General features: G+C 42.6%; 2 protein-coding genes across 2 annotated transcripts in view; one reads left to right on the top strand and one right to left on the bottom strand.

Annotated features, from left to right (window-relative positions):
• The window catches only part of col10a1b (collagen, type X, alpha 1b), a 3,837-nt gene extending 671 nt beyond the window's left edge, over nucleotides 1–3,166 (bottom strand). Inside the window, exons 1-3 of the mRNA XM_057353259.1 lie at nucleotides 3,020–3,166; nucleotides 2,741–2,862; nucleotides 1–1,718 (exon numbers count right to left, since the gene is read on the bottom strand). The exon at nucleotides 1–1,718 is cut by the window's left edge and continues 671 nt beyond it. Coding sequence (XP_057209242.1) covers nucleotides 1–1,718; nucleotides 2,741–2,846 — 1,824 coding nt within the window. The 5' untranslated portion in view covers nucleotides 2,847–2,862; nucleotides 3,020–3,166. The remainder of the gene's footprint in view (nucleotides 1,719–2,740; nucleotides 2,863–3,019) is intronic.
• Nucleotides 3,167–22,559: 19,393 nt separating this feature from the next.
• frk (fyn-related Src family tyrosine kinase) lies at nucleotides 22,560–60,943 on the top strand. Its single transcript, XM_057352485.1, has 8 exons — nucleotides 22,560–23,140; nucleotides 39,055–39,176; nucleotides 48,321–48,484; nucleotides 49,907–50,075; nucleotides 50,815–50,973; nucleotides 51,905–52,086; nucleotides 57,650–57,827; nucleotides 58,478–60,943. The coding sequence occupies exons 1-8, from the start codon at nucleotides 22,779–22,781 to the stop codon at nucleotides 58,684–58,686; spliced, it is 1,545 nt and encodes a 514-aa protein (XP_057208468.1). The 5' UTR covers nucleotides 22,560–22,778; the 3' UTR covers nucleotides 58,687–60,943.
• Nucleotides 60,944–72,089: the final 11,146 nt, after the last annotated feature.

Genomic DNA, 72,089 nt, shown 5'->3' with positions numbered 1-72,089 from the left:
CATCTGATCAAGAAAACCCTTGTTGTACTCATCATAAGAGAACATGACTGGTTCTGTATTTTTATAAAGTGCTACTAATGCATTTGCTCCATTGACATGTATATGGAAGGAAAAGTAGTACAGTCCTGGAACTTGACAGGTAAACATGCCGGTGTTTGGATTATAGTGGTTCTCTCCATTGTAGACTATCTGGTTAAATATGATTGGTGTTCCAGGATTGGGATATGCAGTGGTAAGAAGTGCTGTAAATGCTGACATGGGTACCTTAATCAGTTCATGACTAACAGGCATTGGCATCTTACGAGACTTAATAGGCATGCTTTTGTCATTGTAGTACATAATCTCGCCTGGGTGACCAGGTAGTCCAGGAGGACCTGGAAGGCCTGGGAGACCATCCTGACCTCTGGCACCAGGTATACCATGAGGACCCTGAGGTCCAGAACTTCCCTTTGCTGTAAGACCTGTTGGGCCAGGGGGTCCTGGATGTCCCTTAAGCCCCGGTGGACCGGCCAGTCCCACTTGGCCTGCTGGTCCTCTTGCTCCAGGGATACCATTTTCGCCATTTTCACCTCGTGGCCCTGGAAGCCCAGGATGTCCCTTATCTCCTGGTGGTCCCATTCTGCCTGGAATACCTGGAGCACTGGTCAATCCTGGTTCACCCTTTGGACCCCGGGGTCCCATAAAACCCATCTGGCCTGGGGGACCTGCTGCACCTAGAATACCTTGCTTTCCTGTGAAACCTTGTGCACCTTGTTCACCTTTTGAACCTTTAGGGCCTGTTACTCCACCCATTCCATTATCTCCTTTAGGTCCCTGTGCTCCCCTCTCTCCTGGGAAACCCATAACACCCTGCAGACCTGGTGAACCTTTCTGCCCAGTTCCACCTGGCTGACCTGTGTAACCTTTTTGCCCTGGCTCTCCCCTTTGGCCTGTGGGACCTGGGATTCCTGGCACTCCTCTCTCTCCTGGAAGTCCATGTATTCCAGGCTTTCCATTACCAGTCAGACCTGGAGCTCCTGGTTGTCCTGCTGGTCCCTGAGGACCCTTTTGGCCCACTGGCCCAGGCAAACCTGGAGCACCATTCAGGCCTGGTTTTCCTGGTGCTCCTACCCCAGGTGCTCCTGTGTGACCCTTTTGGCCTTGCATACCCATAGCTCCTGGTATTCCATCCCTTCCTGGCATTCCTGGCTTTCCAGGCTCTCCAGAAAATCCAGCTGGTCCAGGTTTTCCAATTCCAGGCTGACCAGGAGTCCCCTGAAGACCCTCTGAACCTGGGCCACCAGTTCTCCCTGGAATACCATGGCCGGGTTCTCCTTTCTGGCCTGGCACACCAGGAATTCCAGGCTGCCCTATTAGGCCTGGTATTCCACGTGGGCCCATTCCACCAGGAAGACCGTGTGGTCCAGGTTTTCCAGGAGCGGAAATGCCAGCAGGCCCATGGGTTCCAGGTGGTCCTGATGCTCCTCTTGCCCCTTGTGGTCCTGGAGGCCCTGGATGTCCCTTCTCACCTGGAAATCCTAATGCCCCTTGTTTTCCAGGTATTCCTGGGCTTCCAGGTTTTCCTGGTGAGGAGTAACCTGCTGGACCTGGTGGTCCAGGTGGGCCTATAGGTCCAGTCTGTCCAAAACCATTTTTTCCAGGTATTCCTGCTGGGCCGGGGGGACCAGGCGGACCAGGTTCACCTGGGGATCCTGGAATACCAGGTTGACTAGCAACAGCTAAAGAAAAAAAAAAGATATTTGTGACACAATATTACAACATAATCTTTAACACACTCTGTGACATATCATGACAGATCTATATTTTTCAAAATTAATTGTCATGATTTTTTTAATAATGTTATCAATAAGTGTTACTGTATTTACAGTTGAAATGGCTAATTATGTTCTTGTTTCCATTTTAATGGAAATTACGGCAAACATGCTTTAGTTACAACAACAATGTTTTCTTCTACTGAATTCGCTACAAAGTGACTACACATTATTTTGATTCTTTTGATTGGAGGTTTGCACCCTGAATAGAGAACTTACTGCCATGTAAGATAAGCATATGTATCAATGTCTGTTTCTAACAGTGCTTTTCGGCAGTTGTATTAATGTGTCGTTCCCACTTCTGTCTTGTGCAACTTAACTCAAGACACAAAACTTACACATAGAGTTAATGAGTTAATTAATGTCATTTGAAACTATTAGATTTGGGGCTAGATATTTGGTTACATGAGTAACCTTGGAACAGTTATGACGAAAAATATTTTAATAGAATTAATATGACTTAATACGCAGTATTAGAAATAAATAAAATGTTTGTCTGGTTATGTATTTTTCTCAACCTAGAAGCAAGAAAATGTGGTCAATACTATCAGTACTTGTTCAACTGTACAATTGCGAGTTTATTGCATGCAAAACAATGTTTGTGGGTCAACAATATACCTTTGCTGTCTTTTTTCACCCAGGTGATTTTAAGTATTGTAGCTGTAGGAGAGTGTAGGTTTAGTAATACAACATGTAACGTGTTACCAGATTCCTATAAAACACTCTTGGATTGGACAGATTTTTAAATTAAAAGAGTCAATCTTGTTTTCACTATTTACATTACACTCCCTTGTGTAATGTGCACCTGTACGCAGATGTTATGGTTTAGAGACATTCAGACATATTTTACACGGCACAGCATAGGACAGATAAAATACATTCTATCGATAGTGCTATGAACATATGTTAAGCATAAATTGTATACTCACTGTGGGATTTTGTAGGAAAAGACTGTTTCTTAACATGATAGTATCTCTCAGGGGTGGTCTCAGCCAGTACCACAAGTAGTAGAACGCTTGCTACACTGAGGTCCATATTTCTGAAGCAAAACCTACAATTGCAAGAGGACATGTCATGTCTCATACCACTCAAATTAATATTATCATTATTATAGTTACTATTAAATTATTATTTCAATTGTTATTTGAAAGCAGTTATTGTTCCCGATTTAATGAACATAAATTAATTTAAAAATAAAATCTACCCACCAGCAGGCTGGAGCTCCAGAAGTCAGGCTGCAGTCTCAATCAATCTGTGTATCCTGTATAATATCTGTATAACTTTCCAAGCTGTTCTTTTATTGTTCAGAGATTCCGATATTTATACAAACTTGGCTTCTCTAGCAGCACCCAGAATCTGCCTCTTCCTACTGAGATGTCAGTCTTGATGAAGGGCTTGGTGTCCCTTGGGAATGCACAAGTGTTTACCATCATTTGGTAACGCCTATCATTTAAACCTAGGGTCATTCTTTAAAAAAAGAGTCTACTTTTTGGTTCATTTTTTGAACCAAAAAATTGTTTTAATCGTTTTTTCTTGTTTTGCTAGGAATAAGCGCATTTCACAAATAATAAGAAAATGATTCACTTACTACTTTTTCCCTCTGGGCTGATTAGTTTTAGTGATATGCATCTTAGGATCAGTCTCTAAACTGAGATGAAATGTGTGGTTATTATACATTGGAAAAGCAGAGGGCAGAACTGGCCTGGTGGCCTCACTTTAAACTTTAGTAGTTTGATGACAGTCAAGTGTCTGTCTTAAAGCTTTACTATAATATATTCATTATCATACCAAGTACTGTAGCACTTTATATTTGGTGTAGGCCTATTTAAACTCCTTAACTTACATCCAACCCTAAACCCAGAATAACACACCTGCAGAATAATTATGACGTATTAAATCTTTGTTCTTACATAAATTCAGTTTAACATGTAATTGAACAATAGGTTCACTATAGACATTTTATATTTCAAATGTCAGTAAATAGTTTTAAAGATTAAATAGTTAAGCATACTGTTCACACATTTCCTTGTAATGTGGCTTTGTTAAATTTTCAGTTCAACTTCAGATCATTAGATTTACACCTGTAATATGGATGGAGGTAAAGTAATTGAGCTGGATAATCTGTACTGCTTTTGTTTGATGATAAAACATGATAATTTAACATCACATATAAAGACAAAACTTTTACACTTTTTCATATCTTCCAAACTCGAGCACAAAAACTGGTCTTTGTTCTAAATTCCTGTCCCCTAGTGTGGTAACTTGTCTTGCACAGTTGTAGAGTGGTTTGCTGTTATTTTTGTATAAACATTATTTTTCTAAAACAACAATTTCTGTCTGGCAGATGATTAAATGGCAGAAAAAAATCCAACTTGAAATGGAGCCAGATCTAGGGAGCCAAGCCAGGAGCCATTGGTTGGGGTTTTCTACAGAATAAACATTCAGAACACTTTATCAACTGTACAATACTGCTTTATCAACAATGCAAGAGTTAACAGAACTGCGTAAAACTTCATTTTATAATTTTGGTTCAAATTTGGTTTTAAAATGTATTTCTTAATTGTTTTTCTCTGTATTGTTGTTCTCTATACTTTTTAATGTACACCAATAAATAAAATATGAACATTTAAGAGACTGTCCTCCAAAACAAACTGTCACGTATCTGTGTTTCCCCTGGTTGTTGTGGATTTTAAGTTTGTATTCCTCAGTTCCTGAAAAAACTCTGTGCCTTTGCTCCACATCGCGCATCACAATGGACACATGTCATGCGCTCTAAACACGCATCCTTAAAATCAAAGCGCACCCACGGGTCGGCTCTGGAAGCTGGAGCGCCATGCTCGCTCCTCTTGAGAAAATGGCTGGTTGGATTATTTATCCACAGTTCTAGTATATACTCCTGTGTTTCTCTTGTTAGTTGTCTGGTATTGGTTGTTGTTATGGATGGTTATCATTACTTAATAATTTTCAATACACTCAACTGGCTCAAAACCCCATATCTCAGATCAGTAATAAACCGTGATGTCTGAGCCTTGGCCCTCTGTGCACCCCCTTGCATGCTTCACTGCCTGATGAAAGAAGCACAGAGAGTTTTCTACACTCTTCCTAATACCGGTACAACTTATGCATCTGTTCTTACAGCTCTCAAGGCGCACTTTGTACCGAAAGTTAATGTCTTTCCTGAGCGACATAAATTTTGTCAGAGCAAGCAAAGGCATGACGAAAATATTCTTCAATATGTGGCAGCTCTTCGTGATATGGTGTCATTATGGCATGTAAAGGAAGTCAGCAAGTCAGATCCGTAACTTCGGGATAAGGATTGGCTCTAAGGGCCGGGTCGGTCGGGTCGAGGTGCGAAGCGGGTCCGGACCCCGGCCGGCGGAGCGGCTGCCCCGGGCGCTCCCGTCGATCCCTGCGGGCCGCGGCCCTCTCTCCCGCCATCACCCCGCACAAGACGTACCTTAAAAGATCGTATGAGACGGCTGAAACTGTGGTACAGAATGTGACAACAAGAGCGGGTCGAGGAGTGATACAAGAAGATCCGATCTCCCCAATACTCTTCATATTAACAATGGAGATTCCAATGAACTCAGCACATGTAGGGATTGGATGTGAGATTGGAGCACATAACATCAGCTGTATCGCCTATGCGGATGACCTAATCCTCCTTGCCCCATCTGCTGAAAGAATGCAAGTCAAACTGGATGGACTCGAGAAAGGGCTAAAGGAATGCGGTTTACAACTTAATGCTAGGAAGTCGGGAGCAATGACCATTGCTAAGGATGGAAAAGCAAGAAACTTGGCCCTAATGCCCCATACATATAAAACCAGTGAAGGAGAAATAATAGGTATGGAGGTCGCAGACACCCAAAAATATCTGGGAATCTACTATAACTGGAAAGGCAAAGTCACTCCCAAACAAACGGAGGAACTTGAAAGAATGCTCCGAGAGGTCAAAACAGCACCATTAAAACCACAACAACGGCTGATGATTCTAAGAACCTACTTAACACCACGGCTATTACACACCTTGATATTGGGGAATGCGCACAGGAACACTCTCCTGAGGATGGACAGGATGATCAGGGCATCTGTCAGGGTGTGGATGAGGCTCCCTAAAGATACCCCCCTTGGGTACTTCCATGCACAATATGCATGGATTACGGTGGAATCAACATCCCAAATTAGCAATAAACATCCCCCTACTACAGAAGGCGAGGTTCGAGAAACTTCTTAAGGTGCAAAGCACTGATATACAAGCTACAATTCCACACAAGGCGTTTAAAACACTGCTACGCCAAGTCAACATTCCAATATGGATAAAAAGAACCAGCATCTGTACTACTGCGGAGGCAAAGAAGGATCGGGGGTCCCTGCTCCACCGGTCAGTGGATGGGAGGGAGCTCGAAATAGGAGACCTTGATGAGGCGAGCTATCTTTGGATACAAAGGCCAGAGAGGATATTCCCGAGGTTATTCCTGAGAGGCATCCAACTAAGAGGTGGAACACTAACGACAAAAGCAAGAGCCTCGAGAGGAAGGAAAGAACCCGAGAAAAACATCAACTGCAGAGGAGGATGTCAAGCCATAGAGACATTAAATCATATTCTCCAAAAATGTCAAATAACACATGACGTCAGATGTGCAAGACACAATCGAATAATGAGACTGTTGAATAAAAACTCAGAAGCAAGGATTATAACACACTGGTAGAGCCGATTATTCCGGTGGACAAATCATACATTAAACCGGACATAATAATAACAAGAAAGGATAAGGCGACAGTGATGGATGTTACAGTGGTGGCTGGACAGCGAATGGAGGAATCCTGGAGGATAAAGACTGGAAAATATGGATCCATCAGAAATGAAAATGCAATAAAGGAATGGACAGAATGCAATAACATCGAACACCTCCAGATTGTGATCTCGAGCAGGGGACTAATGTATGGGATCTCCAGTAGAGGCCTAAGGAAACTCAGACTAACGAAAATGGACATCATGGACCTGTGCCTGGTGGGAATACAAGGATCCATCAAATGCTGACACATATATGAGGGGTACATGAGTCCATCAGCACTATGACCTGCCTAAAGCGGCGAAAAACTATACTATTCTGGATCAATAATGCAAGAGGCGTCTCGAGTAATAAAACAACAACACTCGATAACATGTGATATCTAGCGGAGACTAGCATGGCATACCATTCGCCAAGATCATTGGCCTTTTAAAAGTACAATCAGAGATGATAGGTTCTCAAGTTCAAACCCATTCTGTCGGTTTGACACCACTTCTCGTTCCCTCCATCAGGAAACTGAGGTTACATACGTAACCAAGACGTTTTCTTTTGTATGTTTGTTTTATTGTATTGAATTGCATTTGGATCCATTCCCTGCCTGGTTAGGATTGTTACATCTACAAATACAATGTGTAAAATAGCTTTAAGTTGTATACTTTTAAAGTGTTAATTTTTCTGATTTGTGAGACATTTGTTCAATTACTATAATAAATGAAATGCAATATATTAAAGAGAAGTTCCATTCACTAAAAAAAAAACCTTTGGCTCAACATGATTCAGTCATGGACAGTGGTTCCACATGATTGAAAGTTGGTCTAACATAAAAGAATAGTTCTGCCAGAAAGACCCGGGAGGCTAGAATGCATGACATAAACATTTATTAGACACTGATTGGCATAGGGTGCAGTTATGGTAGTATGTAGTTCTTTGGCGTAGGCCCCGTCCTTGGCTCGCGTCTGGAGGATCTTGAAATCCTGAATTTCCTGCCTGATGATGAGGCAGGGGTGTAGCTATCCCCCTTGGGGTTGATGGACGGGACCGTCCTGGTGGTGGTGGGGAGGATGGGGTAAATATCAGCGGCTTCAACTGTGAATGCAAACAAGAGGTGAGTGGCGATCTTATATACTCTAAGTGTTAGCTGGTGATTGGTTAAATGATGATTGGTTAGGTCTATGCTTTGTTAGTGGCGTGAGATTGAGTCTTCCTGGCAGAACTTGCGCTGGAGCTTACATTTCACCAAAAACATATATTTTAAAATATTCATTCATGCCATCTCACCTGTATTAAACCTGAATAATAATTCTTTCAATTCGATTAAAACTGATTCCTGTAGCACTTCACAGATGTGTTAGTGTTTTCACAACTTTGCATTTTTGCAAAGTAACTTTTTTATAGATAGTAAAAACAGAAGTGATGAGATTTCTGAAAAATAAACAAAACAGAATACATGGTATTAACTGCAATTGTCTTAATGTTCATTGATGAAACAACTGAAATTGTCTAAGTTTGTAATAGTAGTAAGTTTCTAATCTATAAGGTATTGATACTACCCTGTAATAAACTGGCCTTCATGGCGTTTAAGACAGCACAAAAAGAAAAGTACAATGTTGGCTCTGTAAAGTACAACAAAGTCATATCTCTTAGTTCACTTTAAGAGTTTGGGCAACATAAAGTACTCTGTATGTGGGTGGTCACAGACTACTCAAGAATACAATTTGTTGCAAACACTTACAGTTTCCACTAGTGTGTTGGATAAGATCACTGCCAAAGCATGGTCCACCCAAAAGTTTGCTGCTGCTATCACTCTAGGGATTTGCGTGTGCCTGTGTGTATGGAGAAAGTAAAAACATAAAAAGTAAATAAACAAACAAGATTTTTCGCACAGTCGTTTAAATTCTGCCTCTTTCACAACTCATGCAGAAAGCGTTGCTATATCCAATTACATAGAAACACACTAATTCCTGCCACCTACCAGCTAAAAACATACTTGTAAATCTTCTTTTAGATTAATAATGGACACATTCATATGATTTATCTCAGATTGGAAACCTGAATGGGACCATTTTTTATGTGTTTTGGATTAAGATGAGTTTTCTAGTGCTAATTAAATTTAAGTTTAAATTTAAAGTTATTAAAAAAAACAATCAAATCGTGTGGAGTGATTCCAAAGAAACCTTTTTTTTTCAGTATGGCAGAATTGTTGTTGTATGAAAAATACCTGTTGTTTTCATGTTGTCTAATATGGTGTAGTGTCAGGGTAAATGACGAGCTTCAACCGCAAATGCAGGTTAACAGTTTATTATACAGACAGGAGATAAACACAGATAACACAGTCAGGTGCAGAGAATTGTGAGTTCCTCGGTAGCACAGAGCTGCAAAGGGTAGCTGGTGTTCCAAAATGCAGAACAGAGAATGCACGAGTTCAACTGCACCAGACGAGAGCAAACATGAGTAACCAAACGATCTGACAAAAGACGATGCGAACACAGAAAGCTTAAAGTAACAATACAGGGTTTTTAGGAGGATCTATTGACAGAAATGCAATATAATATACAAAACTATTTCTTCAGAGGTGTATAAAGACCTTACGTAATGAACCATTATGTTTGTAATACCTTAGAATACGCTATTTATATTTACAGTACATACAGAGCGGCCCTACATGCATTGAATTCGCCGCCATGTTTTGTACAGTAGCCCTAAACGGACAAACAACTCTACAACACGCGTTTCCTCTTCCTCTCCGCTGCGATATCGTGGTGAAATAGATCGCGGGATGATCCGTACGGATCATGCTCTATGGTTGGGAACGCATGTAACCTGCGGATTAACTGAAAGTTTATTCATCATTGAGTAAAAGAGTAAAACACTCCCTCTCTCCAGTTTCGAGAACAATATTAAAGCGGTTCCAGATAAACAATGACACTCAAAACTGCTCTGTCACACAGCTAATATTACAACAACAACATATCTTGGTATGTTAGTATATTACTCGCATACTGATCCGAATCAAAGCAACCTCCTCGGTGGTGATTCTGAGACGATCTTCTCTCAAACGTCTCTCTGCTGGAAAGTATCTCCATAGATATCTGTGAGTATCTCTGCTAAAAGCCTTAGTACCGCGGGTCTTAAAGCGTCTCTGCTGGAAAGTCTTTATAATATTAGCGCAGGTCCTAGCTCCTGTCTGACTTCTATCCTTCTTTTTATACTTAAAATCCACAGAACGTTTATTTTATGTAATAAATAAGACATAGCTCTTTCTACAGTCTTTCTAATGCCCGCAAAATCTCTTCCCTGCGTCAACATGAGAACGACATCTTTCTGTACTGTGGTGGCCACCGTCATGTTTGGCCTGAGCGATTCGTTGCAAATATAATACAACACTAGTGCCTGTGGGAAATATTATTCAGAATATGAGTATGAAGGAATTACTATATAATCAATAAGTGAATTTCATTAATAATCATTGCATTGTGTTTGTTTAAATGTGTTTGCTGTGTTGCTCAGTGAAAATTTCTGTGTAATATTAGGCTGCTTGCAACAGGAAACTGGCTTAACCGCAGGAGAGGAAGTTGACCATGTGTACGTGCAAAATCATCACAGATAGTTTTGACGAGTCTAACCAACTAACACACACACAGAGTTATGAATTAATCCATTGCATATGTTTTAAGTATAATCATGAGTTTTGATGTGTTTTATTGAACCATAGGATTAAGAAGCAACGCTGCATAATCAAAGTATTATATGATTGAGTGTTTTTTACTGAAAGTATTTTTACATGTTGTCTTGCGATATGAAACTGTCTCTAGACGACACTTCCTCTTTATTAGCAACACACGTTGCAAAACATGTGTTGCATAGAACATGTTTTACAGAAACTGGTGACGGAGAGACGAAGTCAGGAGGACGAGGTGTATAAAGATTGGCTAATAGAAGGAACACCCCTTGAAGATCGAACGACGTTACATACTGTATAAATATGGATGTCAGGAAATGATCTGGGTTGCTGGTTTTTTTGTGGCGGAGTGAGGAGATTGTCTGGCAACCCAAAGCTTTGTTATTACTTTTTACATCTGATAAATAAAACCTTATATTACTTTTGAGCAAATTGTCTCTTCAAATTTCTGAACATGCAGGACTGCCTTAAAAGTCCAACAATTGGTGACTTGATGATTACACAATTTTACCACGTGAAAACAACATTTAAACAAACAAGTATAGCTTTTAAAAGATTTTGTCAATTAAAGATATTTGTTAAAACAGAGACTGTAAAGTCACGTAAAATCACAGACGGTAGAACGTCATGAAAGGTTTAATAAATCAGATGTGAAAAGTCTAGTGAGAACGGTAATTCTCACAAAGTACCAATTGGGTTGAAATTCCCTGAGCCGGTATGCTCAGAAAAAGATTGGTTTAGAAACCAGTTGGGACGGTATTCCCACGAAAAGCCTGATTGGTTTGGAAACCAGGTGGGACGGCATTCCCACGAAAAGCCTGGGGATTGCGTGAGACGGTATTCTCACGAAGCACCAGATTGGATTGAGACGGTATTCTCATAAAGTATTGATTGAAACTGAATAACTGTAATACTGTGGAAGAAATGTAAAAGTGTGTAAAATTGTCTGTTATACGTTTGAATGTTGTGAAAATTAGTGTGAAAGTGAGTTAACTGTGGGGGAAAATACTGTGTAATTGTTGAAAACCGCGAACAATAATTGTGTGTTAAATGTCAAGAGTTGAATGTGAAGACTGATAAAGGCGATTGAAACTGAGACGTTGCGTCACAGAGACTTGTTGAGAAACTGAGACGTTGCGTCACAGAGACTTGTTGAGAAACTGAGACGTTGCGTCAATAATTGAGTTACTTAATTTGGAAAACTGGTCACAAAGACCACCTTATACTATAAATTGGAATACATAAGGCTGTAAAAGATTGTGAACAGTACAATTGTGTGTAAAATGGCTGAATTTCAGAAAGAATGTGATGAATACGGATGTCCGCCAGTAATGGTGCAGTGGCAAAATGTTACAAATATGCTTTTAGCACAGACTGAGCCAGAAGACGGAAAGAAAAGACAGAAAGAGATTGATAAATGTTGGATAGCGTTGTGTGATGATCAAGGGTGGGGCAGAGAGGAAAAAATTGTGACTCCTCTTGCGCCAAAAGTTAGAGAGATGGAAAAGAAAGCCCATAATAAGTTACGTAGACATGTTGAAGAGAAAGACAAAGTTAAGTGGTATAATGCAGGAAAACACAGAAGTGAAGAAGAAAGTTTAAAAAAGAACTTGAGGGTATGGACTAGAGTGGCATTAACAGCTACGGCACTCAGCACACAGAAACAGGACGTGAACATCTCAGCAGCTAGAGAGAGAAATGAAGACAAAACAGGAAGCATTCAGACTAACCCAACAGCTCCTCCCCTTCAGAAACACATACCTTCAATATATCCTTCATTAAGCCATCCTCCGTCATATGAGCCGTCTCACCAGCAGATGGTGGTAGAGATAAACAGTGGAGAAGTAGATGTAGACTTAACAGGAGTTACAAACCAGATACAGAGCTTTGGAACAGAGATTTGACCACCTGGTTAAGGAGTAAAGAAGGATGTGGATGACACATTACATAAAGCCAAAGCAGCCATAAAAGAGTGGAGAACACTCAGAATAGTGAGGGAGCGGACTCAACTGATGAGGGAGGGGAAGCTGATGATGAAGTGAGGAAGAGGATAAGAGTAAGGAACCATTACGCACACCAAAACCAAAACATACATCAACACCTCCGTTGTCTAACAAACAGGAAGAATCATTAAGGTGCAAATTACGGGAGACATGATTGTAGATGGACCATAGCAACTAGATTGAGAAGCAAACAGGGTCCATGGGAAAGGGAGTTTGTTTTATATGGCCAGGTAACCAGCTAATGGCACCTCAAATACAGGCACCAGTTGATGCAGAGACCTGAGGGAATTTGCAGTACCAACCATGGTCACATAGTGATATGAAGCCAATATTTCCACCCATATCAAATTACTCAAAGGCAGGACCATTCACACCACAAAAAGCAAACTATACGTGTTTCAACATTACACGTAACTCACCAACAAGTAACCTAGGGGAAATAAGTAGTGACTGGTGTAATCAGATAGTGATAGATAAGGGGACACAAATAGGAACATGGGCTAGAGCAGGATTATATTACTATTGTGGAGATCGTAGACTGTTTACTAGAATACCTAAGGGAGCAAAAGGAATGTGTGCTATGGTAAGGTTGGGAGCCCCGATTGCCTTAATCGGTGAGAAAACTGTAAAGAAGGAAAGTATAAGTTCAGCCACACTTGCCAGAAGACGCAGAAGGCATATCCTCAGGAAGAGGGCAATAGGTTCAAGTGTAGATTTGTCATTAAACAGCCCCACATATATCGATGCAATAGGAATTCCTAGGGGAGTACCGAATGAATACAAATTAGCAGATCAAGTAGCAGCAGGATTTGAGAACATACCAATAATATCTGCACTTTTCCCAGTCACCCCTAGCAAAAATGTAGATAGAATAAATTATGTACATTATAATGTGATGAGACTAGCAAACATGACACGAGATGCTGTTGATGGTTTAGCGGAACAACTAGCACCAACTTCTTTGATGGCCGTCCAAAACCGTATGGCCCTAGATATGCTGTTGGCAGAGAAAGGAGGAGTGTGCTTTATGTTTGGAGATCTATGTTGTACATATATTCCAAACAATACAGCCCCAGATGGATCGGTTACTAGAGCATTAGAGGGATTGAAGACATTGTCTATAGAGATGAAGGAACACTCCGGTGTAAATAGCCCCTTAGGAGATTGGTTGGATGCGATGTTGGGAAAATGGAAAGCCATAGTGATGTCTATTTTAGTGTCAATAGGAGTTTTCCTAGGCATATTAATTACATGTGGATGTTGTTGTATTCCCTGTATTAGATCACTGTGCAATAGGTTAATTGTAACAGCAATTGAGAAAAAAGAATCTCCACCTCCATACAGTATGCCTTTATTATCAAGTGACCTAACAGAAGATTAAGTTTTAAGATGTGTGACCTCTTTATGAGGTCAAGAGAGGGAATTGTGGGGAAATATTATTCAGAATATGAGTATGAAGGAATTACTATATAATCAATAAGTGAATTTCATTAATAATCATTGCATTGTGTTTGTTTAAATGTGTTTGCTGTGTTGCTCAGTGAAAATTTCTGTGTAATATTAGGCTGCTTGCAACAGGAAACTGGCTTAACCGCAGGAGAGGAAGTTGACCATGTGTACGTGCAAAATCATCACAGATAGTTTTGACGAGTCTAACCAACTAACACACACACAGAGTTATGAATTAATCCATTGCATATGTTTTAAGTATAATCATGAGTTTTGATGTGTTTTATTGAACCATAGGATTAAGAAGCAACGCTGCATAATCAAAGTATTATATGATTGAGTGTTTTTTACTGAAAGTATTTTTACATGTTGTCTTGCGATATGAAACTGTCTCTAGACGACACTTCCTCTTTATTAGCAACACACGTTGCAAAACATGTGTTGCATAGAACATGTTTTACAGAAACTGGTGACGGAGAGACGAAGTCAGGAGGACGAGGTGTATAAAGATTGGCTAATAGAAGGAACACCCCTTGAAGATCGAACGACGTTACATACTGTATAAATATGGATGTCAGGAAATGATCTGGGTTGCTGGTTTTTTTGTGGCGGAGTGAGGAGATTGTCTGGCAACCCAAAGCTTTGTTATTACTTTTTACATCTGATAAATAAAACCTTATATTACTTTTGAGCAAATTGTCTCTTCAAATTTCTGAACATGCAGGACTGCCTTAAAAGTCCAACATGCCCGTTGTTAATCAAAAACTGCGTCTTTAAATAGGTGTGCTGATGAGCCACAGCTGGCAGCTCCTCAGTGGCAGTACACAAAACGACCAGAAGAGGCCAGTGAACAATGTAGTGATGGGAAGTCCATTGTTGCGTCCCAATTCACCTACTTATACCATGTACTAAAAGTATGTACTGTTTTTGTAATGGAAAGGTGTATACATTTTAGTGTGTAGCAAAACAATATGCACGCACTGGGACATACTAACAGGAAATGGAAGTGGCCGTTGTTGCCTAGACAACATTGTGGCCATTTACTGTCACACACATAAAAAAACAGATCTTCTTTCCATTTAAGTATTTATTAATTTATTTTTTCATATGTAATATTAACTCTGTACTTACAGTGGATATAGAAAAGAATCACCCCCCTTTCAAAATATCCACATTTTGTTACTTTGCAGCTTGAAATGAATATGGACACAGTTTTTGTTTTATCTAGTTGTATTTACTCGGTGCAACTTATAACATCAAGCAAAAATTTTAATACCAACATGTTGTAAAAAAATAACAATCACTGAGTTGGAAAAAAGGATCACCCCCTCCTACAATTGACTTGTAAACTCAATCAGATGTAGCTCAGATACAAGTCAGGAGATGGATTCAAAAATATTTCCAAGGCTTTATCAATGCCTAGAAGCACAGTGAAGTCTATTATCAAGAAGTAGAAGGTGTTTGGTACAACACAGACCCCCCCTGGATCAGAGGCGTGTTTCAGAAAGCAGGTTTAATGAAAATGTCTTGGTTACGGATGTAACGTCTTGGTTACGGATGTAACCTCAGTTCCCTGATGGAGGGAACGAGACGTTGTGTCGAACCGACAGAATGGGGTTTGTCTTGAGAACCTATCATCTTCTGAGTATTTAGAAAAGGCCAATGAAAATTGGCGAATGAAATTTGCATGCCGGACTCCTCCCCGGATGTCCGGGTATAAGAGGGAAGCCAGCATGCTCATTCATTCACCTTTGGTCTGAGGAGCCTTAAGCATCCTCCCCCGACCGCTGGGGTGGGCGACCAGTGTTGTGGCATGAGGGACACAACGTCTCGTTCCCTCCATCAAGGAACTGAGGTTACATCCGTAACCAAGACGTTCCCTTTCTGTCGGTCTCTCGACGTTGTGTCGAACCGACAGAATGGGGTTCCTATGTAAGACGCCACAGCACTGAGCCGCGTTACAATCTCTAGCGGAGCGACGTTGACTGGCCTGGGCGAGTCAGACGTAGACGCTAACGCGAAATTATGACCATCCAGTGGAGAGGAAGGGGGATCCAGCTTTACCAAAAAGTTGGGAAGCCCCTGCCACCGGCCGTCACGGGAGGAGGCCTAGCTCTCTAACGGCGAGAAGCCGCCCGGCACCGTAAGGGCCACTGGGTAAGCATTATTCCCCCCCAGGGGAAAAAATGCTGCAGAGACCACTACCTACCGAAGGGAGGAACTAGTGGAGACACCACATGGTCTCACCAACAGGGGAGAACTCATGGGAAAATGTGCGGACTAGGATTAACCACAAGGTGGGAGACCACCTAGGGAGGTTATGGGTTGCCAAGGTGGGAACCATTCATGAGGATACATCAGACGGAACAGCCCATGGAGGGGGGTTACCACGTCTGGAGCACTAGGTCCGGTTAGAGCTATGTGAGATAACTCAACTGTTCCCCGGCCTAAGGGGGCAGGGCTGCTCTGCCCTGCCTGCCCCCTGGAAGAGTGCTTAGTGATGGATGGAATGCCTATTCTTTACCCGAGGGGAAATATAGGCCATATTTCGTTGTCTGAATTTTTTTACATTTTTACAGTTTACTCATTAAGCCATATTTAGATCCTCATATCTCTATGACTGAACCATATAGGGCCTCATAAATATAGTTCCCAAAAAAATGTAGGTAATGCACAAGAATCTAAAAGGACATTAAGGTATCTCTTAATGGTTCTGGAGTTAAAGGCATGCGAATTTTGTAAAAAGAACACAAAAATGCCTTTTCCTCATTTTTGAGCTGTCATAATTTGTCATGATTCTGCCTCATCTTGTCATGTCTTTCTTGATCTTGTGGCAGAATCACGGCAGGATCTCCTGTTTAATGTGGAGAGATGTTTTGGCCCTGTGGGCCTTCCATATTCTCTCTCTCTCCGGTGTCGCGTCTTTTAGCCCCGCCCTCTCGTTCCCTCGTTAACTTCTGCTTAGTGTTTGATCCTTGTCACCTGCCCGTCACCCTCCATGTGTTATCATCCCTCGTTTGTATTCCCCTATACACTGACCTCGTGTCTCTTGTCTTGTGCTGATTCGTTTTGTATCACTGCTGTTCCAAGTCCTATTAATTTTTCTTATACATTGCTCCTGCCTTCTTGCGTGTATTTTGTGTAATCCTGTCTTAGTTTTATAGTGTTTTTGTATACCCTGTCAGCTTGTTTTGTCCCCCACGTGGGAAGTTTTTGGTTTATGTTTTTATGTGTTGTTAGTTCTGTTCCCATTTTGTCCCCCCATCGTGGGTGTTTGATTTGTGTTTTTGATTAAAAGTCTTTTTGTTTTCCGTCCACCGTTGTCTGCACCTGGGTCCTCATTTCCACGACCATGACATAATTGGCATAAAATGCAACAAGGAGTGCCCCTTTCTAATATGGCTCCAAATTTAAGGTGAAATTTGTCAGTTTTACCACCCTCTTCAAATTAGCGGATTACTCAGTAAATATTCATGACCTTTAATATTTTGGCTTTCATCACGTCAGATGTTGTTCTTGCTTCTGTAAAAATAAAAAATATCACAAATTTGAGCCAGAGAAATATTCAAAATTTGGTTGATTTGACACGGAATGACCCATGTTATTTTAAAATCTTGAAGAAATACATTAAATCTTAAAGATATTATTTTAATTTAAAGGGAATAGAGAGATGTATGGCTTAATGCGTTGTAATAGCCTTACACTAATAGCATTTGTCGTTAGAAACACATCAAATATTTTCAGCACTTAAAGGCGCAGTTCTTGAAAATCAGCGGCCACTAGCGTTGTATTATAGTTTTGCAATGAATCTCTGAGTCATTTGCTCACCCCTCCCTTTCGAAATACGATGGTGGCCGCAACAGTAAAAAAGATGTCGTCTACTGAGACAGCGGATAGCAGTGATGCAAGCAACAATGTTTCTTTACAAAGGTAAGGCAATATATTAACGTAATCATTTAACATGTATTCTATTGCGAAAGTTACTGTTACAATTCTATAATTAGATATATTTCTTGCGTGCTATCTAGTACACGCTGAGAGTAGTGAAGTAACTAAAGTTAGCTAATTGTAAATAGCAACGCTGTTCAAAGCGTTTGATCTGACAGTGACATAAGTTAGGTGTAAGTTAGTAGACGTTTGTCTCCCCCTTTGTAAAGTCAGGAACAACCAGCGTACGTACCGCAGGGACGGAAAAACATTATTATTCGGAGGTTATATGGCCATTTGTATAAAATGCTAAAGTTACCGTTTCAACAAAACAGTTGTTTGGTAAACATTGAAAAAGTGGAAACATTGAAAATGTTGAATTATCTTCCCAGTCTAGCAGAAAACAGGCAACTTCGGTGTTGCCTTGAAAACATTTGTCTTTCAACAGTGCCTTCCATCTGGTAATAGATACACCGATGTTTATCCTGGATTTCTGCCGCCGTTTGTCTCTAATTTCTCTGGCAGCATCACGTTTGCGCTTCTTTAACGATGGAGATTCATGCTCTGCAGCTCTTGTGCACAATACGCATGGTCCAACATTTTATCAAAACTTCTAAGACAGAACAATCAATTGCTTCAGCTAGACGACAACTACTCATCCTTCTCTCCGTACTACGACTTACTACTTTGTGCATCTTCAACTCAGTGATGACGCAAGCTGCGTCTAAAAAAACACGAAGAAGACCAACATATAGAAAACGCGCTCTGTAGAGCTGTTTGTCCGTTAGAGCTTACTGTACAAAACATGGCTGCGCAACATAACAAATTTCATGTAGATAGGCCCGCTCCTTATGTAGATACAACTAGTTTATTCTAAGGTAATAAAAACATAACTTTTCATTACGTAAGGTTTTTATACACATCTAAAGACACAGTTTTGTTTGTTATATTGCATTTATGTTAATAGATCATACAAAACATCCCGCATTGTACCTTTAAAAAAACCCTAAATGTAATACTCATTTTAACCTAAGGAGGCCGCCATGTTCTTTTTCGATGACGTAAACTGGTTGCACGCACAGCTAGGCAGCCAAACTAAACACCGACATACTAATCAGTTCTTCAGTAAATATAAAGTTCTGTAGGATAATATATATATTATATATATGTGTAACAATGTTCACAGCAAGGAAGAAGGAGGAGGGAACCGGCGAACGTTGAACAACAAAACTTTAATATAATAAACAAACAACAAAAGAAAGTAAAATGCCGGCAGCTCCCTCACGGTCGACTGCCGGTCACACATAATAAAACAACGTAAAGTCCAGGCCTGGTTCTCTCTCGTCCTTTACTGTTGTCGCTCCTCCTTTTACATAATGCTAAAAGAAGAAAGAAAGAAAATAAAGACGCTATTTGGTGTATTTTCCTACATTTTAATATTGTTTGTCAGAAACAACACAAACATGCATATTAATAACCAAAATCATTTCAAATTTATCATATACACAATGTTTTAGCCATTATACAATGCATTTTATCCAGATTTTGACTTTTTGATGTTGATTTATCAGCATAATAATTTTTTATTATAGGGATGGGTGTTGTTAAGATTTTAACGGTATTACCAGTGGCGGTCCTTCCTACAGGCGACATAGGCGCTTGCCTAGGGCGCCATCTAGTGAGGGGCGCCAAATATGCGGCGAGAAAAATATACACTCACCTAAAGGATTATTAGGAACACCTGTTCAATTTCTCATTAATGCAATTATCTAATCAACCAATCACATGGCAGTTGCTTCAATGCATTTAGGGGTGTGGTCCTGGTCAAGACAATCTCCTGAACTCCAAACTGAATGTCAGAATGGGAAAGAAAGGTGATTTAAGCAATTTTGAGCGTGGCATGGTTGTTGGTGCCAGACGGGCCGGTCTGAGTATTTCACAATCTGCTCAGTTACTGGGATTTTCACGCACAACCATTTCTAGGGTTTACAAAGAATGGTGTGAAAAGGGAAAAACATCCAGTATGCGGCAGTCCTGTGGGCGAAAATGCCTTGTTGATGCTAGAGGTCAGAGGAGAATGGGCCGACTGATTCAAGCTGATAGAAGAGCAACTTTGACTGAAATAACCACTCGTTACAACCGAGGTATGCAGCAAAGCATTTGTGAAGCCACAACACGCACAACCTTGAGGCAGATGGGCTACAACAGCAGAAGACCCCACCGGGTACCACTCATCTCCACTACAAATAGGAAAAAGAGGCTACAATTTGCACGAGCTCACCAAAATTGGACAGTTGAAGACTGGAAAAATGTTGCCTGGTCTGATGAGTCTCGATTTCTGTTGAGACATTCAAATGGTAGAGTCAGAATTTGGCGTAAACAGAATGAGAACATGGATCCATCATGCCTTGTTACCACTGTGCAGGCTGGTGGTGGTGGTGTAATGGTGTGGGGGATGTTTTCTTGGCACACTTTAGGCCCCTTAGTGCCAATTGGGCATCGTTTAAATGCCACGGCCTACCTGAGCATTGTTTCTGACCATGTCCATCCCTTTATGACCACCATGTACCCATCCTCTAATGGCTACTTCCAGCAGGATAATGCACCATGTCACAAAGCTCGAATCATTTCAAATTGGTTTCTTGAACATGACAATGAGTTCACTGTACTAGAATGGCCCCCACAGTCACCAGATCTCAACCCGATAGAACATCTTTGGGATGTGGTGGAACGGGAGCTTCGTGCCCTGGATGTGCATCCCACAAATCTCCATCAACTGCAAGATGCTATCCTATCAATATGGGCCAACATTTCTAAAGAATGCTTTCAGCACCTTGTTGAATCAATGCCACGTAGAATTAAGGCAGTTCTGAAGGCGAAAGGGGGTCAAACACCGTATTAGTATGGTGTTCCTAATAATCCTTTAGGTGAGTGTATATATAATTAAAATTAGAGTTTATTTTGTATATTATATTTTGATTAATAGGTTATATGAATCATATTTTACAGTATCTAATTTTGCACACCGTGTTTTATTGTTAGTTTAGTTTTTTGTTTTGATTCTTTAGTGTGCACTTTTTGTTCTCAGATGTTGCACTACTGTTAAAGTTAAAAGTTAAGTTTATTTTTTTGTATATTTATTATTTAACAGGTTTATTCTTTTGCACATATTTTTGTATTGTTTGTATTATCATTGTTTAAATAAATGTGCAATTCTTTGGACATGAGTTCTTTTCTCGTGGGGAAGGGACGCCATCAGTCAAGCTCGCCTAGGGCACCAAATGGTGTAGGACCGCCCCTGGGTATTACTACTCTTATCGATACTGTTTATCGGTCCTGTAACGGTATTCTTATTGGTACTTTCTGATATAAAAAGAAACAAACTAGGAACAGAATTAACATTACTTTATTTGAATTAACATAAATAACAATAAATACATAATTCAAAAAAATTAAATAAACAATTTACAACAAAATAAATCATATTAAATAAGTTCTTCCTTATCGACTCTTTGTCCTATTTTTTTCTGAACAAATATACATAAAAAGTAAGAACATAATTAACATTGCTTAATCTGCATTAACAGAATTATGACTTCTTTCCACCCATGTGGATTTAGCATAGTTTTAACATAAGGTTATGTAAACCAGTTAGATCGAATTTACAGTTGTTTTAAATAGGGTGAATGGCATTAGCATATATTATATAAAGAATGTCACAGTTCAAGTAACGTCTGTTAGAATTCAGCGTACATACCTAACGTAGATTGGGCATCAAGAGATGAACTAGATTGGGCTAAACAGTCAAAAAAAAGTGTATCTCTCTGTCTGTACATGCACTTTTGACAGATTACTTGTGTTTCCACCCTTACAAGTAAAGGTTTTGTTGCACTTATGGCAACGAGCATTGTCACTGTCAGCATCAACTGTGAAGTGTAACCACTTTTGAACGTTTAGTTCTCACGCCATCGTCGCGAATTAAGAGCGTCTTTCTTCTATGCGGCTGTTCGTGTGTGTGTGTGCGTGCGTGCGTGCGTGCGTGCGTGCTGTGCGTGTGTGTAGACACAAGCTGCGCGAGAGACACGTGACGTGCCACCTCGCGCGCTCTAGGAACAACGAATATGCATGCGCCAAAGACTAAATTCTTGGTGTTATTGAAAATTAGGAACTGTTATTGAGATAAAATGCACAAGATAACGTTAGCAATAGCATGTAAGATTTGTTTTCCTGAGGACCTAAATCAGAACCGATAAGGGCAGAGCTTAACGATGCTCCGGTCTTTCATAATTTTGCCCCTGGGCCCGTTTAATACAGAGAGAAGCAGTTAATCCATTAACATATAATAAACAGAAAACATTCCTTCATAGGCACAACCTGAGAAATTCTGAGAAATGTAAATGCATGATGAACCCGATTATGGATGCCAGCATGGCAGAGCATCAACTTTGAAAAGTTGTTTTTTTATTGAAACCACAATCGCATCTACAATACAAATGTTGAATTGTTCACATATATTGCAGATGCTATTGTGTTTTTATATGAAAATATATACTGCTACAGCATTTATTAATCTTAGTGTGTGCTAATATCTGCAGTTGATTTCTGTACATTTTCTAAATTAAACGTTGCAACTTTTTTGTACAGAAATCATTAACTGCAGAAATTAACACACACACTAAGATTAATAAAAGCTGTAAAAGCATTGCTTATTAATGTTAGAATGCTTTAACTAATTCAGAAAACTAATGTTATAGCATCATTTTAAACATCTCCATAGTAAACATTTTAATACTTTCTGTAGAATGACCCCGTTTATAACGCGTTACATAATAATGCTGTAAATCTGAGCTGCCTGGCTTGCCATACTTGTAGAGGTGCCTTGACAGGTGTTGAAGAGAAACGTGACCAGGAAACGCGAATAGATACTTGACTGCAAGCAATAAATCTGACGCTTTCTATCATTTCACCCATCCAACGTTTTCGCAAACGTACACAATGGATAAAACATCTGTTTTTTTAACTTCCGGAAGTTAGCAAGATTAACATCACTGACTCATCAGTAAGGCGTGATACTGATTTATTTTACTTAATCAGCATCTTTCAGCTGGGATTAACTATGGTGGATCTCCGAGAGAGGTTTCTTTTATGCTGTCAGAACACGTTCTCTTGTTTCAGAGACCCAGAGACTAACACCTCACTTGCCACGAAAAAACGGGACATTGTTGTGATTAAAAATGTTCACACAGAGCCCCCACCCAGGGTCCTTCCACCGAAACCCTGCTCAGTTTACATTGCTCTGTACGACTACACGGCTCGCACGGAGGAAGATTTAAGTTTTCACACAGGTGATAAACTTAAGCCACTGACTAAAAAAGATGACTGGTGGTACGCAAGAGGAATCACCGGGATTTCGGCGAACAAACAGGGCTACATCCCTGCTAATTACGTCGCGCCTGTGGAAAGTATCGACGCTGAACCGTAAGTGGCAGAATTTTTAAACTTGTAATGTCATTAGATGTTAACATTTTTCCTGTCGTCAAAACTAATAAAATACCACAAACTGTGTAGTGACTAAAGCTAAATTAAAACGTAATTTATATTATTATTACCATCAAACGCTGTACTGTAGTCGACTAGAAAAGTAATGTAACTATACCGTCAGAGTTTGTTGAAACTCTGTTACAGAGTTTTATGAATTACAGAAAAATACATTGATTTGAATGATTTGAATGACAAATATCATCTTTATTTTCAATCATATATAGACCATGATAATGAATAGTGAGAAACATTTGTGTTTTTATCTTTATTTGTTTATAGCAGAGAAATACTTCCCTGAGTGAGTTAGTGATTAGGTTGATTCAACAACCCCTGTTTTTCAATCACCCAAAGCAAAAGTCACAGGTTGGCCATCTCATTAGTTTATACAGCATTTTAAGCTCTTCATACTATTAATATTAAACAACTTCATATTTTTTGGAGCAACATGAAGTAATTCATACTTACAGCCTTTTTTACAGTTAGGGCCTACTGATTAGAAAATGTATAAAAACACTTTCCAGCCAATCTCTGTTGTGAATCTTTTGTTCTTTATGGGGAAGCTGGTTAATGTTTACTTCGACCAGGAAGTGTTTGGTCTGTTAATAATCTTTAGGCTTTGTGCACTATGGGTAGGCTAACATAAATCAATAAAAGTAACTTACAAAAAAATTCTTAACTAGGTGTATAGTGTCATTTTAGTTATCGGAACAGATAGTAGCCCAATCACTGTCACTGATGTCATTTCATGCTCCAGGGCAATCTGAATACTTACTGACAAATGGACTTTGCTAGGGCGGTGCATAGGCAATACTTCCAGTTTTTCTGGTTTTGTCACCATCACCAACAACTATGTTACATACTTACAGTATGTGTGAGTTTTAAATGTGTTAATCTGGTGCATGCTTTCCAAGACGTGACCGTTTACAGCAGCAATAGCAGAACATTTTCAACCTTCAGTTGTTTTTCTAATCTATACGGTGAAAATTTTGGATAGACTATAGCCTGGAATTTGACATTTACAAATTAATATCTGTGAATTTAACAAAAGAAAAAAGTGCTACTGAAAGTTGGCTAACTGTAAGATACCTTACAGTAAAAAATAGATTTAACAAGATTAATCATATTAGAATTTATATCATTAATTCCCATTATTACATTTATTTGATCTAAAATGCTATAAGAAGTAGGTTAAATAGTTACACCGTAAACAATGCTTTGTTAAATTCAACAATGTTTTGTAGTATATTTAGTGTAAACTATGAAATTGTCATAATTTACAGTGAAAAGGACATTTACAGTAAAAGGACCTTACTAGAAGTCTCTGCAGGTCATGTTAAATTTGTTTATATTTAGTTTGATTTGACCAAGAAGGATGGCAACATCAAAGCAGGCCCCTATGCATAGTTTTTGTGAATTTAAATGTCAAGCTTTATTGCACCTTGTACTGGTCTGAAGTTATAAATCTAACAAATTATAAATGTCAATGAATTTGTGATTCAAATAAATCATGCTTCAAGCATATGTGGAAAAGAGGATCGTGCAGGAGAAACCAGCACAAGCAATCAAAATACCTTGACATACAGTAGAGTACATCAAGTTTATTTTAAATAATAAATCACAAGTGTCTAAGCAAGGCTCGATTTAAAGGGAATGCCTTGGAAAAAAATTACAAAAAGCATACCCTCTGAAATGCCACCATTCCTCATTATTTATGCAACCAATTGTACACGTTTTCTCCTGAATACCAGAACATTGACAGGGCTTGACATTAAGCATTGTTATGTGGTTGTCCTTCATACATTTGTCATTCACTTGTCCGAGTACAAAAATTACTTGTCCGAAGATAAAAAAAAAAGATATTTCAATTGAATTATAATATAATTCTTTCAGATTCTAAGCATTTTAACAAGTGTCCGCTTTGTCCGCCTGAATTTGGTTATAGGCCTACTCTCCGTGACTGCTATAAAACAAAGGCAAGCTGTAATTATTATTAGTGTTAAGGCTGTAAGTTAACTTTTTGTGCACATGGCACTGGTGCTAAAGAGGTTTAATGTTTGGTAGCACAGGCCAAACAGTAGTAGCACAAGTATAAATCGTCTCTTGTCATCATTAAAAGAAAATATGCAAGTGCAGTTCATCATGAATAGGCAGGTAACTGACAAAAGACATTAATGTTACATACAGATGGATAAATTAGGGCCATATCATATTTAGATGACCTAAATTTGTTTTCTCACTGATATGCGATGAGAATGAATTTCTCTGAATTGCAATGAATTCAATTCCACTTCCTGTTATTCAAATTCAATTCAACATCCTGTAGGGTGGAGTCAATTCAAATTCATTCATTTAATTGAATTAAATTCTGAATTTTGCACAGCCCTGCTGTAGGGCTGAGCAAAAATATTGATACATGTAACTATCGCAATATTTTTTTTTCGATATCGTATCGAAGTGATACCTCTACTATCGATTTTTTTTTTAAATCATGTCATATACATACGGCCAAAAGTAAGTGGAAGCGAGCATGGCGAAAAATATAAGAACGCTTCGAGCTCTCAGAGCTGATGTGTGGGTGTGCTTTGGTTTTCAAAATAAGTAATAGAGTAATGAGTTATATAAAATAATGCTGTTGTAAGCTTCGCAAGTCATGACACAAGTCACTTGGCTACTGCAGTGCATTGGACAAAAAGTTTATTAAGAAAAGTAACAATGACATTTATTGTGCTTTCACGGATGTGACACCAGCACATTTACAGCACAGATGAACCAGAGGTTTTATACTGCCCGTGTTCATTGTTTTAACTGTAATGCACCACAACAGCCAAGTGAGCCACCTTATTCCCCTGTGCTACCCACTTGAGGGGCGCAATCCATTCCCTAATATCCAATCCTCTGATCTAAAGGTCCATGAGGTAAGGGATGTTTTACACTTATCCTTACAGAAAACCCCCGGTGGTGCACAGCATGTTGCATTTCTAGCTCTACTTTTTACATTTTCTATTTAAAGTAGGCTATTGCAATATATCGCAAATGTGTATCGTATCGAAATGCATAGCAATATATTGTATCGTGACCCATCTATCGTGATATGTATCGTATCGGGAGGCACTTGCCAATACACAGCCCTACCCTGCTGTACACTAAAATGTACACTCACAACCCCAATTTGAAAACTTGTAAAATAAAAAACTGAAGGTGAATGTTGAGACACTCCTGGACAAAAATCACAAATCTGTGTTCTAAATTTGAAGTTGCAGAAAAATAGTCACAAAAGTGTAAACTGGCATTCAACAAAATACATTGACAGATACAAATGCATAGCACATATTTACACGTCTTCCTTGATTCAGATTTGAATTGCAACCACAAATAGGAATCTAATCTCTCAAATCTGTCACTGCAGTTTCAAACCTTCCCGCGCTGACTTTTGCTACTACTTTTGCGATAAATCCGTTGCAAAACTAACTTGTGCACTTGAAAGCTCAGAGGTGAGAGAAAGAGAGACCCCTGGCTGCAGCATGCGCCTTAACGTGTTGTGGTCAAGCATTCGTTACTGCGCATGTGTGTCCTGTTTGGTCAGAGTATATTCTGGCAAACTGTTTCCCGATCACGTTTCGCAATCGGCAAAGCAGACTGTTAGCACATGCCGTTTACCAACACACGACGGATATTCGCAAAGCAAATCGCCCGTCTGCTTTCACAGCGCTACACTATCGATTCGAATTTGAAACGAGAGGCTGGAGACGTAAGAGGTGGGGTATATGTTTGAAAATTTCAAAGTAAAAGTTTTAAACATACGAACGTAAACCACATATGATTGGTCAATGTAGGTAAGGGTAACCCGCACGCCAGTCTGAATGCAGAAAGCATATCTTTCAGTCGACACAGTCATTATAACGTGTTCATATGTTAATAAACTCATGGTAATGGCTATGTATGAAAATGGACACACAGATACAGAAATATCATATCATTTATCAGAGCTTGGAATGCAGAGGGGGAATTCAGAGCGAAATATACAAAAATTCCGTTGTTTATTACGTGTTTATTGTAATTTTATTTATGATGAGCAATGTCGAAGAGCTTTTATACTTCTGACTACTTTTTAAAAATACATTTCTTATAATGCTTTTAACCCACCACGCACCTCACTTTGCAAAAGCACAGAATTGTTATGTTTACCCCAGCTGAGGGGTTGCGAGTCATTTGAGCAGACGTGTTTCCTTTCTGAATGAATCCGTGTGTTTAAACGAATCAAGTGAGTCCATGATTCAGATGCAGTTCCGAATTCAGCCAGTCTTGTCTTTACCCTGCGTTCCTAAATGAATCCGCTGTTTGAATCAGTTAAATGAATTCAATATGACTCTCACTCCTTTTCACTCATGGCTTACTCTGGCAGTAGCGACACCTACTGGCAGTTTAAGTTTCAATTTTATTTATATTAATTATATTAATCTATTAATTTCAATGCTCTGTCTTTAAAATGCACTAAATAATTTATAGGATTACCAAGGACTGCGTTTTTCAAGGTCTTCAATGATAACATTGCAAGGATAACACAGTCATGCCGATATGCCTTATTCATCTTTGGAAGGTTAGACCCTATCTCACTGAGCATGCGGCACAACTCCTTGTCCAGGCCCTGGTAATGTCAAGGTTGGACTACTGCAATGCTCTACTTGCTGGTCTTCCTGCAAAGGCTATCAAACCACTCCAGCTGGTTCAGAACGCAGCAGCACGCCTCGTCTTCCAACAGCCCAAAAGGGCTCATGTGACACCCCTTTTCATCTCTCTCCACTGGCTACTGGTTGAAGCCCGTCTCAGAATCAAGTCACTAATGCTTGCCTATTGGACTATCACTGGATCTGCAGCGGCATACTTTCACACCCTCCTACACTCCTTCACCCCATCAAGAAGCCTGCGTTCAACAAACCCGCGGCGTCTTGTATTGCCTTCTCAAAAGGGCAGCAATTCGCTTTCCCGCTCATTCTGCTCCACAACTCCTTCCTGGTGGAACATTCTTCCTAACTCAGTCCAGTCAACCACATCTCTCACAACATTCAAAAAACTACTTAAAACCCATCTCTTCTGTGAATACTTGACAGACAAATGAGAAAAAACTCCACTAACCCTCTCTCTTTCTCTCAACAGGTAGTGGTCTGGCTTTTGTTGGAACTAGTAACTTTGTATTAGCACCTATTGTATTATTGCTCCTGAATGACATATCGCTTATTGCTCCCTGAACTCTGTATGTCGCTTTGGATAAAAGCGTCTGCTAAATGACTAAATGTAAATGTAAATGTAAATATACCCTGACCCTGTTTACCATACTCGGTGACGTTTTCACATATTTTAATGTCATGAATGTGTAATGCTACGTTCCAGACAACTCGGACCTCGAATATTTTGTCCGACCTCAATGCATTCCTGTCAATCACGTGTCACGGCATATTAAATATAGCCAAAACAATATATATTTGAATTTACAAATACAGCTTACAGAAGAGACTTTATTCATGTCATTTCTTGCAGTAAAAATGTTTACTTCCGGGTTTGAGGTCTGGAATACCTGAAATCCGAGTTGTCTTGAATGCAGCATAAGTGCACACGCGCAAAGTACCCTAATTCGTTTGTAGAGTAAGTGCGTTTTAGCTTGGTAACGTATAGTATTCCTTGCTGTCTTTATATGCCGTATGCTTTTGCTGCATATTTCATACATACAGTACATTTTAAATCCTTGCATATTATGCACATGCAGCTTCTTACACACAAAAAAACACAAACCGATAACTGGAATACTTTATTTCAAAACCAATGCTGATTCCATACACACGCGCACCAGAGGTCGCGTTAACAGAAAATTCTCCATCATTGACGGATTTTTTTAACAGTGACGAAAAAATCTGAAGGCATTCTGTCATTTTGACGGATTACAATGAGGGCAATTTGTAATTCCCCTTTATGTCAAATTGGTAGCATCCAATCATTTCCTTTCATCAGACCGTGATCGTAAATGACTGGAGGAAAGTACGCATGTTTCCCATTCATTACTCATAAACGCCTCGCCCATTCAGGAATACCCACGCGGGATCAGTGGAGACTCGCGGTGCGGAGCCAGGTGCATTTATAAATAAGGCATTAGACCAGTGGTTCTCAAACTGTGGTAGGCGTACCACTAGTGGTACTTGAAGACCCCCTGGTGGTACGTGAGGTGACACGACAGAAAATTAAAATTCTATATATTAATTTTTATATGTGCACATATAAAATTAATAAATTAAATACCCTAAAACTGAAATGCAGCAAACCCTTTAAAATATTGTAAATTACACACACATACCGGGCAGCTGCCTAAGATTGTAGCGGTATGAGCTTGGCTATGCTGCAGCAACAACAAACGATCAACCCGCGTAGTCTTGTGGGCGTGGTCGCAATTTGAAAAATGTAAATCCTTTTTATTGCAATGTAAGAAGTTCCACTCTCCAAAACAGCATGTTTGGAGTTTGATTGGATAATAAGAACAAATAACTGGCCATTGTGGCCAAAGCGCTCCGTTTGACTTTTCCGAGATCTTCTACTCTTCCCTGTGGACGACCTCTGACCTACTTTCTGTACGATCTGAATTTCTGCGTTTTGAATTTTAGAAAATTGAATTTGATGTTCCGAATTTCTTCTTCATCTTGAAAACGTGAGGCTGTATTAAAAAAAAACTGGATATTTGCAATCTAAGAATTCAGAGCAAAAAATATGTTGTTTGAAAATGCATGCCTATAAAATTCTGCCTTAAAAAAAGCAATTGTGTTAAATTTCAAATGTTCAATATTCAAGTAAAAAAATTCAAATTCGAAATCAAAATCTAATTCAAAACTATTTTAACTCCCATATAATATTCAGTTTTGTTAAAAAACACTTGTCAATAATTCAGATTTACGAAATTCAAATTCAGATTGTTTTGTCATATTTCTGGCTCCATATGAGTCGCTCACGCACTCTCTCTTCCGATGAGCTGCGTGGCAATAAAATTTCTTATGCATTTCTGCACTTGAACCGCTGTTTAACGCTGTTGTTATTGCTGTAAAGTGCTAATTCAACATGCGTCTGCATCTACAAGTTAAATCAATGAAGCGCGCATATCATCACCTTTCACCATTGGTATAACCATAACACCATGGGACAGTGCCAAGCACTGCATGCGTGTGTTAGAAATGGAAGGGTGAGAAAACATTCTGCTTGGTACGTTTTTCGTCTTTAAACCTCATCTTTAAAAACCAAACACATTGTTCCCTTTCTGTCGGTCTCTCGATGTTGTGTCGAACCGACAGATGGGGTTCGTCCCTGAGAACCAATCGCTTCCGACTACTTAGAAAAGGCCAATGAAAATTGGCAAATGAAATTTGCATGCCGGACTCCGCCCCAGAAATCCGGGTATAAAAGGGAGACGGCGTGCCTCATTCATTCACCTTTTGTTCTTCGGAGCCTTCGCTGATGAAGATCGACTCTTGCTACTTAGCAAAATATCTACATTGCCGGTTCTACGACGTGGTGCAGTGGACTGTCCCTTCCTGCAGCGACTTCCCCTGGGCGTCTCGGCGGTTCCAGAGGTGTTCTAAAAGAGCTAATTTCTCCAGCGCAGCATATCCCGCTGTTCTTGTGGGTGCGGTGTCCTCATCGAGGAAGGGGACAAGCACGATGTCTGTGTCAGGTGTTTGGGGGTCCAACACGCTGAGGCAGCCTTCGTGGACTCATCTTGCCCGAACTGCGGGCAGATGGTCATAGAGACGTAGCGGTCACGGGTGGCTGTCTTCTCCCGAGAACCAGCCACCACCTCGCAGGCTTCCCGGGCTGTGACGAGGATGGCTAAGGCCATTCCGTCCGCCAAGGCGAGCGGCGAGGGTGATATGGAGGTTTCTGCGAGCGCTAATCCGTCAGCCAAGTGCTCGCGGACCCCTCGCACCCCGTCTCGCTCGCCTCACCGTTCCCTAGCAGGCGGTGACACACCGTCAGCATCCTCATTCACGTATTCGGACACGATGCGTGATGATGATGAGATGTCTATCGCAGCATCGGAGAGCGAATTGCTGGCACCCGATCCCGACGCCTCTCTGCAGCTGTGCTGGGGGGACGAGCTCAGGAGGAAGCGGATGTCGAGATGTCGGAGTGTACTCCGGTGCCTCTCCCCCAGCGCTCACGGTTGGACACATGGCCCCGGTTCCGTTCTTCCCGGAAGTGCATGAGGAACTGACGAAGACGTGGAACGCCCCTTTCTCGGCGCGTACACGTCAAACCTGTTCCGTCGCTCTCTCTTCCCTCGATGGTGGGGCAGCTAAGGGTTACGTCGACGTGCCCCAGGTGGAATGTGCAGTCGCGGTGTACCTGTGCACGCAGGCGGCGTCCACCTGGAGAGGTCGACCGAAACTCCCGTCCAAGGCGTGTAGGACTTCGGTATCGCTGGTGTCGAAGGCCTACACTGCCGCGGGCCAAGCTGCCTCCTCTCTCCACGCCATGGCCATCCTGCAGGTCCACCAGGCCAAGGCGTTGAAAGAGATCCACGAGGGTAAGACCTACCCGGGGTTAATGTAGGAACTCTGCACCGCCACCGACCTCGCTCTAAGGGCGACCAAGGTGACCGCGCGGGCCCTGGGTCGGGCGATGTCCACCATGGTGGTCCAGGAGAGGCACCTCTGGCTCAACCTTGCGCAGATGAGCGACGCCGAGAAAGTCCGCTTTCTCGACGCGCCCATTGCGCAGGGTGGGCTGTTTGGTGACACTGTCGAGGATCGACAGTGAAGAAGCAGACGGAGGCGATTAGCCTTAGAGTTCCCGTGCGGCCTCTGCTCCCCAGCAGCCCCGGCCCTCTTTGAAGCCAGCTCCGGTTCCAGCGCTCCCTACCCAGGCGGCACCCCGGAAAAGGGCGTCGAAGGGGAGACCACCACCCCGTCAGCAACCTTCGAGGAAGAAGCGACCCTGACGGGAAGACCCCAGGGAGGTTAACACCATCGGGCCCGATCCCAGCCATATCACCCTACGGAGGCCTAGCGCCCACTTTTTCACAAAAAGAGCCAATCTCCCTGGGTGTTCTTCACAGCCGCTCTCACCCTCTGTCAGACGGTGTTCGGCCACTCAACGTTGCGTCTTGGCGAGGCGCAACATCGAATGTATTTTGCAGCCCTCAGCACTCTCAAATCGACAGTGCGGGGAGCTGCATCGCCAGGCAGGCAATCCAGCAGAGCCAGTCTTCTTCCCGGGGGCCCCCCGGCGAGATCCGCACTGCCAGCCATCGAACAGATGAAGCAGATCGTACCCTTAGTTCCCCTGTCGCGGTCCCTGGGAGCTTGGCTCGAGCTTCCCACACCGTCACGGTGGCTGAGGAGAACGATCCGTCTCGGCTACGCGATCCAGTTCGCCAGAAACCCGCCCAAGTTTCGGGGCATCCTCGTCACCTCGGTCAGAGGCCGGGATGCTCCCGTACTACGGGGCGAGGTCGCCCGTCCCCTTAGCCGAGATGTCCCGAGATGTTGTACAGCCCCTACTTCAACATCCCCAAAAAAGGCGGGGGGGTGCGCCCCATCCTAGATCTGCGTATCCTGAACAGACACCTGCTCAAGCTGCCGTTCAGGATGCTCACGCAGAAGCACATCCTGGCATATGTCAGATGTCAGGATTGGTTCACGGCCATCAACCTAAAGGACGCTTACTTTCATGTCTCGATTCTCCCTCGTCATCGCCCGTTCCTACGGTTCGCTTTCGAGGGTTGGGCATATCAGTACAGAGTCCTCCCCTTCGGTCTGTCTCTGTCTCCACGAGTCTTTACGAAGATCGTGGAGGCCGCTCTCTCTCCCCTCAGGGAGAAGGGTGTGAGGGTACTCCACTATCTCGACGACTGGCTTATCTTGGCTCACTCGCGAGATCTGTTGTGCCCGCACAGGGACCTGGTGCTCCGGCACCTAGATCAATTGGGACTACAGGTCAACCGAGAGAAGAGCAAGCTCTCCCCTGTGCAGAGCATCATCTATCTTGGTATGGAACTCAACTCTGTCACCATGACAGCGCGACTGTCCGCAGCACGCGCCCAGTCGGTGTTGAACTGCCTGGATCATTTCACGCAGTCAGCGGTTCCCCTGAAACTATTTCAGAGGCTCCTGGGACAGATGGCATCCTCGGCGGCGGTGATACCCCTCGGGTTGATGCACATGAGGCGGCTCCAACACTGGCTCCAAAGTCAAGTTCCCTGGAGAGCGTGGCACACCGGCAGCAGGCAGATGGTGATTACGCCTCGCTGCCGATGCACCCTAACCCATTGGTCTTCCATGACTTTCCTTCGGGCAGGGGCACCCCTAGGGCAGGTTACGAGGCATGTCGTGGTGACAACGGACGCCTCCCTGCAGGGTTGGGGTGCAGTGTGCAACGGGCACGCAGTGTCGGGGCTTTGGACGGGCCCCCGCCTGCGCTGGCATATCAATTGCCTAGAGTTGTGGACCGTGCTACACGCACTAAAGAGGCTGCAGCCTCTCGTGCAGGGCAAGCACGTGCTGGTCCGGTCGACAGCACTACTGCAGTAGCGTATATCAATCGTCAGGGTGGCGTTCGCTCACTGCAGTTAACACGACTTGCCCGACGCCTCCTCCGGTGGAGTCAGCAGGTGACCCGCTCCCTACGTGCCACGTATATCCCAGGCGACCTGAACCAGACAGCCGATGCGCTCTCTCGTCAGTCTACGCCATGCGGAGAGTGGCGACTCCACCCCGCGCAGTCCAGCTCATTTGGGTGCAGTTCGGACAGGCCCAGGTAGACCTGTTCGCCTCCCTCGAAACCACCCATTGCCCCCTTTGGTACTCTCTGACCGAGGGACCCCTCGGCACGGATGCCCTAGCGCACAGCTCGCCGCGGGTCAAGCGGAAGTACGCCTTCCCCCCAGTGAGCCTCATTGCACAGACCCTGTGTAAGGTCAGGGAAGAGGAGCAGCAAGTGTTACTCGTTGCGCCACACTGGCCCAACCGGACTTGGTTCTCGGAGCTAATGCTCTTGACGACAGCTCCCCCCTGGCCGATTCCCCTGACGAAGGACCTGCTTTCCCAGGGGAAGGGCACGTTATGGCATCCCAGGCCAGACCTCTGGAACCTCCATGTCTGGCCCCTGGACGGGATGAGGAGATCCTGAGTGGTCTGCCCCCAGCGGTGGTAGCTACCATTTCTCAGGCTACGGCACCTGCCACTAGGCGACTGTACGCCTACAAGTGGCGCCTCTTCTCGACCTGGTGTGCTTCTCGAGGAGAAGACCCACGGAGTTGTGCGATCGGGTCCGTGCTGTCCTTCCTACAAGAGAGACTCGAGACTAACCTCTCCCCCTCCACACTGAAAGTGTATGTAGCCGCCATTGCTGCTCATCACAACTCAGTTGCTGGGAAGTCTCTGGGGCAGCACGACCTGGTCATTAGGTTCCTAAGGGGCGCGAGGAGGTGCAACCCGCCTCGTCCGCACTCCATACCCTCTTGGGACCTGGATGTAGCCCTGACAGGTCTCACCAGGCCCCCCTTCGAGCCCCTAGGGGATGCCTCTCTTCCTCATCTCACGATGAAGACGGTTCTCCTTATGGCGCTCGCCTCCATCAAGAGGGTAGGGTATCTACAGGCTTTCTCCGTGTCCCCTGACTGCCTGGAATTCGGACCCAGGGATTCTCACGTTATCCTGAGACCTCGGCCCGGCTACGTGCCCAAGGTTCCCACCGCTCCTTTTCGGGACCAGGTGGTGAACTTACAGGCGCTCCCCACTGGGGAGGAAGACCCAACCCCGTCCGTGTTGTGTCCAGTACGCGCGCTGCGCCTCTACTTAGACCGCACACAGAGCTTCAGGAGCTCGGATCAGCTCTTTGTCTGTTTCGGAGGTCAGCAGCAGGGAAGAGCTGTCTCCAAGCAGAGGTTGGCCCACTGGATTGTGGACGCTGTCAAGGCAGTTTACCAATCCCTAAATCGCCCGTGCCCTCTAGGAGTGAGGTCCCACTCCACCCGGGGTGTAGCCTCCTCTTGGGCTCTGGCACGGGGGGCCTCTCTCGCAGACATTTGCAGAGCTGCGGGTTGGGCTACACCTTCGCAAGGTTTTACAACCTCCGCGTAGAGCCGGTGTCAGCCCGCGTCCTGCATGGCCACATGTAGGACCGGCAACTGGTAGGGTGTACGCCTGTTCGGTTCTTTTCCCCCTCTCTCGAGTGGGTCAATATACCGATTCAGCCTCCCTTCTTTCCCCACTGGGCGAAGAACAGGCACTCCATCCATCACTAAGCAAGCACCCTCTGGGGTGGGCTGGGCAGAGCAGCCCTGCCCCTTAGGCCGGGTATCTCCGGAGTTATTCGCAACATAGCTCTAACCGGACCTAGTGCTACCAGACGTTGCAACCCCCCAGTAGGGCGGTTCCGTCTGATGCATCTTCATGCTGGTTCCCACCTTGGTAACCCATGACCTCCCCAGGTGGACCTCCACCTTGCGGTTTTCTCTTCAACCACTCTTTCTTCCCATAAGTTCTCCCCCATCGGTGAGACCATGTTGGTGTCTCCACTAGACTCCTCCCTGCGGTAGGATGTGGTCTCTGTAGCGCATCTCCCACTTGAGGAAGTAGCGCTTACCCAGTGGCCTTACGGTTCCGGGCGGCTTCTCGCTGTTAGAGAAACAAGGCCGCCGCCTGTGAGGCCGAAGGTAGGGGCCTTCCCACCTTTCAAGAAAGCTCTGGGACCCCCTACCTACCCACTGGTAGGTTACAATTTCGCGGTAGCGCTCACGGGTGACACGCCCAGGCCAGTCACCGTCGCTTCGTTGAGATTATGACAGGGCACAGTGTTATGGCGTTTTCCATTGGAACCCCATCTGTCGGTTCGACACAACGTCGAGAGACCGTCAGAAAGGGAACGTCTCGGGTACGTTTGTAACCTCGGTTCCCTGATGGAGGGAACGAGACGTTGTGTCCTCTTGCCACAACACGTGCTGTCCTCTGCAGCAGTCGTGAGAGGTCTCGGGCTCCTCAGAACTAAGGTGAATGAATGATGCACGCAGTCTCCCTTTTATACCCGGATTTCCGGGGCGGAGTCCGGCATGCAAATTTCATTTGCCAATTTTCATTGGCCTTTTCTAAGTAGTCGGAAGCGATTGGTTCTCAGGGACGAGCCCCATCTGTCGGTTCGACACAACGTCTCGTTCCCTCCATCAGGGAACCGAGGTTACAAACGTAACTGAGACGTTTTGTATAAGTGAGAGTACATAATACAAACGCGTTATTTGTTAAAAGGGTCATATGACATGGCTAAAACGAATATTATCGTTTGTTTTAGATGTTTGTTATGCAATGTGTATACACGATTTAAGGTTCAAAAATGCTGTATTTTCCACATACCGTGCATGTTTGTATCTCCTCTTTGCCCCGCCTCTCTGAAACGCACAGATGTTTTACAACGGCCATCACTTTGAAAAGCGAGGTGTGCTATGATTGGCCAGTTAACCAGTGCGTAGTGATTGGTCGAATCCTGCTAGCGTGTGACGGAAATGTAACGCCTCTTACCATATTTGGAACATCAGGTTCCAAAGCAATTGTACTGACAGGTGCCACCTCACTGGCGTATACATTTGGGCGGTCTTAGTCAAATCATACCACGAACTGACGTAGATTTGTGGGGGTGTGGTTACACGAGGCATTTCAGGCAGGTCTGGGTGAGCATTCGCTTTTAGATAGAATGCATCTTTTGCTCTGACACTTTAATTTTTGCAATTTTATGTGTCTAATACATGCATGGGCAACTTATAACACACCAAAGACACAGAAAAACACGTATTCGCGCCATATGACCCCTTTAAAAAACGGAGCACACTGTTTTCTGAGTGAATGCACAATAGCGTTTATATCTTTAAATCTGGCACATTGCTCTTATAAGTGAAAGTTAACATGATACACGCATCATATCTATAAAAAATAAAATATGCTCTCTATGAGTGAATGCACAAAAGTGTTATGTATTTACAAAGTGCAAATTGTTTTTACAAGTGACAAGACGCGGGACAAACGCATCATATCTATAAAAACCGAAAACATGCTCTCTATAAGTGACTGCACAAACGCGTTATGTATTTACAACGTGCACATTGTTTTTATAAGTGACAATACAGGACAAACGCATCATATCTATAAAAAACGAAAACATGCTCTCTATGAGTGAGAAAACAATGGCGACAGTGTACAACTCGATGAGGCGGAGACAGCAGAGTCCATCAGCAGTCATAGGGAGGGCTCAATCAATGTGACATCAGGTTACTGAGAGAATGCCAACAGCTCATTCAAGAGGACAGTTGAAGTTTATTGGGGATTTAATAGAAAATGAATGGGTGGATTTTTATCATTCTAGGGTGGTTCTGTAAACACACTCCTGACACACATATATGTTCAAACAACATTTAAAAGTGCATTTTCTGGATTAGGGGGCCTTTAAGACGTACAGTAACTCTTGAATTGTACTCTGCATTATACAGATTTTTTAAGTGGATAATTAAGTGAAAGACATTTTGTCTCAGCCTATTTTTTCCTTTTTTAATCAAGGGGGTTCAATGTCATCTCCCTTCAAATCGAGCTCCAATAATAAGTCTTCTTTAATATTTATTTTGCTGGGCTTACCCTTGAATTTGTTGAATTGTTATCCGAGACCGTTTGGTCTATCAAAAAGCTTTTGATAATGTTTTAAACCTTTTAGACGACCCCTAGAGGGTACACATGGAATTAGGTGTGAATTGGCCATACACCAGAGGAGTTTTTACTCTGTTGTTCCAAATCTGTATACATTTCTTAGTTCTTTGGAAGAATTATTGTAACCAAACAGTTATTGCTTTATAAATTTCTTTGTCAATCCTACTATGTTAGTCAATGGTGGCCATGAACCGTTTGGTTACAAGCATTCTTCCAAATATCTTTCTCTGTGTTTTTCATAACAAAGAAATGTATACAAATTTGGGACAACTCAAGTGTAAGTGATGACATTTTCATTTTTGGGTGAACTGTCCCTTAAACAAACATTTATGTAAATTAGGGGTGTATTCATACCGAACCGTCACAGGCAACATTCCAAATATAGTCATCATTCCTATGCCCTACTCCTTCGAAGGGCAGATCCCTCGGAGTTTAGACTTTGGAGTGAACAAGGCATTTGCGTCCATTATGTAGATGTTTGGAATGCACTTGGCAAAGGAAGCGACGTAATTTGATTTCCTCATTATCTTCAGCTGGCATGTTCCTGTAACAACGCAGCATTTTCTCCGTCAGCAGATGTCTCTGTTTTAATGGCATAACTTAAGCATAAAACCTGTTTGCAAATAACAATACATTTTATATTTTTAAGTTTTATATATATTAGTGTTTATATATAGCATATTTTAAAAACTTTTTAAAATATAAAATGTATTGTTTATTTACAAACAGTTAGGTTTTATGCTTAAGTTATGCCATTAAAACAGCGACATCTGCTGACGGACACAATGCTTCGTTGTCACAGGAACATGCCAGCAGAAGATAATGAGGAAATTACGTCGCTTACTTTGCCAAGTGCATTCCAAACGTCTACATAATGGCATGCAAATGCCTTGTTCACTCCAAAGTCTAAACTACAAGGGCTCTGCCCTTCGAAGGAAGTAGGGTATAGGAATGATAACTTCATTTTGGAATTTTCCCCTCGACAGCTCGTGACGGTTCGGTACGAATACCCGTACCGTTACACCCCTAATATAAATATGTATTTCAGTGCAACAGAGAAATTAATTGAGACTTCTAATGGTAACTTATTGCTATAACAAATAATATACATGCTGTGTTGTTCTTCTACTGCAGATGGTATTTCCCAGAAACAAAGCGCTTGGATGCAGAGAAACTGTTGCTGTTTGATGACAATCAGAATGGAGCGTTTCTCATTAGAAACTGTGAAAGCCAGACAGGGGAACTCTCACTCTCAGGTATATTAACCTATTTAATGTTAGCAGCAAAAAGGTAGTGGATCGGATTATAAGGGAACATTTACATTTAGTCATTTAGCAGATGCTTTTATCCAAAGCGACTTACAATGAGGTAAACAATGGAAGCAATTCGAACAATATAAGGACAACAAAAAGCATAAGTGCAATAAAACGTCTTGGTTACGGATGTAACCTCGGTTCCCTGATGGAGGGAACGAGACGTTGTGTCGAACCGACAGAATGGGGTTTGTCTTGAGAACCTATCATCTTCTGAGTATTTAGAAAAGGCCAATGAAAATTGGCGAATGAAATTTGCATGCCGGGCTCCTCCCCGGATGTCCGGGTATAAGAGGGAAGCCGGCGTGCTCATTCATTCACCTTTGGTCTGAGGAGCCTAAATCATCCTCCCCCGACCGCTGGGGTGGGCGGCCAGTGTTGTGGCATGAGGGACACAACGTCTCGTTCCCTCCATCAGGGAACCGAGGTTACATCCGTAACCAAGACGTTCCCTTTCTGTCGGTCTCTCGACTTTGTGTCGAACCGACAGAATGGGGTTCCTATGGAAAACGCCACAGCACTGAGCCGCGTCACAATCTCTGCGGAGCGACGTTGACTGGCCTGGGCGAGTCAGACGAACACGCTAGCGCGAAATTATGACCTTCCAGTGGAGAGGAAGGGGGACCCAGAGCTTTCCACAAAAAGTTGGGAAGCCCCCTAAAGCCGGCCGTCACGGGCGGAGGCCTGATTCTCTAAATGGCGAGAAGCCGCCCGGCACCGTACGGGCCACTGGGTAAGCATTATTCCCCCTGGGGGGGAAAAACGCTGCAGAGGCCACTACCTACCGTAGGGAGGAATTAGTGGAGACACCACATGGTCTCACCATCAGGGGAGAACTCATGGGAGGAATGTGCGGACTGCAGGAGTTAACCGCAAGGTGGGAGTCCACCTGGGGAGGTCATGGGTTGCCAAGGTGGGAACCATTCATGAGGATACATCAGACGGAACAGCCCACGGAGGGGGGGTTACCACGTCTGGAGCACTAGGTCCGGTTAGAGCTATGTGGGAGATAACTCAACTGTTCCCCGGCCTAAAGGGGCAGGGCTGCTCTGCCCAGCCTGTCCCCTGGAAGGGTGCTTAGTGATGGATGGAATGCCTGTTCTTTACCCGAGGGGAAAGAAGTGAGGCGGGATCGCCACTGCTCCCCCCGGAGGGGGAAGGGCTTCCGCAGGCGTATGCCCTACCGGCTGCCGGTCCCACACCTTGCCAGGATGCGAGCTGACACCGGTTCCGCGCGTAGGTATTAGAACCTCACAGAGTTGTTAGGCATAGCCCAACCCGCAGCTCCGCAGATGTCTGCCAGAGAGGCGCCCTGAGCCAGCCACGAGGGGGGTGCCTCACCCCCAACGGGCAGGAAAAAAGATCGGTATGCCCTAACGAGGGCATCCACGATCCAGTGCGCCAGCCTCTGTTTGGAGACAGCCCTCCTGCTGACCTCCAAAACAGACAAAGAGCTGCTCAGAGCTTCTGGGCTCTGTGTGCGGTCCAAGTAGAGGCGCCGTGCGCGTACTGGACAAAGCACGGATAGGTTGGGTCTTCCTCCCCCGGTGGGGAGCGCCTGCAGGTTCACCACCTGGTCTCTCGGGAGAGTGGTGGGAACCTTGGGCACGTAACCGGGGCGGGGTCTCAGATAACGTGAGAATCCCGGCCCCGAGTTCTAGGCAATCTGCGGACACGGAGAGTGCTTGTAGATCCCCTACCCTCTTGGAGGTGAGCGCAATGCGGAACACCGTCTTTATCAAGACTGAGAAAGAGCGGTAACCCCGAGAGGCTCGAAGGGAGCGGGGCCTCTTGAGGCCCGCCACTTAGGTCGCAAGAGGGTACGGAGCGCGGATAAGGTGGTCACCCTCTCGCGCCCCTTAGGAACCTAATGACCAGGTCGTGCTGTCCCAGAGGCTACCCAGCACTCGGGTCATGATGAGCGGCCGTAGCGGCTACATACATTCCCAGTGTGGAGGGGGAGAGGTTACTCCCCCGTCTCTTTTGAGGACGGGACAGCCCGTACCCGACCGAGCAACTCCGCGGGTCTTCTCAACGAGAAGAGCACCAGGACGAGAAGAGGCGCCACCTATGGGCGTATAGCCGCCCAGTGGCCGAAGCCCTAGCCTGAGTGACGTCCCAACCGGACCGGGGGTGGGTCACTCAGGATCTCCTCGTCCCGTCCAGACATGGAGACCAGGTTTTGCCTGGGATGCCGTAACGTGCCCCTTCCCCTGGGGAAGCTGTCCGCCAGGGGGAGCGGCCAGGGGGGAGTTGTTGTCAGAGCCTCAGCTCCGAGAACCAAGTCCTGGTTAGGCCGAAGGGGCGTAACTAGTACCACTTGATGCTCCTCTTCCCTGGCCTTGCACAGGCCCTGTGCAATGAGGCTCACTGGGGGAAGCGTACTTCCGCTTGTCCCGCGGCCAGCTGTGCACAAGGGCATCCGTGCCGGGGGTACCTCGGACAGGGAGTACCCAAGCGGACAATGGGAGGAGTTCGGGGAGGCAACAGGACCACCTGTGCCTGGCCAAACTGCCCCCAAATGAGCCGGCTGCGCGGGGAGGGAGTCGCCACTCTCCGCAAGGCGTCAACTGACGAGAGAACACATCGGCTGTCTGGTTCAGGACGCCTGGGATGTGTGTGGCTCGCAGGGAGCTGATCACCTGCTGACTCCAGAGGAGGAGGCGTCGGGCGAGTCATGTTAGCTGCTGTGAGTGAAGAATACGCCACAGCAGCTGTGATGTCCGACCGGACCAGCACATGCTTCCCTGCACGAGAGGAAGTTCCTCAATGCAAGTAGCACAACCCACAACTCTAGGCAGTTGAATGCCAACGCAGGCGGGGGCCCGTCCACCGCCCCGACACTGCTCGCCCGTTGCACACGGCACCCCTTCGGGTGTGTCGGCAGAAAAGCGTGTGACCAACGACTGCTGCCGGTGTGCCACGCTCTCCAAGGAACTTGACTCTGCCGCCAGTGTTGGAGCGGTCGTATATGCATCGACCCGAGGGGGGGGCCATCCCCGCCGAGGATGCCATGAATCCCAGGAGCCTCTTGTTACAGGGGGACCGCTGACTGTCTGATCTCAGGCAGTTCAACACTGACCGGGCGCGCTAGTCCTCGCGCCCCCCCTGGGGGTGAGCGGGGCCGCTCGTGAGGACAGAGTCGAGTTCCATACCGAGAAAGAGGATGCTCTGCACCGGGGAGAGCTTGCTCTTATCTCAGTTGACCTGTGGCCCCACCGATCTAGGTGCCGGAGCACCAGGTCCCTGTGTGTACACCACAGATCTCGAGAGTGTGCCCAAACTTGAGCCAGTCGTCGAGATAGTTAGTACCCGTACACCTCCTTCCCAACGGGGAAGGAGGGCGGCTTCCACGACCTTCGTAAAGACTCGTGGAGACAGGGACAGACCGAAGGGGAGGACCCTGTACTGATATGCCCGTCCCTCGAACGCGAACCGTCGGAACGGCCGATGTCGAGGGAGGATCGAGACATGAAAGTACGCGTCCTTCAGGTCGATTGCCATGAACCAGTCCTGACGCCTGACGGACGCCAGGATGCGCTTCTGCGTGACCATCCTGAAAGGCAGCTTGTGTAGGTGCCTGTTCAGAACACGCAGATCCAAGATAGGGCGCAACCCCCCGCCTTTCTTGGGGACAATGAAGTACGGGCTGTAAAACCCGCTGAACATCTCGGCCAGTGGGACGGGCTCGATCGCTCCCTTCACCAGAAGGGAGGCGACCTCCGCCCGAAGTACGGGGGCATCCCTGCCTCTGCCTGAGGTAAAAGGACGTCCCGGAACTTGGGCGGACGTGTAGCGACTGAATCGCGTAGCCGAGACGGATCGTCTTCCTCAGCCCGCCTGACAGTCTGGGGGCTCCCAGAACTGTGACAGGGGACTAGAGGTTGATCTGCTTCATCGCCCCCGCGGAGGGTGGTTCGATGGCTAGCAGTACGGATTCCTTGCCAGGGGAGGCCCCCCGGGGAGGAGATCGGCTCTGCCATATTTCCTGCCTGGCGACTGCGCAGCTCAACGCACTGTCTGACTGAGAGTGCTGAGGGCTGGTGTTTATACTCGACATTGCGCTTTGCCATGACGCAACGTCGAGTTTGCCGTTCACCGTCGTGCAGAGGGTGAGAGCGGCTGAGGTAACCCAGAGAGAGAGGAAACTCTCCTTTTTGAGAGTAAGTGGGCGCCAGCCCCCCAGAGGGGGCCAGCAGATGGAGGGACGGGGCAGGAACCGTCCCTATCCGACCTACCAGCGCTGTGGCTGGGGTCGGGCCCAATGGTAGCCTCGATCCCCCTGAGGTGATCCCATGACAGCCGCTGCCCGCGGCTGCTGATGGGGCGATGGTCTCCTCTTCGCTGTCTCCTCCAGGTCACTGGAGGGCGTTGAAGAGGACCAGGGCTGCTGGGAAGCAGACAGTGCACGGGACTCGACGGCCGAGGCGGCCGAGTTGCGGCACGGAGGACTGCTTTTTACTGTCGAGAACCCTCCACAGTAACACCAACCAGCCCCCCCTTGCGAGACGGGTACGTCGAGAAAGCGGACCTTCTCAGCGTTACTCATCTGCGCAAGTATCGGCCAGAGGAGTTCCTCATGGACCACAAGTGTGGACATCGTCCGACCCAGGGCCCCCGTGGTCACCTTGGTCGCCCGTAGAGCGAGGTCGGTGACGGCGCGGAGTTCCTGCATAAGCGCTGGGTCGGTCTTACCCTCGTGGAGCTCTCTCAACGCCCTGGCCTGGCAGGAGCCATAGCGTGGAGAGAGGAGGCAGCCTGGTCCGCCGCAATGTAAGCTCTCGACACCAGAGATGCCGAGACACCACATGCTTTGGACGGGAGTCTAGGTCGAGCCCCCCCAAGTGGCCGCCACCTACGGGCACGAGTGCACCGCGGCAGCATACTCCACCTGGGGGACACCGACGCATCCTCCAGCTGTCTCAACCTCGAGGGAAGAGAGGGTGACAGAACTTTGTTTGACGTGAAACGTGCCGGAAGGGGCGTTCCAGGTCTTGCAAAGTTCCTCATGCACTTCCGGTAAACACGGCACTGGGGGCGGGCGCGGCTTGGAGCCGCGCTCAAACCCGAGGCGCCATGTAGCCAGCCGCGAACGCCGGGAGAGGCAGTGCGGGCACTGCAACCCAACACTCACGGCGGCCCGGGAAAGCATGGCCGACATCTCGACATCCGCTTTTTCCTGGGCTCGACCCCCCGAGGGAGGGAGCCCGAAGAATCGTCGGAGTCGGATGGCAGTACGTCACCCCCCGATGCTGCAAGAGACCTCTCATCATCACGCATCGTGTCCGAATACGTGATTGAGGAATAAGACGGCGGACCGTCTTTTTTGGGGAACGGTCAGACGAGCGAAACGAGGTGTGAACGGTCCGTGAGCCGTGGCTGGCGGATTATCGCTCACAGTAATCCTCATATCACCCTCGCTGCTTGCCATAGCGGACGGCAGGGCCGTAGTCCTGCCGCCACGGAACGGGGAGCAAACGAGGTGGTGGCTGAGTCCCGTGGGAACACAGCCACCTGTGACGCAACGTCTGAATCGTCACCGCCCGCAGTGCGGGCAGGACGTATCCACAACGTCTGCCCCAGCGTACTGGAAGCAGGCATTGTGTCCGTCCCCCTCCTCGATGAGTGTGTTGCACCCATGAGAACAGCGGGACAAGCCACGCTGGAGAAATTTGCTCTTTTAGAAAAGGAAATTTGCTCGAACACCTCCGGAACTGCCGAGACGCCCAGGGGAGAGTCACTGCAGGAAGGGACCGTCCGCTGTCCACGTCGTAGATTCCAGCAGAAAGAATGATCACCCAGATCGTAGAGAAGCTCACCAGATGCGTAGGCTCTGAAGAACAAAAGGTGAATGAATGAGCACGCCGGCTTCCCTCTTATACCCGGACATCCGGGGAGGAGCCCGGCATGCAAATTTCATTCGCCAATTTTCATTGGCCTTTTCTAAATACTCAGAAGATGATAGGTTCTCAAGACAAACCCCATTCTGTCGGTTCGACACAACGTCGAGAGACCGACAGAAAGGGAACTGGTCTCATATAGCCCACCACAGTATACAAAGCTTTTTTTATCTAATGAAAGAGTAGATCTAACGCTTCTTCACTTCATCTGTAATGATTTTATAATAAACAGAAAATGTAAAAAATCAGTTGCATGTGTTCCTAAATCTTTGTTCACTCAGATCGCAAACTAGTTTAAATATTTTAAGTTTACACACCGGATGCTTATGTTCGGCTCACATCACCATATTAACATGTTTCAAAAACTTAGAAGAGCAGTGCGTATTTTCCAGTGTGTGCTTTTTAACCGGCTGAGGAACTTTCACCAGAGTAAAACAGGCCTATATGCTTGTTTTTCTTATCAAGAACATATAAAACAAAATAAACAAGATAACCATATATCACAGACTGTCAGTACACATTGCATTTTGTTCGTTTTGTTTTGTATGTTTTCTTTTTGTATTATACCATTCCGCGCAGGTTTACATTTTTTCCAACGTTGCTAATTTTTCAACATTAAAAAACCTGTATACAGGATATAATATGAATGCGTTATGAATATTTAACCTCGTAAGACCCGAGCTTTGGTTTGGCTTGCATTTTAGATTTCTTCTAGCTATTTGGGGTTAGGAGGAACCAATAAATATAATAACCAAATATTATATTTGAACATGAAGCACTTTTTGAAAAAAACGATGTCCACACATGTGGACAATCGGTCTGTATCCACAGAAAACAGTCAAGACACCATTGTTTAATAAAGTACAAATCTATTTTATTAACAGCCTGAGTACACTGGGGGAAGTGTGGGAATGCTGTGGGTACACTGGGGGAAGTGTGGCTGTGTGTGGGCATGCTGTGGGTACAATGGGGGAGTGTGTGAATGCTGTGGTTACACTGTGGGAATGCTGTGGGTACACTGGGGGAAGTGTGGGAATGCTGTGGGTACACTGGGGGAAGTGTGGGAATGCTGTAGGTACACTGAGGGAAGTGTGGGCTAGGTGTGGGTACACTGGGGGAAGTGTAGGCTGTGTGTGGGCATGCTGTGGGTACACTGGGGTAAGTGTGGGTACACTGGGGGAAGTATGGGTACACTGGGGGAAGTGTGGGCATGCTGTGGGTACATGGGGGAAGTGTGGGCATGATGTGGGTACACTGAGGGAAGTTTGGGCTGGGTGTGGGTACACTGGGGGCAGTGTGGGCTGTGTGTGCGCATGCTGTGGGTACACTGGGGGAAGTGTGGGCTGTGTGTGCGCATGCTGTGGGTACACTTGGGTAAGTGTGGGAATGCTGTGGGTACACTGAGGGGAAGTGTGGGAATGCTGTGGGTACACTGAGGGGAAGTGTGGGAATGCTGTGGGTACACCGGGGGAAATATGGGCACCCCGGGGGAAGTGTGGGCTGGGTGTGGGTACACTTGGTAAAGTGTGGGCAAAGTGTGGGCTTGGCCCCATGGTACTGCTTGCAGTCGTTGTGTAAATTGATGTTTTCAAACAAATTCTTCCCAAACTACGTTTTCACAGTTATTTAAAAACAATTGTTTTTAATACATTTTTACATTTTCAACTAAGCAAAGTCCCATTGTCCACATGTGTGGACATCAAGTTTAGAGGCATAGTACATCTTTACTGTTGCAAAAATGTGTCAAATTTGCATGCCATATTAATCATACAACACTACTATGCATAACGTAACAAGAAGCAACAATTACATTTTTTACCTTTTGGACGTTTTGGCCTGCCATAGCTGCCTTTATTTTTCAGATGTGTTCGCCACCATCTTGACATTTTTATGTAAAGTGTTTTCTCTTCTGACACCACCAGATGGCAGTGTAAAGGTCCATGTTTGTGAATAACAGGTTCCAGTTACACAGAATTAAGTATTATCATGCACACAACCAAAAATGTGATGTCCACACATGTGGACGCCAGGCCGTAGGAGGTTAAAGATAATTATGGGCTTGATGTGAAATTGTGACTAAATAAAAACATACAAAATTACGTCTTTATTAATTTAATTTAAATAAACGAATATTTGTTTTTATGAGCTCAAACATTCAAATATAAAATTATTGAAAAATGCCCATCCCTACCCTGAACGAAGTGACAATGTTGCCAGCAGCACTGAATACACACTTGATGGAGTGGCAATTTACCGGCTGTCCCTTGTCATCTGGTTCAAAACCAAAATGTGCCCAATAGGCGACACAACATTTGGCCTAGACACTAGATTCGTGGCCATTTTTTGAATAATGTTGTCAACTGTAAATAATAGGCTATACCATAAAAGAGAAGCATCGCTATAAGCACTTGCAATTACAATCTATCTACAACTGTTTACGTTATGCTTTATGCCTGTGTTTGTGTGTATTTTATTGAACATTATCTGTAGACATCACAAGTACTTAAACCTAGCATTTCATTAAAAATAATCAGCCTATGGTGGATTTATTTTGTGTTTGTCTATGTTTAATGGACTGTCCCTCTTCCTTGCGCGGGAAGCAGTTTTTTTCCCCAGAAGCCTTTGAACATAGGACGGAAGACAGTAATTTATGCAATAAAAAACCCTCGGTGCACAAAATCAAAATTATGTAACCATTTCTGTGTGCTACAATACAAAAAAAATGTGTTGATGACAGTGATGACCTCAACACCGCGGTCGGCATCTCATTACTGCGGTAATGCAGTGATGCGGCTATCATCACAGCCCTAGTTTGAATCATTTCTTAATTTCACGTTTTTTCTTCATTATTAATATTAATAAATATTATTACAGGCTTATCCATTTCTGAGTTGCTGTGGTTGTGCAAGTTGTTTATGCATTTAACTCGTGGCCACAACAAAAATATATCATTCCCTCAACAAGAGATCTTGAGGCCACAAAATAAGGATGTTATTACCTCAACAAAATGAAATTGTGACCACCTCATAGCTACAACTACTCAACTGTGTTGCTTAGTATTGGCTTCTGTGATTGTACAGGAGTGGTATTCACTAGAAGTAATTATATAAAATTTTATAATAAGTAATTTAAAGTTACAATTAATCATGACTGATTGTACTGAATGGATATGCTGTCTGTATTGCAGTGTTGGACAGTGGAAAGGTGAAGCATTATAAGATCAAAACGTTGGATGCTGGTGGGTACTTTGTATCAAGGACTCGATCTTTTTCCACTCTGAGAGAATTAGTGGATCACTACTCCACATGTGATGATGGCCTTTGTGTGCGTCTAGGAGAACCCTGCAGAAAAGTATGTAACATTTATGAATGTTATTAATTCATTGTGTTAAAGGTTGGGCTTTCATTTATTTGAGAAGCATGCAGTCCCCTTTCCCCGTCGAGCCTTTACCTAACCTATATGTATGTATAGGAACCTATACATAGGTACCATATGTATGTAGAAACCTGAGCTTTCCTGCGGCTCAGTGGTTAGAGCATGGCCAACTAGCAATGCCAAGAACATGGGTTCGATCCCAGGGGATTGCACATAGTCAGAAACAAAAAAAATGTATAATGCAATGTAAGTCGCTTTGGATAAAAGCGCATAAATGTAAAGTCTGTCTGTTTATATTATATACATATGAATTGAAGAGTTCAGATTCTAAACCCTCTAAAAGCTACCTCTGTCAAAAATGAGACTATGATGTTGAGTGAATGCTCTCCACACATAGTATACATTACTCAAATAATTTTGCTTCAAAACCAACAAAATACCACACACTGTCCGATCTGAAATATCTGGTATTGCTGAAAGTAAATGTAGGAGCCTGAAAAATGCTCATTTAAACAAAACGTTGACGGTGTTTTGCATCTGAACTTTTTATACTGTATATGTATATACATTTATTTTACAGTGCTAAATCATTTTTACAGTGTATGAAAACACCAGCATTGAATAGGGGTTCAAAAATTACGATATAGCTGTATCACAAAAAATCCTATAACTCGGAAGCATTAGGTTATATCAGTGTTTTCCAATCCTGGTCCTGGAGAACCTGGAGTTTTAACTTGTCAGCTCATGAGTAAAGCCTCCAAGAACTCAGAAGAATGTTTTTGATTAGAATGACATCAAAAATGTGAAGTGTTGGGTTTCTCTGGGACCAGAAATTGGATAATTGACATTATCACTTTTTTTGCTTGCCATAGGTTTTCAATGAGAGACAAGAGGGCAGTCTGCATGGAATGTCCTTTCATAAAATCAGATTTTTGGCTATCCAGTAGGTTGTTCTTAGAGAGATAATCAGATACTTGGATAAACACCACCCTTTCTAGAACCTTTGAAAAAATGGTATGAGTGAGATTGAGCTATAGTTGCTGACCACTGAGGGGGCAAGTGATGTTTTCATGAGAAGTGGGGTAACCAGAGCCTGTTTGAATAAGGTGGGGATGGTAAATCAGAGAGGAGAGAAGAAGGTTGAGAATAATTATCAGGTGTTTGAAGTGTTGTTGATTTTGTTTTAAATGTAAGTGACATTGGCCGCAGAGATGTCAGTAGAAAAAGGGAGGGATTGATACTGAGGTCAGCAGAGTCTCGTCCTCTCTGCAGCCCTGAGCTTAGTCCGATGGCCGCAAGTCTCAAGACGCAAGTCTTTAATTATTGTGTGTGTGTGTGTGTGTGTGTGTGTGTGTGTGTGTGTGTGTGTGTGTGTGTGTGTGTGTGTGTGTGTATTAGACATTGGTTCCAGAGACCCATGGTCTTTCATACAACACAGTGGATCAATGGGAGATCCCACGTACCTCTGTAAAACTCCTGAAGAAGTTGGGAGCAGGGCAGTTTGGGGAAGTTTTTGAAGGGATATGGAATGACACAACAGCTGTTGCTGTCAAAACACTCAAACACGGTACACACCCTCAGACAATGTGTATTGTAATGTATATTTTAATGTAAACATGAATGCTGTTAAAATTCTTTTATTTTATTTATACCGTGTGCAGGGCAGTTTTTAACATAAGTTATCAATTTGAATCACTGTACCAAAGTTACTTCATCTGCAGTCCACCATTAAAACAAAGACAAACAGATCCTGCCTAGCACACACCATAAACACACATTAACATTATTAAAATACATTATATAAATCATATTAATATAAATATTATAAAAATAACCAAAATATAGACATTTTAGCCCCTTTGGGCTGCTTTTCTTCAGCTGGAAGTAGGGCATTAATCAGGTAATCCACATACCAGTCAATTTTGTCCCAAACCCTTAAGGCTTTTGTACACTTAAGATTAAGAAGAATTTCAATTTTATTTTGACCCAAAGCACACTCCAAATATAACAAACATAGGGATCTAAGATTTCATAGTTTTGCTCCTATAGTGTGTGAAGTGCCGCCAAAACCGCACAAAACGCATTCTTTCACAAACCAGAGCTGCTTCGGTTTTTCCACAAATTTGCCAGGTATGGTGCAGGTTTTACTTAAAACAAAAAGAAGCACAAATTTTGAACGTTTTTTTTTTGCTTTTTAACTTTTTAATGATTATTTTGCTCATAATATATATTCTGTGATTATTGATGCAAAGTTTAAATAGTCTTACCAGTGGCCTTTGACTTTTGGTGCCCATTCTGTGTGACAGGAACTATGGATCCAAAGGACTTCTTGCGAGAAGCTCAGATTATGAAGAGACTCCGCCACCCTAGACTGATCCAGCTGTATGCCGTCTGCACTATGGAGGAGCCCATCTACATCATTACAGAGCTCATGAGCAATGGAAGCCTCCTAGAATATCTCCAGAGTAAAACAAACATATGGCATACATACCCATTTATTTTACTATTAAAATATTTTTTCTAACAATTTTGCCTTGTTACAACGCAGCTTTTCAGTAAATACTTATTAGTAAAGACAGTAGACATTAGAAAAATCTCATCATTTGCTCACCCTCGTGCCATATCACGGGGATATGAAGAGTTAATTTGCAAAGACAGATAACTCGGTTTTTAAAGATTTTCAACAATTATGTTTTTTTATTGTGCATTCCAATTAAAAGTGCAGCTTGTAACAATTTTGCAGTAAAATATCCAAAAATCGCTAAGCTAGTGTTATATATTTTGTTCAGCTGAGTACTTATAATATCTCAAATGTTTCCAACTACTTGTAAATCATGAGAAAATCGCCATTCTAAACAGTGACACGGGGCTGTGCAGTCTCGCCTGTCAATGGCGTCATATCCGCGTCCCCCTTTGTTACCGCCTTTACTGACGTAGAAACCGCATGACAACAGTGTCGTGGACAAATGCGGAAGTAGTGTCTAGCGTCTAGCAAGCCATTAGCTTTTTTCGAGCAGTCACTTATTTATGGACCACAATTATTCGCTATTATAAAATAAAATAATTTTTATAAATTATAATATAATTATTAAAATAAAATGTATAAAACTTTACCTCATCCGCTAACATGATTTCTCGTTCCCGTCTGATTGATGGCCATCAGCAGTGGTGTTGAAGACAACAGATCCCATCATTCCACGCTCCTTCACAGCGTCATCAAGCTACAGCATTGTTGTTGTTGTTTTGATCGTGCGCCCTCTAGCTGCGGTTTTTACAAACTGCACCTTTAATATCAAAGTGCAGTTCAATTTTTTCATTTAGCAATAACTCAAAAATCCATGCGTATGGCATGCCCATAGACATCATTTTATTCCCTTTTCTTTTTCTTTTATATAGAAGACAGAGGCAGTCGTCTCCATCTTTCTGATCAGATAAGTATGGGAGCACAAGTGGCTGCTGGCATGGCGTACCTTGAGTTGCAGAACTACATTCACAGAGATCTTGCTGCACGGAATGTTCTGGTGGGAGATAATAATATGTGCAAGGTGGCTGACTTTGGCCTGGCACGTGTTTTTTTGGTAAGCAATATTTCTGTTTAGTTTATCTTTTAGAATACATTTACTGTTAACCCCTCGGTTAGACTAGCAAACAGCTTTCTTTGTTCTTTGGAACGGAGATCATTTTTGAAAAATATTATTGTTTACACACAAGGCTTACATTTAAATATTGCAAAGTTAGGGTGTTCATGCAAGGGTGGCACCGAGTCAAGTCAACTTTATTTATATAGCGCTTTTTACAATTTTCATTGTTACAAGCAGCTATACATAAAACATATTGACTATAAGCAAAACATTTAAAGCACACATTTAAGATAAGGGAGAGAGAAACACAGGTCAAATATTAAACAGACTATAAATTCCTATATGTAATATTAATTAAGTAAAACTTGAAAATAAATAAAGCAGCCCCCCTGGCCAGGCAAACAGTTTGCAAACGGTGGCGAGGAACCCAAAACTCCAATGGAGAAAAAAAAACTCAGGAGAACCCAGGCCCAACCAGGGGATTCCAGTTCCCCTCTGGCAAAAGCTCCGCCCACAAGCTCGACAATGCTTGCACAACTAGGCTAAATAAAAAAATTAATTAAATTTTTTTAGTAATAAGGTATATTATAGGTTTAAGATTATCATTAATAACCTAGTAGCACCACTACTCTTTAATTGGTGGGGCAAATTTTAAAACTTCTAAATGTATTAAGATTTTACCTATCAATAAATCTTTAAACTAAATAGCGTGTGGCACAACAATGCAAGGACACCACAATTCAAGTAAATATAAATAAACAGTAAAGAATCTTTTGGATTTCCGTGCTTGTTTTCTAGACTATGGTGAAGTGTGCAGTTGTGTTTAATCACGTGAATGGTTTGCCCATGGTTTATTACAGGTTGATGTTAATGCCACCGTGCAGCTTGTAGTTTTGTACAGCAGATTGTGCTTTGACTATAGGCATACATATAACATTTATTTATGTGTTTGTTTTGTATGCTGTATCTTAATCGCACTGCATCGCGTCTACTACTCGCGTCACAGGTATTGCGCACCGGCAGACGTGTAAATTCTGATGCAGGATGGGCCATTTTTTAAATTATTTATTCTGTATTGCATGAAAAACATGCAGCCTTCAAATGTTGATCAGTAAATAAGCTCTTTGGCTCACTTTGGAAAATTCTGGTGTGTGACGAGATCAGCGCGAGTGCACAGTGCGAGACAGACCACACTGACCGTGAGAAACATGGAGATGCTCAACAGGGCTCAGCGAAAGATTAAAATGAAAATGTATTTTGTAGACATGGTCAGAGGGGACCGGTGCAGCGCTGACTGTGGAATTAAATTCTAGAATAAGACCGACTGTTTCGCGTTTTGATTTCATTTTGTTTGCGTCAGTGGGTTTATTTCATTATTTGATCAGAGATGATGCAAATACAAACGATGCGGAAATTTCCTGCAGTATTAAAGCTAGATTTGCGGGGATGATATAAAGTATGCGCAACCCCGTACTAAAATCCAAACCCTGCTTAAGCCCTGGCCAAAAAAAAAGATACAGCACACTCTACTCAAAATACTACAGGATTTTACTATCCCAGGAACTACTAAAAATCCAGAATTTTGCGATCTTAAGGCGCGTGATGGATTGTAGTGTATTATAAGCTCTGTTAAATATGTAGGAGCTAAACTGTTCAAGGCTTTATAAGTGAGTAGCAGTATTTTGTAGTCAAAACTGAATTTAACTGGTAACCAGTGTAAATATATGAAAATTGGGGTTCTATGGTCAAACTTGTGTGACCTGGTAAGAACTCTAACTGCTTGTGGATGCTTTGTTTGATTTTAGTTTAAAACTTGATTTAAGTTTAAAACTTGATTTAATTTGTTTTGTGATTGAAATATTGATAATGTGTGTATGTATGGATGAATGTTACTTGTAAATCCATGTGATTTATGTAAAAAAAATTGGCCTGGACGCTCTTGTAAAAGAGCTTTTCTGTAAATGTGCTTTTCCTGGTCAAATAAAGGTTATTATAACAATAATAATAACAAGAGCTGCCAGCACCACCACAGGGCCAAGCCCCCGAAGGCGCACCACAAGCGTAGCGTAGAGCCAAGAGAGCAAAAAAACGGCATAAATGGAACGCATGTGAAAAACAGCCAGTTCAGGAAGAACAGGCAAGAATGCAGCGCAGACTCTACACAAAAACACTCAACACACTCCACACTGGATTCGTACCGGCGACCTCTTGTACCCGAAGCTCACAGTTTATCTGGTTGTGCCACTCAGTTGACATCCTTGACCCACGATCCCAAAGGGAGGTTTCAAACAGTGACATGAGCCAATCCCCGTAGGGGCTGAAACGAGTGCGTAGAGCAGAAATACTACGTATTTGAGAAACAGAGGAATAGGTGGGAATGAATTCAAGAAGACCATTTTGCATAGTGGTTCACAAAACGTTACACAGAATAGTTCAATACAAGAACGCTAGGTGGTGCTGTCTTTTAGCGTCGCAGGCACGTTCGGGACACTAATTCAATAATACTTTAAAAATTTGGTGCCGATAAGTCACGGGTTTTAAAAGATATTGCAATTTATGACAAATTTCAAAATGGCGGACAGGCTGTTTATCCAATCGTGACATATTCATATTCACCCAATCCGGCACGACCCGAGGAATCCGTAGACACTGAGATCATGAATTTCTGACAAACATTTCAAAAGTTACGAGCAAAAATAGTCATTTTTCAAATCTCGCGACCCATAGGTGGCGCTGTTCCCCATTTTGGCAAGGACCCCAGTCCTATGTGTCGATGAAGCGTACAAAGTCTCGTGCCAATATATCGAAAGATGGCCGAGATAAAGCCTCCAATACATTTTTGGGTCAACTTTGAAAAGTTTGCGACCTCATAACTTTTGAACAACGACGAAATTCGCAGTTCTTTCGGGTTATGTCTGTACAGCTCAGTCCAAAGATAGTCTGAGCCAATTTTCATGACAATCGGTCACAATTTTTAGGACCAGGCAATACTGTTCTTTTCAAGATGGCCGCTACTGTAATGGGCGGATTCTTAATGTAACACTTGGAATGCAATGAGCGTGAGGAGTGCATGACATAGGCTGAGTAGAATTACTGTGGATCAATGGGTTCAAAAGTTACAGCCGTTTGAAAAGTGCATTTTTGAACTGCTGGTGTGAATGCTAGAGACCCCATACTTGGTCACGTGACTAATGAGTACCACCTCTACAAGTGTGCCAAGTTTCACCATTTCCTACGTACGGTTCATAGGGCTACCATAGACTACCATCGGTTAAGAAGAATAATAATACCAACAGAAACAATAGTGCATAGTATAACAGCTAATAACAGCTGCATTTTGCACTTTTTGTAGCCTATTTATTGAGAATGCACCTAGCAGAGCATTGCAATAATCTAGAACATGATATGAGAAAAAAGTTACGCAAATCTGATCTGAAAACATTTTAAATAGGTTTCAAGTCACATAAGAATGTGGCCTGGAATAGACTTTTTAAAATCTGTTTTTTGTGATTTTTTTCTGTTCACATTAGCTGAATATGATCAGATTGTACAAACATCTGATTTGGACTGACAGTGTGAACAAAGCCTATGTAGCAAGTAAATAAAGATAAGTAACACCTGAGGCATAACATACAAAACTAAAACGTTACGTAACAAAAAGTTTAATATTTAAATTTGACAGTCAACCAACAAGTTGGAGCTCTCAGAAACTTCTGAGTTCACAGCTTGATGAGTTCTAGGAGCATGAGAAAGCTTTTTGCAAGCTCATAATTATGGTATGACGTGAACGCAACTAAATGCTTGCTCATAGAAAACAAATCATCATAGGCAAGTCAGGTGTAACCGCAAATGTCATGATAAACATCCCATGCTTACCGTTAGGGATGCACCGAAACGAATATTCTTGGCCGAAGCCGAACATGATGTGAAACACTTGGCCGAAGGCCGAATAATACCGAACACCGAACATATTTTTTTGCATTTCTTCTATTTATTAAGCTTTTTTTTTCACTGTTGCACAAACTGAATAGTCAAAATGTGCTTTTTATAATTTGTCTTGCTTTTCAATACAATACAATACATAAATACATTACATTTACATTCATATAAAATTGAGCAAAACAAAGTAAATTCAACCAAAAAATTGAGCCCTCTCCCTTCATGAATAGCCTATATTAATTAGGACTATAACTGACTGGTAAAAGAATGTAATGTAAGTTACTCTGTACCCCTACAACAAAACACTTCATTAAAAGCTGTCATTCCACATTAGGCCATAAAATAAAAATACGAATAAACGAAAACTGTTGGATTATTATAGGCTACATTGCAAAATGATTTGAGAAAAAAAAACATCCAATGCAAGCAGTTCTGACTGATGCTGACTGACAACCATTTCAGTTCACGTCTCTCTTCCAAACTCCGCCCACAAAAGCTGACTGTTCTCTCAGAAGGTGCACCGAACACACTTTGACAAGTTGTTTAGTAGGGCAGACAGCCCGCTTCCATCTGAAGTAAAGTTACCGAATGGTAAAGACGCTTTCATTCGGAAATTTACTTCCGTGCGGCAAGTACCGTGCCGTGTCTTTCTCTGACACTTTAAAATGCTCCACACGCACTGCCAAAATGTTTGCGGCAGTAATAAAGCGCACGCGTCTCTCTCTCTCTCTCTCTCTCTCTCTCTCTCTCTCTCTCTCTCTCTCTCTCTCGATCATATCACAGTCATGTTCAGTAAAATTTATTCGGCCATTTCACATATTCGGCCGAATATTGCACCGAACTTGCGAATTTGCTATTTTCGGCCGAACATTTTCGGTGGCCGAACATTCGGTGCATCCCTACTAACCGTAATATGTGATTGTTACATAACTGCAATGTAATCTGGAAACCAAACTTTCGGAAAAGTGAAATTCTTGGATTTGTTGCTACAACATAACTTTGTGATATTGTTAGTAAATAGCCGCGAAGTTGTGACAATGTACCAATCGGTCGTGACTAGGTAGGTAGTTTCTCCAATGATGCATTGTACTATGGAAGGATGCACATGCGGTGTTCTGGGAGAAGTGCCCATGTAAGGAATTCCGTCCTGTATGACGTCACGAAATTCAAACAAACCCTACCGGAGTGTATCTGCCACAGAAATAATCTGTCAAACGTCTATCTTGTTTTTGTCCTGTGCCCATGTTTTAGAAGGAACACAAGAACAAAAACATTAAAATACTTATTCTGTTTGAAATTAGTGACTTTTTTGTTTTTAAGCCCTGACCAGTAGCCTTTAATTTGTCCATATATGGTTTGGCATTGACATTTGGTTTGTCCCAGTAGAGCACATTTTCTTTCTAATTTCCTTCTGCATATAATTCTTTCTCCATCAAGATTTTAATGCTTTAAGCAAACCAAACATGGTTAAAGAGGTGGCTACCAAAACAATAACACTAGTAGATTGTGATCCTTCTATGGCAGCGCCCCCTGGCGTGACACAGCTTCATATTTTCTGTTTGCACAGATGTTGTGTAAATAAATGCAAAAAAAATAATTACTGAATGCATATGCTTTTTAGATGGAAAGTGAGAACAGTGATGACAACGTTTATGAGGCCAAAGAAGGAACCAAGTTTCCAGTGAAATGGACTGCACCTGAGGCCATTCATGAGAACAAATTTACCATTAAATCTGATGTCTGGTCTTTTGGGATTTTGCTGTATGAAATTTTCACATTTGGACAAATGCCTTACCCAAGTATGTCATTGATGTTTTAGGAATGATATTTTTTTATTTCTGAAAAAAGTGAATTGACTATGACTGCTAAAGTCATATTTAAACGATTGAAACACTAACTGTAGTATAATTAAAATGTACTAACATAGCATGTAAGCATTTATCAGCATGTAAAATAAGTCTGTGAAGCGACATGCATATGTCATGAAACATATCATGTAATGTTAAAGGGATAGTTCACCTAAAAAAAAAATGCTGTTTACTCTTGTCATTTTAAACCTGTACGACTTTCTTTCTTCTGCAGAACACAAAAGAAGATATTTTGAAGAATGTTGGTAACCGAACAAAGACAGTACCGATTGACTTGCATTGGTTTTGTTCCACACAATAGAAGTGACTAGGTACTGCTGTTGTTCGGTTACCAACACTCTTCAAGATGTTCTCGTATTCTGCAAAGTTGGAAAGTCGTACTGGTTTGAAATTACGAGAGTAAATGGTGGCAAAATTTTTATTTTTTTAGGTAAACTATCCCTTTAATTTTACCTCAGGAAGATTTGTCCAATAATAGCTGTTAGATATTTAGAAAAATAAAAATGTCACCATGAGAACAATTTGAAAAAACTATAGCCACTTTCGCACACTAACGTTGATTTTTACTATTTTATCATCAGCTCTGACAAACTATCAGGTGGTAAAAAAATTGACCACTGGCTACAGGATGTCATGCCCCCCTAACTGCCAAAAATATTTGTATGAGATCATGTCCGATTGCTGGAAGGAGGTCCCAGCGGACAGACCCACCTTTGAAACACTGCAATGGAAACTGGAGGACTTTTTTGAAGCAGATATCAGCTCTTACGATGACGCAAACCGCTACTAAAAGAATCACACTTGAAATGTTTTAATTGAAATATAAACTAAACCATAAAGTTGTTTTATGGAACAATAATTATGTTCCAGCATGTAAACTACATTAGTTAAATCGAATATGTATTCCGAATTGTTTCTTTTAATTTTTGACCTAATATAAGTTTGCTTAACTGTTTAAAGTGCACTTCATGCTAATGCTGTGAAACTGTGATCATATAATTACAGATGAATGTAAGGAATGTATTGTGCAGATACTATTGAAGAGTCACATATGGAAACTAGAAGTGCAGCCTGATTAACCTGCTTTAAGCAGATTAAATAATGAGTCACACTTCATCTCCGAATGACAGCTGACCTACAGTAGACCTAGAGACTGAACTGAGATTTGAAGCTTTGAAACTATATTATCAGATCAATCTGATACACAGCAAAATCGCCAGTGTTAAAAAAGGTCAAATTAACACTCACAGTGTTTATATAATCCACACTTTGATTATATATACACTGTGCGTGTTAATTTGACCTTTTTTAACACTGGCGATTTTACTGTATAAAGCTTTATTTACTATTTTACTCATTTTACTAATTACAGATTTCAAAAATAAAAAAATTTTACTGTAAAAAGAAAAGAAAAAGCAAGTGTATTTTAAGCATAAACAAGTGCATATATATTTTTTGCTGTGATAACTGTGCAGATTCTGATGTAAAATATATTTAAACCGCTAAACTATGTAAATGTAAAAATGTATTTTAAAACCTTGTGGCCCGGTTTCACAGACACAGTTTAGCTTAAACCAGGACTATGCATTTATTGAATATAGATATTTATGTCACTTTTATAAAAATGCCTTAGAAGAAAACATTACTGTGTGCATCTCGAAACAAAACAATTGCACAGATATATTTTAAGACATTTCTGGGCAAGTTATATTCAGTTAACACGGGTCACACATTCATTTTTGTCTGGGACTAGCCCTAAGCCTTGTCTGTGAAACTGGGCCTGTATGTAAAATGCACTGTTTAAAGTGACAGGTTGTCCAAATATTAAAAATTCTGTAGTTATTTACAAACACAAAAGATATTTTGAAGATTAACAGAACAATGTCGGAACCCATTCACTTCAATTGTATAGAAACAAAACCAATAGGCACTGCCGTTGTTCAGTTACCAATTTTTTTCTAAATATCTTTTGTGTTCTGCAGAAGAAAGTAATGCAGGTGTGAAATGACAAGAGGGTGAGTAAATGATGACAGAATTTTCATTTTTGGATGAACTATTAGTTTGAAACCGTGTCTACACCGGACGCGACGCGACACACAGCTTGTTCTAATGGCATTGCCGCACCGCGCCATGTCCGGTGTGGACAAAATTTTAAATGATAATGGGTTCTAATGCGTTCTATTGTCTCTTGTCAAGTCGCAATCGCGCCGCATTCGGTGTAGACATGGTGTAAGGGTTTATTCCTCCCCTAGGTTAAATGAATTGTACAAGTTTCCCCTTCATTTATAAAACTTTGTATTTCAGTTTCTTTTAAGACCTTAATATGTTAAAGAAATAGTATGGAATTAATGCTAATGTATTGTACCAGGCAATATTATTAACACTTGTTGTTGAAACTGCCTTCGGATGTGATGATCAATATGTTTTAGCTGGCAACTATTTTGTTGCAGCGTGTAGCTTCTGATTTCTTAAAAGTTAAGGCTAATACCAACAAACACCAACAAGTTGGCTGTTTTATGTAGAATGGACAAGTTGGTTGGCATGTGTATATGCAATGATTGTGGAAAGTTACTTTTTCAGGGGCAAATTATTTACATGCATCAAACACAGAAAACAACTTTGCTGAGACTGTTGAAGTCACTGGAATGACAAATTTCACCAGTTCATTTTTTACTGATTATTAAATGTTATTTACTGCATCTTGCACTCTTTATGGTGAAAAATATAATTTTTTTCTTATATTTTGTAGAGTGTCTCCATAAAACATAAATATATAGTTTAATAGTTGTCGCCAGAGGTGGACGAAGTACACAACTTCCTTACTTGAGTGAAAGTACAGATACTACTGGTCAAATATTACTCCACTACAAGTAAAAGTTGTAAAGACAGATTCTTAAGTAAAAGTACAGAAGTACGTGCTTTTAAAAGTACTCAAGTATTAAAAGTAAATTTCCTTTATGTCAGTTGTGCATTGTTTTATTGTCGTATACCTTGTGCCTCTGAAGCAACCTACTGAATACACAGAGTAGCTCACAGTATCAGTTGTATTAAAGGAGTAGTTCACTTCAAAATTTGCCCCCTATTACTTTCCATAGTCATTTTTATTCCTAAATCAATGGGGGCAAATTTTGCAGTGAGCAACTCCTTTAAGAGCTTCATATGTTTAGCACATATATGTTTTGTTTAGATATAATCCTGTATGATCATTTAGCCTAATTATCCTCATTAGCCCCCTAGGCCTATATGTATTTATGGCCTATATGTTCTTTTATTTTGTATATTCCCTTTACCAGTTTTAGCAGCAATTTACCAGTAAGTAGTAAGGTTCTTGTAAATAGTAAAGTGTAGAAGCCATGTGTTTGTTGGATTTATTACCATTTGTATTACCATAATTTAACTACAAACATGAACTATAGCTAGTGTAAGAGGGGTTGTTGTGTGGATAGAAGGAAACACTCTTCGGAAGGGTTCGAAAAAGATAAGGCAGACAATCACGAGCGACAACATGAACTTTTAGCTTACTTTATTAGCCGAGACGTCTTCCATGGTGCACTGCATCTCTACGCACCACTCGCCCCTCCCCTCGCGTATGCACGTCAGCTCAATTCAACTCAACCCAAATTTCACAATAAATGTCCCCAATACATATCACATTTTTCACCCCTTAGAAAAAGAAATGTCCTCATTTCCTGTATACCGAACTAAATCTCCTTGAGAAAACCAACACATTGCAATGAAATTCAATCAATAAGTCAATTACATTATCAAATATCAATGCCAACCTGAACATGAAAACTTTCTAGGCCGTTTAATAACACGCCCTGAGCGGGTTACCACACCATCTGAAAGACAGTGCTCCCGCACTGCAGAAGTTGCTCTTTCAAGCACTGGGAGTGGCTGTTGTACTGACCGAAGAACCTCAGGCATATGGCCTGAAGGCCTACGCATATGAGGAACAGTGGGTATGACCTGGTCCCTGTTCTCCTGAACCTCAAGCTCTTTTGACATGAAAGGAAGAGACCCTGACAAGGCAGTGAACGCTGGTTGTGCCCTTCGACCCCCTTCATCAACACCCTGACCTGCACCTATAGAGGAGCGAACTAGTGCCTTCCAACTTGACCTATAGGGTTTTAAGCGATCATAATGCACAACTTTGGGCTCTGCATTAACCCTACTCTGATCCAACACTGTGTAAATGATACCATCCATATCCACAGAAATAACCTGATAAGGTCCTTTCCATTTTGGGTCTAATTTCTTTCTTTGTGTGGTAGGCACCCGATCTCCAACTTTAAAAGGCTGAAACTTAGTATGCCTGTTGAAATAATACTCACGCCTAAGACTCTGATCAACCCCATTGAGGAATACTTCTTGGAACACAGTTTCCATACGACCGGCTAAAGCATTACCATAGGTTTGTGGAGTCTCCATGGTATCACCTACAGGAGAATCAATGTGAACATGCACAGGCAAGCGAGGCTCTCGACCGTGAACTAGGAAAAATGGCGAATAACCAGTGCTAGAATGAGGAGTAGCATTAAAGGATAGTACCACTGCAGGTAAATACTGATCCCATTCACCTTCCCTGTGAAAAATAACTTTAGCCAACTGATCCTTTAACCCCTTTGAAATCCACTGTACCACTGGCGGTACACTGCATGTTTATGGGTTAACTTTGTGACATTAAAAAAACTCACGAAACAAAAAGCTAAACATGTCACGTATCTTTGGAAAGCTGAGATTCTTGTGATTCAAATAATGTAAACCATTTAGGGGAACGATCAACACAGAAGGTACAATCAGTGTCTTTGTCAGACCACCAACAATCAAATGAACAACGACTAAACTGACGGAACTCACCTATGAAGCCTCCTGATAGTCCACTGATTCATAAAATTTCAACAAAAACGGTGTTGTTACACTGTAAAGGCTCCAGTCGATCTAATTCAATGAAATATTTATCCCAAAAAATATTTATATATCCATACACATCCATGGAATATGGTAGTGTCGTTTCAAGTTAGCCGAAAGAGCAATCAAATCTTCAATGTGTTCTGCGGTGTAGCTTCTTTTCTATTGTAAACAATAAGGATTTGTTGATGTCAAAATGGCCGCTGACCCCTGCACTTTGAATTGACACCTCATTTGAACCAATAGGTGAATCAAAAGGCATTAGGCATCAATAGCCAAGGAGCGCCCTGGATGACCAATGACACTGCCCTCAATTTGATGGACAACAGATCGATCTAATCGCATCAGAATTTGCACATGACTGTCTTGTATGATAGCCAATGAGCTTCTGAAAAGATTAATATGCAGCTTTAGTGGGAAGATTCAATCTATCGTGCAAAAAAGTCTGTGCGCAAATTACTGTAGTGACACGTGCGTCCATGCGTAAAGAGAGCGTTGGAGAGTTTACAAGTGAAAGTTAGCGTTGAGAGATTATACAGGTGAAAAATGGCAAAAAGAATGATAAAAACAAAGTTTACACTTGACGAAGTTGTTGAAGAATGTACTCGGCGTGACAGTGATCAATCAGAGGATGACATTTCAGACGAAGAGAGCGATGTTTCATCCATTGACTCGAGGAAGAGGCATAGTATGGGCTGCAGGGCTATAGAGTGCGACCAAATGCGACCTAATTTCTCAATGGTGCGACTAAAACAAATCTGAGGTCGCACGTGCGACCAGCCGTTTGAGGGAAAAAAAGTCTCTGCGAAAGTCTCCCTGTGGTTCAACAACAGACACATTAGGCCCATATCGTGATCTAAACCAATCAGATATAGTGAAGGGCGGACCCCCCTCTGATTGGCCGTGGTCGAGATATTCCTGTATGTGTGAAAATGCTGTGCTGCAGTCGGACAGAGAGGTGAGTAGCCTAGGCCCGTCAGATAAACAGAGTGGATGTAGCCGCGGATGATGAGAGAAGATGAAAAGAACGATTGACAACTTTTTCGTTAAGAATGTTAAGTTAAGGCCTGATCCGTCCGAAAATCATAACCAATGCTCTGACACGCTAGACTGCGACTAAATGGTCTCATTTTGCGACAAATTTTCCTGCCAGTGCGACAAGTTTTTCTTAATGGTCGCACCGGTGCGACTGTCAAACTGATCAATATATAATTTTTGCGTATTATAAATTTAATGCGCAGAAATGTTATATTGCGCAAGCTGCGCATTCAGTCACTCATTTTCGTCTCCCCTCCTTCAACCATTCATTATCTATCAGTGCCCCGCCCCCAAAGACGTAATTCGCGGGTTACGGGTAAAGCCTGGCTCAGACTACAGGAGTTTTAAAATCCTGACAGATTTCAAATTCTGGCTGCAGCACACACATAAGGAGAATCTTAACAGATTCTCTTATTTAAAATCTTAAACCTGGCTCAGACTACAGGAGTTTTAAAATTCGGAAAGATTAAAAATTCTGGTTGCAGCACACACATAAGGAGAATCTTGACAGATTCTCTTATTTAAAATCTTAAACAAGCTCACACTCATCAGTGTACAACTAAATTACACATATTTTACATATCCATAGGATATGCAGTTTTGTAAAAGGAGCTAATAGTAACCGTTTTAATGGGTTTACTATTTTTAGATGTTGACATCACATCTACATTTGAATCTCTTTTTCAAGCACTACAAAAATAGGTTTGCCCTTTGTAAACTTGCATTTATGAATGTGAAATGTCCAGATAAGAAAACGTTGGGGCGTAAAGTTGTGTTTATAAATAAGCCTAAAGGTAGCAAGTGCAAAAATAAAAATTTAGAAAGTTTGATTGGAAGTTTTTTTATTTCATAATTGCACATCAAAAGACATTCTAAGACACCCAAACTACAGGATAATATTAAGATTATCATACCAGAGGACGCCTCTTACGTCATCTCACCGGGAAACAGAAGTAAACAAAGGGACATCGCAAAGTTAATTTCACGTGATCTCACCTGGCAACGGTTGTGTAACGTCTTTGTCGCTCTCTGAATGATTCTCTGTCTGTCTGTCCAAAGCCGCGGGAACGTATTTTGAGCAGGGGGTGCTATAATGCTTTTTGCTAGGGCTGAAGTTATGACTGTGCTTTGGGCGAGCCGCTTAAGTTTAATGTTAATAAATAACGGAAGAAAAAAAATAGTTGCTGCCGAGAATAAAGATGAATGCCAATGTGATTATAAGATACAGCATAAAAACAAACACATAAACGCATGTTATCTGTATGCCTATAGCCAAATAACAATCTGTTGAACGAAACTACAAGCTGCGCGTTAGCAGTTAACTTACCCGGTACATTTAAAACCGACGCGACTTCTCCCCAGCTCTTTTCCTTATCTGTGCGGTTGTGGTATGTTTTGGAGGATACATTATATAGACAATCATGCTGTTGCCACAAGTTGTTCTTCCATCTCCGCTGTCCAACGTACCCTTGCAGGAGCTTTCGCGGTCGACATTTTTAAAGGTCTGTCAGTCACCTTGCAGATGTGCCTCTCATTGGCTGTTGCGAAAGTACCAACGTCATCACCCCGATTTAAAATCCTAAATATCAAACATGTTTGATATGATCGGGGCGGCCCCGATCTCTCTCGGAGCAGATCGGGAGGTGTAAGATTCGATCTGTGAACGCCTCACATTACGTGATAATCTGGGCCGAATCTCGGACCCGATCGAGGTTCTGGACCCGATTTTTTCAAAGATTCTCGGGAGGGGAATCGGGGTAAATGACTTAAGCCTGGCTCAGATTACAGGATTCTCGGCCAGAATTTACCCCGATTTCCCCTCCCGAGAATCTTTGAAAAAATCGGGTCCAGAACCTCGATCGGGTCCGAGATTCGGCCCAGATTATCACGTAATGTGAGGCGTTCACAGATCGAATCTTACACCTCCCGATCTGCTCCGAGAGAAATCGGGGCCGCCCCGATCATATCAAACATGTTTGATATTTAGGATTTTAAATCGGGGTGATGACGTTGGTACTTTCGCAACAGCCAATGAGAGGCACATCTGCAAGGTGACGGAGGTGACTGACAGACCTTTAAAAATGTCGACCGCGAAAGCTCCTGCAAGGGTACGTTGGACAGCGGAGATGGAGGAACAACATGATTGTCTATATAATGTATCCTCCAAAACATACCACAACCGCACAGATAAGGAAAAGAGCTGGGGAGAAGTCGCGTCGGTTTTAAATGTACCGGGTAAGTTAACTGCTAACGCGCAGCTTGTAGTTTCGTTCAACAGATTGTTATTTGGCTATAGGCATACAGATAACATGCGTTTATGTGTTTGTTTTTATGCTGTATCTTATAATCACATTGGCATTCATCTTTATTCTCGGCAGAGACCTTTTTTTCTTCCGTTATTTATTAACATTAAACTTAAGCGGCTCGCCCAAAACACAGTCATAACTTCAGCCCTAGCAAAAAGCATTATAGCACCCCCTGCTCAAAATACGTTCCCGCGGCTTTGGACAGACAGACAGAGAATCATTCAGAGAGCGACAGAGACGTTACACAACCGTTGCCAGGTGAGATCACGTGAAATGAACTTTGCGATGTCCCTTTGTTTACTTCTGTTTCCCGGTGAGATGACGTAAGAGGCGTCCTCTGGTATGATAATCTTAATATTATCCTGTACAGGGCCGGATTATCCAATGGGCATTATGGGCACAGGCCCAGGGGCCCATGCGTGCTTGGGGCCCAAGAAAGGGGGAGAAAATGTTTTCGCTATATTCATTCTGCCGTGTGCCTCTCTGGCCGCACACACGCAAATGCGCACACAAAACCGTGTTTCTAACGTACGCAAGTCTGTCTCTTGATTTAGTAACTTTTACAAGCCCTTTAGCAGCTTTTGTTCAGAAGCACAATGCGATAAATCAAGCGACTTTCCGATAAACTTTAGCTTTCAGTGGGAAAATGTCCCCCGCGAGCGCAAGGTCTCTCTTTCCCCGCGCAGGGATCGTCTCAATGAGCGGCAGGAAGAAGCAGCACATTCCACAGGTGACTCCTGAATGAAATGAGTACAAAACAGCATTTCCAACAACCTGTCACTGTTATCCACTGTTTGAATGTGTAAACATGAACCCATTTCGTCTGTAAATATGCACATGGTTACCATGACAGAGGCTGTGTGAAAGAATATAGCCAAAATCGCCGCTTTTTATAGAAACTGAAAAGATGTAAATGAGAACGGCTTTATTGTTGTGAATATAAGATATAGGTTAAGTTAGAATACCCTCACGGTTGTCTTTAAAATCTTAAAAAGGTAAGAGTTTTTTTTACATGTAGGCCTATTTGGTGTGTCGATCTTCGCCAATAATGAATTTTAAATTGATATAATGTTGATCAGGTCTAACTGCCTTAATTTACCGATTTTTAGCCTAAGTTATTAGAAAATCCAGAGTGCTTTTACATACATTGCAAAATGTTTACTTACACAGACTCAGTATACACAGTATAACTAATATTCGTTAATGCCGTTTACCATTACACGCTTACATAAGAACGTGAGTCGCGAAGTGCTTGTTACACAAATAAAGTTGAACAAATGGACAAATTACTCTTATAGTATAATCATTGACAAAGTCTGCNACGGTATTATTGCAGTATTCAATTCTATGAGAAATGCAGGTTGAAAATATAAACCAACTTCAGTGTTTTCCTCTTGATAACAACTTTATTTTAAATAATAAAGAGAGCCTCAAACATTTAAATACAAATAAATATAAATAAAACAACACACAGTAATGATGTATAAAGTGAGTTTATTCAAACAGAATAAAGTGCAAACTGCAAAAGAACAACTTTTGTTAACTGCTTTTAAATATACTTATGTCTGTACAACGCTAGTACTACAATTCATATTATTATTATTATTATTATTGTTGTTGTTTGAATAACAAGCCAAGCCAGTGTGTTAACTATTATAGCAAGCTAAACATTTATAAACAGCAAATTCACTCGCACTTTGTGACAGTGTATGACTTTATTGCGTTCCATCAACGTATAATTAAAATAATTATTCTGCCACACTGTCAAATTTTAATTACTCTGCTTACTTTTAGCTGATTATTGTACTTTAGTTGTTAAAATAAATGACGCAAACTTTAACATAGCTAATGTTCGCCTAGTGGAGCTCTAGCCAAATCTTAAACTACGCTGAAACAAGCTACATGCAAATGAAGTTTGTGTTACTTTGGCATCTTGTCATTCAACTAGTTTTTGTTGTATTTGACACAGAAATGAGACAAAGTTTCATAAACTTACATTTATATCCCTGAATTGAATCGGATGGTTGTCACGGAGATGAGCAAACATGTTAGACGTGTTCCCATGTTTCGTTGCCACTCTCCGCCCACATGTCTTACACAAAGGGAAACCATCTTCAACCAGCATTCCCTCTGCATTTTTTTGGAACCCGAAATATTTCCACACCTCACATTTTTTTGTACAATTCCTTTAATATCAAGTGAGTGTTTTTGGGTCCGTCTCGTTTGTTGTTTGATGAACATTATATAACAGATATTGCCTGGTTCATCTTCTCTTTCCCGGACCTACAGACAGAAGCTTACATCTGCCCAAGCCTGTAGCAAGAACAGCAGAAAGAGTGGAGCAGCCGGAACAGAGCGGTGCTTTTTTCTTTTTTACTTTGTTTTTTATTTTTTTTTTTTTTTTTTTCTCTTTTTTATTTTTTTTTTTTTTTTAGCTTCTTTGTTGTTTCGTTGTTTTTTTGGTGGGGCTGGTTCGTTTATTGTCTGTTTGTACTTGGTTGTTGTTGCGAGTCCTGGTGGGATCCACATGTCTCCACAGAGCTGAATGTAGGATGTCACTGTGTCAGTTAACTCATCCAATCAGTGGCTGCAGCTTCAAAGACACTCCAATCCATGCAGTCGAAAACTCGCTTCTGCGTAGCCTTACAAGCCTGTTTCGACTGCATGGATTGGAGTGTCTTTGAAGCTGCAGCCGCTGATCTGGATGAGTTAACTGACACAGTGACATTTTACATCAGCTTCTGTGAGGACATGTGTATTCCCACCAGGACTCATTTAACATACAACAATGACAAACCATGGTTTACAATGAAACTGAGACAGCTTCGTCAGGCCAAAGAAGATGCTTACAGAAGTGGGGATAAAGTCTTGTATAATCAGGCCAAAAACACACTGACTAAGGAGATAAGAGCAGCTAAGAGAAGCTACTCTGAAAAGCTGAAGAACCAGTTTTCAGCTAACGACCCTGCATCAGTGTGGAAAGGCCTGAAAGACATTACCAACTACAAGCCATCATCCCCTCAGTCTGTGGGTAATCAACGACTGGCTGACGACCTGAACGACTTCTATTGTCGTTTTGAAATGCAGAGTCTCACCCTTCACACCCACCCTGACCCTATCTCTGCTATACCATTAACACCTCCTCTTGACACTCAACCTGCACTTAAGATCTGCGAAGAGGATGTTTGCCAGCTTTTCCGCAAACAAAAGATCAGAAAAGCACCAGGCCCAGACAATGTCTCACCCTCCTGCCTGAAAGTCTGTGCGGAGCAGCTGTCGCCCATCTTCACTAATATTTTTAACAGATCTTTGGAGCAATGTGAAGTCCCTTCATGCTTCAAACGCTCCACCATCATCCCTGTACAGAAGAAACCCAAAATATCTGGACTTAATGACTACAGGCCTGTTGCTTTAACATCTGTGGTCATGAAGTCATTTGAGAGACTTGTACTGGCCCACCTGAAGGACATCACCAGACCACTTCTTGATCCCCTCCAGTTTGCTTACCGAGCAAACAGGTCTGTGGACGATGCAGTAAACATGGGACTGCATTACATCCTACAACACCTAGACAGACCAGGGACTTACGTCAGGATCCTGTTTGTAGACTTCAGCTCGGCCTTCAACACCATAATCCCAGACCTCCTCCTGCCCAAGCTTTACCCAGCCTCTGTGCCAACCTCTACCTGTCAGTGGATTATTAACTTCCTGTCGAACAGGCAGCAGCTAGTGAGGTTGGGAAATTTAAATCCAGCACATGTACCATCAGCACCGGAGCTCCTCAAGGATGTGTTCTTTCTCCACTGCTATATTCACTCTACACAAACGAATGCACCTCTACAGACCCTTCTGTCAAACTCCTGAAGTTTGCAGATGACACCACAGTCATTGGCCTTATTCAAGACGGTGATGAATCTGCCTACAGAAAGGAGGTTGCTCAGCTGGCTGCCTGGTGTAGTCAAAACAACCTAGAGCTGAATGCATTCAAGACAGTGGAGATGATAGTGGATTTCAGAAGGAACCCTCCATCACTTCCTCCCCTCACCATCCTGGACAGCACTGTGGATACTGTGGAGTCATTCAGGTTCCTGGGCTCCACCATCTCTCAGGACCTGAAGTGGGAGTCCCACATAGACTCCATTGTAAAGAAGGCCCAGCAGAGGTTATACTTCCTCCGTCAATTGAGGAAGTTCAACCTACCACAGGAGCTACTGACCCAGTTCTACTCAGTGGTCATCGAATCTGTTCTGTGCACTTCAATTACTGTTTGGTATGGCTCGGCCACCAAATCAGACCTACGAAGACTACAACGGACAGTTCGTAGTGCTGAGAAAATTATTGGTGCTCCTCTGCCCACACTTCAGGACCTGTACGATTCCAGAGTGAAAAACAGGGCAAGAAAAATCATCATTGACTCCACACACCCAGCACACAAACTCTTTGATCTGCTGCCCTCTGGCCGGCGCTTTAGAGCACCAAACACCAGGACTTCCAGACACAGAAGCAGCTTCTTCCCCCAGGCAATCTCCCTCCTAAACAGATAACTGCTCCTTAAGAGCAATATTCCACTTCCACTACTCCTATAGTGTGCACTATAGTGCCTTATTATATCTACATCTTATGTATACATGCATATAACACTACCTCTACTTACTAAATTATCCATTTGCACAAGTGTACATACAATTGTTTATTCTACTATATACTACCCTGTACAATGTCTCTTATATGTTATTATCCCCCATTTTCTGTAAAATAGTCTTTATTTTATATATGCACAATTTAGAATCTTTTAGACTGTAAATCGTATTATATTGTATTGTCATTGTGTTGAATGTCTGTACTAGAAGCTTCCAACACCAAAGAAAATTCCTTGTGTGTGCAAGCACACTTGGCAATAAAGCTCTTCTGATTCTGATTCTGATTTGATATCTTTATTATGCTGTCTGCCCCTGTAAGAGCTCGCGCAATATACTGGAACACGTGTTTTGTTTCCCAACTGTTTGGTCATGAAACAAACTGAATACCTTTACAAGGTTTCTTGTTAATATGGGAATTTTTAGGTTATATTGTGTTAATATGTCCGTTTCAGAGTAAGAAGGCGTGAAAGAGAACTCCGTTTAGTATTTTGTGCTCTGACTCTCTGGGCGCGCGCATATCTCAAACAACCCGCGAGACCTGAAGGCTTTTAGTGATTATTCTTCATGAAAGCTGCATTGATACACGTTTGGCTTCTATCAATAGCGACTCACAAATAAATAGTATTTAGCGTGATGTATAACGTTTTGTATGCTTTGCAGTATTGTTAGAGATCTTTATACAATAGTTCAGTGCTTAAAGTTTAAACACGTGTTTCCTGCATTAGCTTCACATGCATACAATACTTGCAACACATTTCGTTATCTTTGCTGTTTTGTACCTTAGCAGGGGAAATTCTTGTATTCTGCATATTTATTTACAGTTGCAAGATTGAGCGCTTCACTCGTCTGCTCTTTCGGTCCTTCGCCTCTTAGCCTGGCTCAGACTACAGGAGTTTTAAAATCCTGACAGATTTCAAATTCTGGTTGTCAGCACACACATAAGGAGAATCTTAACAGATTCTCTTATTTAAAATCTTAAACCTGGCTCAGACTACAGGAGTTTTAAAATCCGGAAAGATTAAAAATTCTGGTTGCAGCACACACATAAGGAGAATCTTGACAGATTCTCTTATTTAAAATCTTAAACAAGCTCACACTCATCAGTGTACAACTAAATTACACATATTTTACATATCCATAGGATATGCAGTTTTGTAAAAGGAGCTAATAGTAACCGTTTTAATGGGTTTACTATTTTTAGATGTTGACATCACATCTACATTTGAATCTCTTTTTCAAGCACTACAAAAATAGGTTTGCCCTTTGTAAACTTGCATTTATGAATGTGAAATGTCCAG

This window comes from Triplophysa rosa, linkage group LG15 (assembly GCF_024868665.1).
Source record: "Triplophysa rosa linkage group LG15, Trosa_1v2, whole genome shotgun sequence".
Taxonomy (NCBI): Eukaryota; Metazoa; Chordata; class Actinopteri; order Cypriniformes; family Nemacheilidae; genus Triplophysa; species Triplophysa rosa.
Note: the sequence above shows the minus strand (reverse complement) of the source record. Positions and strands in the feature narration are given on the sequence as shown.

What these genes read in the sequence shown, in the direction of transcription:
- frk (XM_057352485.1), top strand. Translation starts at nt 22,779, where the DNA reads ATGGTGGATCTCCGAGAGAGGTTTCTTTTATGCTGTCAGAACACGTTC. An exon ending in GCCTGGCACGTGTTTTTTTG is followed by an intron (nt 52,087 to 57,649) that starts GTAAGCAATATT and finishes TATGCTTTTTAG; the next exon opens with ATGGAAAGTGAGAACAGTGA. An exon ending in TGGACAAATGCCTTACCCAA is followed by an intron (nt 57,828 to 58,477) that starts GTATGTCATTGA and finishes TTTTATCATCAG; the next exon opens with CTCTGACAAACTATCAGGTG.